At 40.4% G+C, this 72,089-nt stretch overlaps 2 protein-coding genes across 2 annotated transcripts; one reads left to right on the forward strand and one right to left on the reverse strand.

Moving 5' to 3' along the window:
* Window positions 1-924: 924 nt before the first annotated feature.
* Window positions 925-3,491, reverse strand: lyrm9 (LYR motif containing 9). The gene is made up of 3 exons (XM_084716826.1): window positions 3,334-3,491; window positions 1,287-1,379; window positions 925-1,203 (listed from the first exon to the last, which is right to left on the reverse strand). Exons 1-3 carry the CDS (start codon window positions 3,457-3,459, stop codon window positions 1,186-1,188), a joined length of 237 nt encoding a protein of 78 aa, XP_084572952.1. The 5' UTR covers window positions 3,460-3,491; the 3' UTR covers window positions 925-1,185.
* Window positions 3,492-17,766: 14,275 nt separating this feature from the next.
* Window positions 17,767-57,387, forward strand: LOC146327402 (alpha-2-macroglobulin-like). Its single transcript, XM_084716259.1, has 34 exons — window positions 17,767-17,955; window positions 18,135-18,291; window positions 18,551-18,603; window positions 19,594-19,614; window positions 27,166-27,331; window positions 27,405-27,489; window positions 27,585-27,708; window positions 29,223-29,340; window positions 29,441-29,550; window positions 29,649-29,816; window positions 31,440-31,922; window positions 32,545-32,790; window positions 33,628-33,691; window positions 34,050-34,195; window positions 36,247-36,396; window positions 39,227-39,419; window positions 39,636-39,744; window positions 42,846-43,071; window positions 43,935-44,061; window positions 44,308-44,429; window positions 45,450-45,501; window positions 45,743-45,826; window positions 48,118-48,294; window positions 51,221-51,296; window positions 51,465-51,621; window positions 51,852-51,926; window positions 53,124-53,286; window positions 53,375-53,562; window positions 54,577-54,789; window positions 54,937-55,064; window positions 56,200-56,290; window positions 56,380-56,448; window positions 56,541-56,646; window positions 57,012-57,387. The coding sequence occupies exons 1-34, from the start codon at window positions 17,782-17,784 to the stop codon at window positions 57,086-57,088; spliced, it is 4,698 nt and encodes a 1,565-aa protein (XP_084572385.1). The 5' UTR covers window positions 17,767-17,781; the 3' UTR covers window positions 57,089-57,387.
* Window positions 57,388-72,089: the final 14,702 nt, after the last annotated feature.

Consider the following 72,089-nt stretch of genomic DNA (forward strand, 5'->3'; position numbering starts at 1 on the left):
TGATTAAACTGGTAGTTTACCTGTGCTTTGCTGTAGCTTGCTTTGATATTTGCATCGTGATTCAAGTAGTGAATCACGATGCAAATATCAGAGCAATGATTTTTATTTGACCATTTACCATTTACTGACTGATGGTAAGTAAATTCTACATGCTTGAAAAGGAGTAGGAAGAAGGATACACTTGTTTGTTCCTCCTCCTTTTTTCTTCTATTCTTCAATACCAATTCTATATACAGCCCTCTTTACATGGACCAATTAAACAGTTATATTTCAATATCATTTCCTTCACTTAAAGGACCAGTGTGTAGAATTTAGTAGCATCTACAATGAGCTAAAAATAAAAATCAAACAAAAGGCTATCTGTAGAGCCAGTCTCTGGTTTGTCCATTCTGGGCTACTGTAGAAGCATGGCAGTTCAACATGCCAGCCATGTAGATATAAAGGCCTCATTTTAAGGTACTGAAAACACAACAATGCTTATTTACTGACGATGAACTTGAACTTGAGGACACAGGTGGAACTACCTCTGTATTGGACTATTCTCCGTCCTCGCTCTGTGGTGGTGAGTTGACCTTTGACCCTCTGAGATTAAAACAGAACCATATGCAATCTGTCACATGTAATACAGAGAAAAATTGGTCTGCTTGTACTTTCCCTCTTTTTACCCTCCTGCTTTCCTGTCTTTGCCCATCCATCTTTCTAGTAGCAGTAGTATTGATATTAATATAATTGGTATTTTTATGTTAGCTTTTGTTTAGACATACCTGCACCACACAAATAGCTACAGTAAAGCATGGTCCCCTCCAGCTAATATTACCTCATGCCAGTCACCTGTGTTTTGTCTTGTTTCACCAATCAGTCAATGAGTAAAAAGTTGAGGTTTTATTGCAAGTTGACAACACTCTGTAAATAAGACAACTGAGCTCTAATTATAGAGAATACATTTATTGAAAAAGAAAAACAAATCAACTCATTTAATTTAAAGAGCAGTATTTACACAACGTTATAGTGAGTTCAGTAGTTATTTTATAAACTACAGTCCATGGCTCATGAGGTCACCCACAGGGTTCACATCCTCACAGCCATGAAGACAAACAACACAAACAGTGCATCTGTACTACAAATCATGTCAGGTGCTGTGTTGCAAAATGCAACATCTAAGGACAAGATCATGGCTCGTGATCTTCACTTCTTCTTGGTATACTGTGAATCACAAAGACAATTTAAAGTTTCCATGTGTATTTATTTGAAAACAGACTTGAAATGTGAGAGGCCTTCATCCTTACTTTATTAAGGATCCAGTCTGCATCTGTGATGGCTCTTTGGATGATCATTTGTATTCTCTCTGGGTCGTCTTCATCGGCGTGACTGATGTAACTCTGGAAACCAAAAGCAAAGGATAGTACAGTGTTTATGATTTTAATGCTCAGGATGGGGAAGCATTTAGCTGAAGTTCTTAAATCCTTTGATGCCTGGAAAACCACACTGAACATTTAATGACAAAAATGGTGTGTGATTCATTGCTCCTGGTTGTTAGTAAGTTTGTAAATGTGTCAGAAGTATTAACAAAAAATAAATAAATGATACAATGACAGTTTGGTATGGTTATGGAAGAAAAGTCAAAGGTCAATGCCAGTATGTCTGAGTAGCTGAGAAAAGACTGATAATACAAAGCTGACTCATCTCAATATCAACAGAGTTATCACAGCAGTGGTTATCAACTTGCTTTGTTAACTAAGGCTTTCTTCTTCAGGCTCTGTGCTCGTTGACACAATAAGCATTTGGTGCATCATTTGACTCTTCTGTACAAACTGTCTCGGGAAATAAGGCAAGAGAGGAATGCTGGCAGAAAAGCACTGGTTTAATTAATTCACTCCTAATGCCTGCCATTTAATTCTAATATGAAAACTGCACATTAAACAGTTAATCTTGATTCAGTATTTCTATAGGTCTGCTGTTGGTCTGACAATGAGGATGTTGAATCACTTTGGTATTTGGTCAAATCAAAGTAAAATAAATGTTACTGCTTGATTATTTTCTCAGATAAATAAGACAGATTAATTCATTTTCTTTTCAGTCTTCTGTGCTGCAAAATTAGTGATGCAAAATGGACTTGGCAGCCAATCAGGATCAAACTTAAAAACATCATTTATAGTGGTATTTGTGTCGCCATTGTTGTAGAAAAAAAGATTTTCTGCGTCAACAAATGTGGTTCCTATGGCAACACAATGCATACAGCTTGCGCTGCTGTAATTACATTACATGGCTTCTTTAGATGACATTACAAATGTACAGCTCTACAGGTTTGCGTAGATAACGTGGCGCTTTTTACCATAGACTTTAATTTTTACCACAGACTTTAATCTGAAACTCTGAACATAACCTGCTCCAGAACAGTTCATCTTATGTTTCCATGGTGATCTAGCCAGGTTAAAAGCACTGAAAACTCTGGTTTCAGACTTGACATACCTCACGAGCCCATTAAACTCACTTTGTAGTACAGCCTCCAGTTTATTCTGACCATGTCAAATAACATATTAAAATTTGGGCCCAGTGGCCTTCACCACAGGTGTTCTGATGTCCTGATGACTGTGTGTGAGTGTAAGAGTGTGTGTGTGCGTGTGTGCGTGCACGCCTCTTCCCCTTGAATTCTACGCTCCCATTTCTTTGGCACTTGTATTGTCACAGGTCTTGGTTTGTGAGGTCTAACAAACATGTTGAATGCACTTCTTCCACATCTAACATTTGCAAAGCAGATTTTTTTTAAAACTATTTTAAATACTGCATCATTTACATTCTTGTTTAATCAGTTGTAGTCTTCTTCCCCCCTGCTTTTTTGCCACATTGTGCCAAAACATGTTGTTATCTTGTATTAATCACTACAGTAGTGTGAATAGAGCTGCACTGATTTGTAGTTTAATTAATCAGCTGTCAACTATTAATCTCTGACTACTTTTATAAGCTATCAATTGTTTTGAGTCATTTTTTAAGAAAAAAATACAAACAAATTGTTTGAGTTGAGCTTGTCTACTGTGAATATGTTCTGTTTTTCTCTTTTTTAGACTGTTGGTTGGAAAAACGACATTTGAAAAGTATAACTGTATAGCAAAATCATACATTAATACGTCCAGGATCATTCGTAAAAGACATTTAAAAGTTCTGTGAATGGAAGAAGTCTCTTACATGACACACGAAAAGTCTCCAAGAACCTCAGCAAATCCAGTTTCCTACGACAACTTTTTTTTTTTTTTTTACACATGCCATGACCTGGATGACTGAGAATCTTCACAGATTCGTCCAGGATCATTTGAAAAACATTTTGCTTGAGCTCACCTGTCTTATAGCATGTCGATAATGCTGCTGCATTGCTGCGGTTGGTAACTGCCTGCAACATCTCAGGAGATATCGATAGAGCTGCACTGGTGTCTGGACCAGCTCCACTCCAACTAAAGGCGCCATTCCTTCTTCCTACAAATTAAATGCATCCAGGTTAGTGACAATATTTTATATTAATTAATTATAGGAGAAATATGTAACATATTTACTGTAATTTTCATAACACGACCATGATATGTCATCAGTGATTAAGGAAATATACTACATTGAAATACTGGCTTCTCTGACAACGACACTACAGTTGCGGTGTCCTTTGAAATTTTCTATTCCAGGCCGGAATAACTGTTTTTGTTTTCCTGCTTCATATTAATTTGAGTTCAAATTTATGCAGAATGTTTGCTGAATGAGTAAGTGTCTGATTATTAGTTGTAAGAAATCATTGTAGAAGGAGTAGATGTTTATAACAGTTAAATTGACCAAAATGTTAATGGAGTTTGGCAGGCAGTGAGACAGACAGTCGCTAAACTCAAACTCCAGGGTGCAGTGGGCCTTTGTTTTCAGGATAACAGTTATAAACAGCTGACCAACTTACAGTGGAGGACTTGTTATCTAGCACTTGTTATTGTCAATGTACGATGTTGTGCTCCTGCAGCGTTCCTGCAGCCTGTCTGAGCTTCTTCACATCTGGAGAGGAGGTGGTGGGGACAAAGAACTCGCTTCAACCATAGATCATGTCTTAAATAGGGATTTATCCTATTTAATATACAGTTTATGGCCCCAACATGCTATTTGGACTGCTGTACTCATTTTTGTAGGCAGTTTCTACATACTGCTCCTTTAACCACAGGACTAAGAATTCATAAAAAAACACTGGCTTTGAACCAGCACAGTGATCACTTTGTGTGTTAAAGGTAGAATGCAGTGCTTAATTCATCCTGCTTTGTATGGCAGTGTGTCTATGCAACACCAGAAAAAAAGAAAAATGGATCTGTATATCTAAATAACATGAAAAGTTTAGTGTTATAACAAAATGTTTTTCACATTGGAACAACATAATTTCTGCCAGTGTGCCACCATCACCTGTACATCATCTCCGATCAACCCACTGATGTGTGTGTATCTGCCAAAGGCCTCTTGTTTCTTATTTGTTCATTATTCTGTGGGCCATAAGTATTTAAACCCAGCAAGACTTGTCTAAGCAGGCTAACAGCATATTAGACACACAGCACTTTCCACATTACAATGTCATGCTGATCTGTTTTTCTGTTTCTGGTGTGGCAGATATATGCTTCCATAGTTTTGCACCTCTTTGAGTTTGTTTTATGTGTCTGTGCACTTTTTGACCACTTGACAGACAAATTTACTTTTGTCAGACTGACACACGAAGCATTTATCCACTTTGATCATGTTCTACTGTTTCTGCTGGATGTGTGCAAAGGCACTGTTGACTGACATATTCTCTATAAAAAAAGTGTCAGGTGTGCTAGCTGTTTTGTGTGTGTGTTTTTTTTAACTACCTTTACAAAGAGCCTTACAACGTGTGTGATAAAAGACTTTAAATGCATGTAAAACTTAATTTTCTTTTCGTTTTTTTTTTATTTTTCCTTTCAGGATTTCATTCTTTACCACAATGCCTGCAGGTAAGTCAAACACCTATCTTTAAAATAGATCCTGTGGTGACTAGGGCTGCAACTGTCTAACTAATTAACTAAATTAAATGTCAGAAAATAGTGAAAAATGTCGATCAGAGTTTCCCAAAGCCCAAGATGACATCCTCAAATGTCTTGATTTGCCCATAATGCAAAAATATTCTGTTTGCTGTCAAAGAGGACTACAGAACCCATAAAATCTTCACATTTAAGATGCTGAAGTCACAGAATTTCCTGTGAATATTCAGTTATTCGATCATTTGCTGCAGCTCTAAATGTAATTAGCACATTTACTGTACTTAAGTACAAATTTGAGGTACAGGTAGTTTACTTGAGTATTGCCATTTCATGCAATCTTATACTTCTGTTCCGCTACATCTCATAAGCAAATACTGTACTTTTTACTCCACTACATTTGTGTAACATTAGCATTAGTTACAAATGACTTTTCAGACTACAATTTTTCATACTCTTTCTGTCGAGTGAAAACTATGATCTCAATGCTCTCAATGTGTTGATTTTGAATGTTTGTGATCAACTGGAGGATGAAGTGTTCCTTCTCAGGTTGAGAAAATTCTCCTTCTTAAACTTAACAAACTCTGAAAAGGCCCGTTGGGATCAGCTGGAAAATGCATCGACTTGAAGCTGAAAACAGGCCTGTTTTTCTGACATCATGAAACCTTTTCGAGATACATGGTTCTAACAGAACAGCCACGCTACAAACCTATGATGATCTCACTGAATATGATACATTGCTGTAGATAAAACTAACCAACAGTATATGCAGTGAAAGTGCAGTTTTTTTTTTATTCCTCTGTAATAGTAAACCAAATACTCTTGGGTTGTGGGCAAAACAAGACATTTGAGGACGTTATCTTAGGCTTTGGGAAACACTGATCAACATTTTTTAAGAATTTCTGACATTTTGTGGGTAAATTATTATTTTTTTATTATTCGAGTAATCAAGAAAAGAGTCGACCAATTAATCGATTATGAAAATAATTGCTAGTTGAAGCCCTAATACACATTAAGCAGCAGTAACGTTAATCCAAAAACATCAGATTTAATAGTCAAACAACTGCTGGGAGCATTTAACTACACAATGACAACTTGTGTACTACACACTTTACTTAAATGAGATTCTGAATGCCACAAGTAGAGTGTAGCTATATTAGCACTTTTACCTAGAGATTCTGAATACTTCTTTCAACACTGAAAATAAGTCTATGGGAAACCATAAGCTGTTGGTTTGCATTTATTTAGGTTTACCCTATGGTATATAACCTACGTCTGTCTTGCATAGTAACTGACTGCGGTCAAGCCAGCCGGCTCTCAGTTTTGCAAAGTCAAGCCAGCCGCTCCAACATTTCAAGTGCTCCCGTATTGCAGACTTTATGGCAAATACATGGAGGCGGTTGAGAAAGTCAGCGCTAGGATGCTACAGCATGGACCAACTTCTGGTTTTCAAAATAAAATGTGGGTTATTAAAAGGCAATAAAAAGAGATGTGTCAGTGTGATCCTGCACTGGTTTTGAATCATTATGTCACATGACCTAGAAGCTATTGAACTAAAATATTATAAAAAAAATATTATATATATATATATATATACATATATATACATGTTTGTGTTTTTTTTTTTTTTTTTTTTTTTAATCGTGGTATCTAATTAGTATCGAGAATCGTGAAAATTCACAGGTATTGGTATCGACTACTGAAATTCTGGTATCGTGACAACCCTAGTAGTAATTAAAGAGAGTGAATCCTCACTCAGGGCTCAGGTCTTTTTCAAGGGGGAAATGGTGCGGCACAGATCGGACGTGCTTAAGAGAAGGCCAATCACAGCAGATGACAGAGAAAAAACTGCAGAGAAACTAAGCTCAAAGCTTCCAAGGTGCCTCCATCTAGAGAGCTTAATGAAGTTGGAAGAGGATGTTGTCAAATCTGGATGCAGGGATGAGGTGCCAACCCCAGGAGTTTTAACAACCATCAGCTATTCAGAAAGGAAAAAAACAAGAGGCTGCACAGCAATGAGATGATCAGCCTGCAACTGATGTCCGAACAAGAAAAAGACACAGAGGACAAGTTGATACCAAAAATTATTCTAAGGTCTGTTATTTCTGTATAACAGACCGTTGCTGGGGACGCTGCTCTGATTGGGCAGGCTACTGCTAATGGATAGACCCATGCTACTGCTTCAGAAAACAAGAGGAGAGAGAGAGAGATTGAAACCCTTCATTCATGACTAATGGCTGAAAGGAGAATTTCCTGTCCTCCAATTCAGGCAACAGTAGCGGATCACTCTCGTAAAAATGCGTATAGTAATTACGACTGCTTCTAATTATATAAAATGTGTTCACAGTTTTGTCACATGGGGCAACGACATGAGAAAAACACAGACTTTACTTTCAACAACACCAAACAAGTCCCATTCCCCCTCGTTTCTCATTTCATCAGTGGCAACTTCCAGTTTAATGTGAATTATAAATAAACATTTCCATTGACTTGCTGCCGATCAGCTGTTGCTATGGGTGCAGATTTAGGCTTGTTCAACCGCTGCAGACAGTTTATTCAGAGGCAAGATCGCATTTTAACCAAAAATTTGTCTCGTATTATTTATTTCACTAGTAAGCCGTGTAATAAGCTGCGCGTCAGGGTTCTATTCATCCTGTTGGGATTCAACAACCTGCTCACTCTACATTATCCCTGACTTAACAGCTAACCATGAACTGTAATAAAAGAACTCTTTTCTTTACCTTTGTAGGCACAATAATTCAACAAATTTAATACTAACGTAACTTCATGTTAAATTCAACATGTCTTTAACAGAATTACACCAAAGACAACAAGACCCAGGGGATTATGGAGATGGGATCTCAAAAAGAGGCTGACCAGACTGGATGGCTTTGTTCACACCTACAAGGTGATGCATGAAGCTTGTCATGGTTTGGGATTCTTTTTGGTTGTTTCCTGTTTTATTTTGATAGTTTCTGTTCCTCCCTCATGTGTTTTGGTTTTACTTCCTGTCTTTGTCTGTGTTCCCTCCCTTTGTGATCACTGATTGTTTTCACCTGTCTCTGATTGCCCTCACCTGTGTCTTGTTTCTTCACCTTCCTAGTGTATTTAATCCTGTGTCTTGTCCTCTTTTCTTTGTCGGTTCATTGTCCTCTCGCCCCGTCTCAGTGCTTGTTTGTTTCCCAGTGTTCTCCTGTTTGTGGATTTTTTGTTTTTTTCCCTGCCTGGATTTTTGACCCTCACCTGCTGGATTTATGTAAGCCATTTTGTTCTTTTGGTTTTTAATTAAATATCCGTTTGAACTGCTCCTCTGTGTGGTCTGCATTTGGGTCCTCCACCTTGTTCAAATCTTAACAAAGCTCTTCTGAGAGAGTACCAGGACTCTCTAAAAATCAAGACCAAAGTATTTATTTTAGGGATCATAATATGATCAAATAATGTACTTGATCTAAAGCTGTATATATTCAGTTTTGATGGTCTTCAATGCGGCTGATGTATAATTTCTGAATTTTTCCATTTGTTATCAGAATTGCTAAATGTTGGTCTCAGAGGATAGAAGCTGTTTTGTTGTAGAATATTAGTACTGAAGAGTATGTCATATTTAAAAATACATCTCATACATTACTGTCTAAACAAGTATTTTAATTAAATATTGTTAATCAATAATACACTGTCTTTGTTAGTATATAAAAGCACAGAACGTCGTAGCTTTTTCATATTGAATGATACTTCCTATTACAGACCACAATGAATCATAAGACTTGACCAAACTAACTGCAGTTTAAAGTAAATCAGTATCGGCATCAGTCAGAGCTTCACAAAATTTACTAGTCTTGTCATGTATCCAAAATAGCAATCTGAAATTCATAACTTGCTTAAGTAATAACAATACATCTGTTTATTGTAACAAGACCCACAGGGTAGATGTTGAAAGGTGGAAACAGAAGAAGCAGGGGAGGAGAGGTGTATAAGTCACACCATTGAAGAAGCCTTTTGATTTTGAGAAACCTAAAAAGCAGAAGGTAACGACAAGATGTTGTTAGTGATCACCATCAGCTCGAAGTGCTGAAAGATAAATGAGGATGACGCGATTTATGATGATGATTTCATCAGCACACACTGTCTCAACTCATTGTTTCATAACTTACAATAACAAGGCATACAACTCATTTGCTTTTGATAATCAATAAATGTACATACTGTAAGCAATGCACATATGATATAATGAAGGATGTATGCATTTCATCTAATTTTTGGCCTCATGTTGATCACAGCTCAAGTCTCCCCAACGGTCCACATCAATGTTCAATGATGCAGATGAACAGCAGCCCTCGCCAGGACATGTGACAACAAAGGTGTGTTTTCTTAGTATTACACAAAGGGATGTAATAATCTATCTGCATAGTTTTACTATATTAATCCATGGATGAACCTGATACATTACATGTGTGCTGTACAGTTTGATACAAAACCAACCAACAAAACAGAGATTGACACTTTGCTGGAGGATGCACCACCACCACCCATGCTGGACACCGACCAAGACAAGAGGTTGTCAGTTACAGTCTCAGAAGACCTCACAGTATGCTCTGGCATATTTAATTTTCCCTTGGGACTGCGTGCAGACACGATAGTACCCACTATAAAGGAGCTCCATGATCAGAAGATGAACAGTGATGAGCCATCGGTGAAAGAAATGGAAAGAGCCTGTCTGGAGATAATAACACCACCAACTTCAGAAGCCACAGTCTCAGAGAAAATGCCAAAGAGTAAGATTTTATTGATTTGGAGTTTATCATTTTTTAAACCTGACTTTGATGTCAATATTGCACATGTTTTGATAACACCATGTGTTTTCATAAGGATTATATGAGGATGAGAATAATCGTCCATGGCAAGAACGACTGGGGCGAGAGTCGGATGGAGACGAGTAACCATGGACCATCCTGTGCAACGTGCTAAGTGTAGTTGTGGGGTCTTTGTTGCCATGGTAATGACCGTGTGTGTGTGATGTTCATTTCTATCTCTATGTTTCTCTATCAAACATTATGTGTCAGACCTCTGGTGCTTAACTGAAAAAATTTATATAACAATAAAGTGACACAGTATTGGCCATAAGAACTCTTTGGTAAATGGGTTAAACAATTAAAATAACATTCATAGATTCACAGGATGAAGTCACAAGGACACATCCTTATGGATGAATGACAACATGCCAGTTGCTCCAAAGAAGACAATAGTTGCTCTTCTGGAGAGTGACATAAGTAGAGTCAGTAACTTCCACAAGGTACCATGGTGGGTAGGAAAAATGTTGCATTGATATGTCACTATGTTCAAAATTACATTGCGTTTACTGCCTTTAACCTCATATGTTTTGTGTGCTTTTTAATTCAGTGTATTGATTCAATGTACAAGGTATTGCCGTATAACAATGCAACAAAAATGTAGTTATCTAACCGTCTTCAGTACATAATTTTAAGTAAAATAGATAATTAATATTCCATAAATTAGAGTTCTGAAAAATTCTGCGGAATATAAACACTACAAAAAGTCATTACTGTCCAAATAATAAATTCACACTTACATGTAATGTAATATTACTGAAATGAGGGATGATTGTAGTCACAGCCTGTGTAGTTTGTCTGAATCCGTAGTACACAAGTTGTCATTGTGTAGTTAAATGGTCCCTGCAGTTGTTTGACTGTTGATGTTTTTGGATTAACGTTACTGCTGCTTAATGGGTATAAGGGCTTCATCATAAAATGTGTTAGGCATTCAAATGAATCCTATTGTCTGAAGAGAAAGGAGACGAAAACCCTGACACCCATGTATACTGATACGATGTTACGTGTTAGCTATGCCGTAATATGCTTCATACGCTGTGGCGTTTCCTGTCTTTATCCTCAGATGACCTACGCTGTCAGCTAGTTAGCTACATAATGCTTTCACTGGCATGCTACATAGAAGTCGATGCTGCGTGGAGAGTGTATCCCAGTTACATCAGCTAACAGCTAGCTGAGAGCTGCAGCTGTCACAACAGCGCGAAATGATCACCATCAGGCTATAACTACAAACTGCAGCGTTAAACTTACTGTTGCTGTGATGTAGTAAAGACTGTCAGAGGGTGTCCAGCATCTTAAAAAAATCTCACTAGTCTTCTTCTTCTACTTCTTCTTGCACTGCTACGACTAACAGTTACTTCTTTGAGTTGTAATGGCGGTTGGCTAACCAACTTATAGGTGCAGTACCGCCACCTACTGACGGGAGTGTGGTGGAGTGTTGGTAAAAAAATACAAAAAAGTATAGTAATATGGCTTTTGATAAGTTAAAGAATATGTGGGTGTGGTTAAGTTCTCCAGCAGTGATGATGGACTAAAGCTATAGCACACTGGGTCTGTCTTGGTGTTGTAGGATTTTGTAGGATATGTATACATATAGAATAAGGTACCAAAAGTAGTTCCATATAATTATGAAGGTTATTTTTATTATGTGGGTATAATTTGTAATGTATTGATGGTGGTATTTTTTCCCACCTGCTTGGGAACTCCTCTGATTGGCTAGCACTTGTTACATTACATTAGTTAGGTTGATTGAGGTTAGGGTGGGTTTAGGGTTAGCCAGAATAAATTATTAATAAATTTGTGTGTTTCAATTGGTGTGTTGCTGCTTTGATGTAATTTTACAAAGTTTCAAAAGAATTCTTAGAATAGTTTCTTAATTTTTGCACAGATATGACCACAGGTTTGCCTTGAGATTCTGGTTTACCCTGTGTTTGAAAACCACTGTTCAAAAGTAGGAGTGGCAAAAGTACACTGTAGGGTTTGAGTGGTAATAAACCTGGATGAAACTGATGGCATGAAGGTGTAGAGCAGGGTGGAGAAATGAAGAGCATGAAACAACAGGGATTTTTGGTTCCAGAGCTCTGGATTTTCTTTTTTTTTTGCAGTCCCACATCTCTTTCCAAACATGCAGCAGGTAACAAAGAAGTTGCTCAGGTGCAGCCAATTCCAGCAATTATAGCAGCAGGGCAGAGGAGACACACAGCCTGCAAAAAGCGCCATTCTGTAACTAATTATTGTCCTAACAAGTTTGTTTATGGCGATATAGCTTTTAAACTGAGGAAAGACATTAAAAATGAAAAGTTGCTGAGCTGTATGTTCGTAATATCACTGAACGAATCCATATAATGTCAAAATGTAACATAATGTAACAGCAGCACAAACTGTGTGCATCGCGCTGTCATGGTAACCTCCGTTTGGTGATGCAGAGTCATTTTTCCCATTTGCTCCAGATCATATTAACACTTTAAATTGACATGGTATATAATCCACACACTAAGATAATGATGAAGCAACTACAGACACTGAATACTTTTTACTGTTATCTGTTTTGTCTTGGTGATATTGCAGCTCAGATCACTGATTAGAAAATTCATCATCATTTATCACAGACAATCTTAAATAAGTTGCACTCATTTTATGTTGGTTTGGTCAAAAACTTCTGTGATCTCCACGTCTCTGTCATCATAGGACAGTGTCAGACAGACTTCATCATGTTTAAATCTGCTGTATGGAGTTTTATTGTTTAATATGCAGTTGTTTTTTTTTAAATAAACGGCAGCATTAAGACCACATTTAGTCTTAAAGAAAGAAACTTAAAGCTGGTGACCCGTTCCACTTCCTCCCCATTGATGCTCAGGTCTGAGTGCAGTGTGGTCCTCGACTTCCGGAAGTCAATGATGACTTCTTTTGTCTTCTTGGTGTTGAGGTTGAGGTGGTTGTCACTGCACCAGGCCGCCAGTGCTTGGACCTCCTCCCTGTATGGTGCCTTGTCACCGTTGTTGATGAGCCCCACGACGGTTGTATCATCTGCACATTTGATGAAGGTGTTGGAGCCATGAGTAGTGACGCAGTCATGAGTTTACAGTGTGTACAAGACTGGACTCAGCACACAGCCCTGAGGAACAGTATTGAGGATGATGGTGGAGGATGAGGAGGTGCCCATTCTGACATGCTGGGGTCTGTTAGTCAGGAAGTCCTTGATCCACAGACAAAGGGAGGTTCCAGGTTGTAGTGTCTGCAGTTTGTTGATGAGTCGGCTGGGGCTGATGGAGTTAAATGCCGAGCTGAAGTCAACAAACAGCAGCCTGATATATGTGTTGGGGCTTTCAATGTGGCTGAGAGCAGTGTGGAGGGCGATGGAGATGGCGTCATCTGTGGATCTGTTGGACCTGTAGGCGAACTGATGTTGGTCAAAGCCAGGTGGGATGTGGGCCTTGACATGCTGTAACACCAGTCTCTCCATACATTTCATGATGACCGGTGTCAGAGCCACAGGCCAGTAATCACCTGTGATGGCAGAGGATTTGGGCACAGGGATTATGGTGGCAGTTTTCATGCAGCTGGGGACTGTGGCTTGCTGCAGTGAACGGTTAAAGATGTTAGTGAATACTGCAGCAAGCTGATAAGCACATGATTTCAGCACCCTCCCTGGTACTCCATCTGGTCCTGGTGCTTTCTTGGTGTCGATGCCACGCAGGACTCGCAGTACCTGGTGTTGTTGGATGGTGGGGGGCTGGTCATGCTCTGGTGATGTCAGCTGTGTGTCCTCTGCCTGTCTGTTGTCCTCTTCAAAGCAGGAGAAAAAAGTGTTAAGCTGGTCTGGGAGAGAAGTGTCGGGGGGGAGGGGGTGTTGTGGCATTGTTTGTAGTCCGTAATATTCTGTATGCCTTTCCACATGGAGCGGGGGTTGTTCTCCTTGAAGTTGGCCTCTATCTGCTCTCTGTACTTTGTTTTAGCAGCCTTGATGCCTCTGTTCAGGTCCGCTCTACCCTTCCTGTAGGCTTCCTTGTCCCTTGTCCTCAGTGCTGAATCCCTGGCCTGGAGTAGTGCTCTGATATTGGCGTTAAACCAGGGTTTTTGGTTGGGGAATGTTTTCACCTGTTTCCTTGATGTTACCTTGTCCATGCAGAAACTGATGTATGATAGTACAGAGGAGGTGTGGAGCTCAATGTCTAGGTCTTCAAAGAGCTCCTGTATGATGTCCTCAAAACTGTCCTGCAAGGATGATGTGGCCTCCTCAGTCCAGCACTGCACTAGCTTGTACTGTGGCTTAGACCTGCAGATGAGGGGCTTGTAAGCTGGTGTCAGGAACAGGGAAAGATGGTCCACGGTGGGGGGAGGGGTGGGCTTTGTAGGCTCCAGAGATGTTGGTATAGACCTGGTCTAGTGTTCTGCCCTTCCTTGTTTGAATGTCAACATTCTTGTAGAATCTGGGTAGCACAGTCTTTAAGTTGGTGTGGTTAAAGTCTGAAGCCACGATGAAGAAGCCCTTATTCTGTTGCCTAGTGATGCTGTCATGCAGCCTGCTCATAGCTACGTTAGCATTAGCTCGCAGGTGGATAAACACGGCAGCTACAAACACTTGGGTTATTTCCCTGGGCAAATAAAATGGTCTGCACCTCAACATTAGAAACTCCAGGTCTGGGCAGCAGTGTCTCTCAATAACGGCAGCGTCCATGCACCAACTGTTGTTGATATAGATGCACACACCTCCTCCTCTCCTCTTACCGGACTCCGATGTGCCGTCCGCCTGGAAGATTGTATGTCCTGCTAGCGCCACAGCTAGGTCCGGGATGTTTTCATGCAGCCAGGTCTCTGTTATCACCATGATACAGCTATCTATCTGGTTGTTAATGTCCCATAGTTGAATCTCGTCCATCTTGTTAACCAGGGAGTGGACGTTGGCAAGAAAGACACTTGGAACCGCTGTTTTATGCAGAGTCGCGGTTAGCCTAGCTCTGATGCCAGCTCGTTTGCCTCATTTTTGGCGTATCCTCTCCGGGAACAAGTCAAACCCTTCTGGGAGGGTCCAGCCGGTCCAGTGTTGTTTCAGGTTTATAAGTTCGGTTCGGGTGTAAGTCCTTCTCAATGTGTAGCTGTTAGCTGAAGAGCACCGGGTCGCTGTGTCTACATGCGCTGCCTTTTTTTTTTTAACTGCTTTCTGCTTTGCTGACCGGTAATGGATGGAGAACCGGTATGGTTGAAGGGACAGGAACCAGCGAGTAATTTGACTGTTGGTATCCTTCATCTGCTCCAGCCATTGTAGTGCTTTATTATGGTCAGTTTCCAGGTGGAACTCCCTCCCAAGCAAGTAGTAATTGAAGGTATTGATCGCCCACTTAACGGCCAAATATTCCAGCTCCACCGCAGAGTACTTGGTCTCCCTGGGAGACAGCTTCCTGCTGAAGTACTCCACTGGTTTCCTTTCCTGTCCCTCTCCCTGTAGGAGGACTCCGCCTATCCCATGATGAGATGCATCCATCTCGACAGTGAAGGGTAAGTTGAAGTTTGGGCTCTGCAACACCAGCTCTCCATAGTGCTCCCTTGAGGTCCTGGAAGGCCTTTTCCTGTTCCTCCCCTCGGTCCACCTTGGTTTTCGCCATGCTAGTGAGATCAGTTAAGGGTGCCACCCTTGCAGAGACGTCCCAGTTAAAGCACTGGTACCAGCCCACCAGACCCAGAAACGACTTCACCTGTTTCTGGGTGGTTGGCCTCTCGCTTGCTCTGATTGCCTCCACTTTGTCCTGCATCAGCATGATCACACCACCTCCAAGGATGTAGCAAAGGTACTGCGTCTCCTGCTTAGTCACTGCACACTTCCTTAGGTTGATCATCAGGCCTGCTTCCTTGATTTTCTCCAGCACCTTTACCAGGTGGCTCAGATGTTCCTAACAGGTACTCTATATCACCACATCATCGAGGTAAACAGCTGCAAAGCTATCCATACCTGCGAGCACTTGGTTCATCAACCTCTGGAAGGTGGCAGGCGCCCTGTGTAGACCAAATGGCATCTTGGTAAACTGCCAGAATCCTTGAGGCATTCTAAAAGCAGTTAGAGCATTGGCAGTATTAGACAGTAGCACCTGCCAGTAGCCTTTGCAAAGGTCAAGAATGGTAATGAACTTTCCTTGGCCTACCCGTTCAATGAGGTCATCCAGTCTTGGCAGCGGGTAAGCATCAAACTTGAAGGCTCGATGACGTCCAGCTCCAGCATGACAGCCACTTCCTCTTACAACACTGGCACCAACTTCCGTGGGATGCAATACATCCTCTGCCTGATGGGGGTGCTAACCTTCAGGCAAATGTACGTATAAATGTAAGAATAAAGTAAAAAGTTGTCCTGAGGGACATTTTTACCAGCTGTTTCTGTGCAAAGCTAACTGAACCTCACCTTTTCTCCATGACCGATCCACGATCTCACTCTCATCCGTTTCATCTTGCTGCATTGTTTTTGTCATTTTCTTCTTCTTCTTCTTCTTCTTCTTCTTCTTCTTCTTCTTCTTCTTCTTCATCTTGTTACATCTTTTACATCAGTTTAATCTTGTTACACATTTTATGTCATTTTCGTCTTGCTGCTGTCTTTTACATAGTTTTGTCTTGTTACATCTTTTTCATCATTTGTGTTTTGACACAACTTTAATAGTTTTTTGTCTTGTTACATGTTTTCCATCAGTTTTGTCATTCTTACATAGTTTTGTCTTGTTACGTTGTTTTCGTCTTGTCACATCTTTACATAGCCTTTTCTTGTTTCATCATTTCCATCTTGTCACGTCTCTTACATAATTTTCGTCAGGTCCCATCTTTTGTTGTATGTCTTGTTACATTCTTTAGTTTCCTCTTGTTACTGTTTGTGATTTTCATCTTGCTGTGTCTTTTATATAGTTTTGTATTGTTACATTGTTTTTGCTTCATTATGTCTTGTTACGTCTTTTTCATCATTTTCACCCTGTCAAATCTTTTATTGGTTTTCATCTTGTTATATTGTCAGTTGTTTTCATCTTGCTGTGTCTTTTACATAGTTTTGTCTTGTTACGTTGTTTTGGTCTTCTGTCTTGTTATGTCTTTATTGTCATTTTTACCTTGTCACATCTTTTGTTGTTCTTAATTTTGTTACGTTTTACGTAATTTCTGTCTTTAAGCGGCTTTTACACAGTCTTGTGACGTTGTTTTCATCCTGTAATGTCTTGATACGTCATGTTAGCCTTGTTACATCTTTTGCTTTGTTTTTCTTGCTACGTTTTTCACATCATTTTTTACTTGTAATGTCTTTTCTGCTCAAATGCGTCATAGCTAAAGTAATGAGCCTGTTTTGAAAATTAAAGATGTAGAAAATCCAGATGTTTGTGTTCAAATGTAGGGAGTAAAAGTAAAAAGGTGTCCAACAAGTGAATGGACTCCTGTAAAGTACAGATAACTGAAAAATCAACTTGAGTACAGTAACTCAGTGTTTACTTCCCACCTCTGTTCTAAACCATCCAGAAAGTGACGTCCAAGAAAGGAGGTAGTTTTTTTTAAGTGTATGTGTGTTTGTATTTGTTTGTGGTGAATGAACGGGGGTGCGACTCTGTTGACTGTTAAACAGATGTGACTCTGAGGCTCATCTCAGTCAGTCATGGGTCTTCCAGGGATTCAGATATGGACGTGGACACTGTGTGTCTGCCTGAGTTGGATGTTTGTGGGTCAAGTGGTGGCAGGACCGTAAGTTTGCTTCAACAATCTGGAAAACATTTGCAGACTGTCTACAGGACAGTTGTACAGTGGAGATGAAGACATCTACTCTGTTTCAATTTTTGTCAATTTAATGAGTTCTAAATTGTGCCAGAGGACTGGCACCATCTGCTTATTTTTTATCATAATCTTTTGGGTGAGAGTTTTGTTTCTATCAGAGTCTCTGACTAATCTGCTGTATGTCTGTATGTTTCTGTGGCTGTAGTCAGTACATGGTCACTATTCCTGCAGTTGTTGAAGCTGGAGCTGAGACCAGATTCTGTGCCAGTCTCCTGCAGCCCAATGAGACTTTGGTCATGACCATCAGTCTCATCTCCCAAGAGAAGAAGACAATCCTCTTCCAGAAGACATCCAGCACAGAATTTCATACCTGCGCTCAGTTTCAGGTCACCTTTTCGTCACACTGTTTCTGTTCATTTAGTCTACAAGTATTCTTCTTTAAATATTTTACACCTAAATGTTGATCCAGGACCATTTCTGTTCAGCCATGAGCTATACATAAAATCAATACAATCTTGATGAATGATTATTTTTCATTTGACTGCTCTCTATGTTTCTGCCACAGGCTCCTTCAGTACAGAATGATGAGGTGCAGGATTTCAAGGTAGAGGTACAAGGTGACACATTTCACTCTGAAGAAATCAGAAAAGTGATGTTCAAAGTCTATAGATCAATGACATTCATCCAGACAGATAAACCAATCTACCTCCCTGGACAAACAGGTAACTATAGACTGAAGATCTCAAGCAGAATCCTGTCTAGAAAACATGACAGATGATGAAAAGATATTAGTAACTTGTCACATTTAATGTGTTTAAAACTTTGCTAACAGTGATGTCATTCTCTCACTCTGTGCTGCTTGCCAATTTGGTGATCTCCAGAATATATTTTGTGACTGCTTTATGGGTCTTGACCCCTGGGTTGAGAACCATTGCTTTAGATAAAGTATAGGTGAAACTTCATACAATCTATTTCTCTCAGTTCATTTCAGAGTCATAACACTGGACACCAGGTTCAGACCTGCCAATGAGCTGGTGAGTGTCTGAACTGTCTGTTCTTTCTTTAAACCTCATTCAAACAGTTCAAGTAATTCTGAGTGATGATGGTGCAGGTTTCAGTTTGTGTCCCAGCTGGTGGAATTAAACAGAACAAAGTGGAACAAATACCATGTTCTTTAACCTTGACTGACCTGTGTGTTTAATCAGTCTGTATAAATATCTCCTGTTGATTCCAGCAGGGTCAATAGTACAACCATGGCCTCTTTTGGTAAACCTGACTCATCTGAAATTTTGCAATATTTGGAGCACTCATTCTTGACAATTGGGACAAAACTGTCTTTTGAGGGGGTTTTGATTTTTAGACTCAGATTATGCTGGATTTTTTTAAAGACCAATCTTGTAATGGGCCAACCTCCTAGTCATTAGATTTTTTATTAAATGTTTTTTTTTTATTTTACTGCTCAGTTGTAGTGAGTAACCATTTTAGTTTATGAAGTTGCTCAGAATTCTTTTAATGCTGACTAAAATACATATTTTTAAACCATAATTCATATTTAGCTTTAGATTTTTATAAGAGCTATAGGAGTTGACATGATATGTGTAAAACACATCTGATAGGGATATAATTTAATGAATTTGTCAAAAAATAGAAAGCTTACCAGTGCTTGAGCAGTATTCCCACCTTTTATAAACCAGAAAGTGATTCAGGGGTCTTTTGGGGTCCTTATAGCTAACCGTTTTGTTTGCCTGATTAAATCATGTTTTTGTAAAAATCTGATGGAGTTGATGGAAATCTGGGACACATCTTTAAATGGCCAATATTTTCCAAAAAAATGGTTTTAAACTTTTACTGAGAGCTAATTAAACACTAAACAACTGTCTGTAAAATCATGAGTGACGGTGAAATGCACATTGATGCTACAGTTTATTTGGAGCAGCTGTCCTCAGAGTTACTGTCTAATTATTTGAGAAAGCTGTTGAAGTAACTCCACCTTTAACAAACATCTTTGTGCTCTCTTCTTGCAGTACGACGTCATTGAAATTGAGGTAAGGCAAATGGAAAAACTGACAACCAAATGTCGAAAAATAAGATACCAAATAAGAGCAAATCTTTGTATTTTTTAAAGAACTAGTTGAGATTGGTTCAAATTGTGTTAAGTTACTTGAGAGAATGGGGTTGCGCTTCAACAATGGGATTCTCAGTGGAGTGCTAAACCCAAAATCCAATAAACCATCCAAAAAAGCAAAAAAGGTAGCACATCTCAAGTCTAGAAGGACAAAATACTCACATTTGAATTTTTTATTTGGCTCACATCACAAACAAACGCTTACGCGTTTCGGCACAAAGCCTTCATCAGAGCGTTTGTAATTATCAGCAGGTTCAACTTGATGATATACACAAGGTCAGAGAAAACACACAGCTGGGGGATGAACCCAATTATTCAAGAACCAATCACTTTTCTTTGTCTGTGCCTCAGATAGCTCTCTTCAATATAACATTACATGTCACAGAACATTATTATTGTCATCTTGAAACTGTGCCTTACATGTATATAAAAAAAAAAAAAAAAAAAAAAAGAGGATAAGTAAATAAATAATTAAATAAAATAAAATAAAGTAGTACTAAAAAAAAAAAAAAAAAAAAAAACGGGAAAAAACAAAACAAACATCATAATAATAATAATGTTCATGATAATAATAGAAAATAATAATAATAATATATATATATATATATATATATATATACACTACCGTTCAAAAGTTTGGGGTCACTTAGAAATTTCCTTATTTTTGAAAGAAAAGCACTGTTTTTTTCAATGAAGATAACTTTAAACTAATCAGAAATATACTCTATACATTGCTAATGTGGTAAATGACTATTCTAGCTGCAAATGTCTGGTTTTTGGTGCAATACCTACATAGGTGTATAGAGGCCCATTTCCAGCAACTATCACTCCAGTGCTCTAATGGTACAATGTGTTTGCTCATTGCATCAGAAGGCTAATGGATGATTAGAAAACCCTTGTGCAATCATGTTAGCATAGCTGAAAACAGTTTAGCTGGTTAGAGAAGCTATAAAACTGACCTCCCTTTGAGCAGGTTGAGTATCTGGAGCATCACATTTGTGGGGTCGATTAAAAGCTCAAAATGGCCAGAAAAAGAGAACTTTCATGTGAAACTCGACAGTCTATTCTTGTTCTTAGAAATGAAGGCTATTCCATGCGAGAAATTGCCAAGAACCTGAAGATTTCCTACTATTTCCTACTACTCCCTTCAGAGAACAGCACAAACAGGCTCTAACCAGAGTAGAAAAAGAAGTGGGAAGCCCCGCTGCACAACTGAGCAAGAAGATAAGTACATGAGAGTCTCTAGTTTGAGAAATAGACGGCTCACAGGTCCTCAACTGGCAGCTTCATTAAATAGTACCCGCAAAACGCCAGTGTCAACATCTACAGTGAAGAGGCAACTCCGGGATGCTGGCCTTCAGGGCAGAGTGGCAAAGAAAAAGCCATATCTGAGACTGGCCAATAAAAGAAAAAGATTAATAAAAAGAAACACAGACATTGGACAGAGGAATTGTTATGGATGGACGAATTGAAGTTTGAGGTGTTTGGATCACACAGAAGAACATTTGTGAGACGCAGAACAACTGAAAAGATGCTGGAAGAATGCCTGATGCCATCTGTCAAGCATGGTGGGGGTAACGTGATGGTCTGGGGTTGCTTTGGTGCTGGTAAGGTGGGAGATTTGTTCAGGGTAAAAAGGATTTTGAATAAGGAAGGCTATCACTCCATTTTGCAACGCCATGCCATACCCTGTGGACAGTGCTTGATTGGAGCCAATTTCATCCTACAAAAGGACAATGACCCAAAGCACACCTCCAAATTGTGCAAGAACTATTTAGAGAAGAAGCAGGCAGCTGGTATTCTATCTGTAATGGAGTGGCCAGTGCAGTCACTAGATCTAAACCCCATTGAGCTGTTGTGGGAGCAGCTTGACCGTATGGTACGCAAGAAGTGCCCATCCAGCCAATCCAACTTGTGGGAGGGGCTTCTAGAAGCGTGGGGTGAAATTTCTCCAGATTACCTCAACAAATTAACAGCTAGAATGCCTAAGGTCTGCAATGCTGTAATTGCTGCAAATGGAGGATTCTTTGACGAAAGCAAAGTTTGAAGGAAAAAATTATTATTTCAGAAACAAATCATTATTTCTAACCTTGTCAATGTCTTGACTATATTTTCTATTCATTTTACAACTCATGGTGGTAAATAAAAGTGTGACTTTTCATGGAAAACACAAAATTGTCTGGGTGACCCCAAACTTTTGAACGGTAGTGTGTGTGTGTATATATATATATATATATATATATATATATATATACATATATATATATATATATACACGCATACATATATATACATATACAGACACAGACACACACACACACACATACATATACATGTATATGTATATATATATATATATATATATATATATATATATATATATATATATATATATATATGTGTGTGTGTATATATATATATATATGTGTGTGTGTATATATATATATATATATGTGTGTATATATATATATATGTGTGTGTGTGTGTGTGTGTGTATATATATATATATATATATATATGTGTGTGTATATATATATATATATATATATATATGTGTGTGTATATATATATATATATATATATATATATATATATATATATGTATATGTATGTATATGTATATGTATGTATATATATGTATATATATGTATATATATACATATATATATATATGTATATGTGTGTATATATGTATACACATACATACATATATATACACACATCCACACATACATACATACATATACACATACATACACATACATACACATACATACATATATACATATTCTAACCCAGAAAACATTTCAAACTGAAGTCATCATTAAGCCCATTTGGTGCCATAGTGTTGAGTGTATATATCCAGAACATTTCTCTTTGGGACAGTTTCTTTAAAATGTCTCCTCCACGAGTGGGTATAGTGACTTTCTCAATCCCACAGAACCTCAATGAAGAGGGAGAACCATGGTTGGCTTCTGCATAATGTTTGGCAATTGCATAATCCATATTGCCTGTGCGGATTGCAGTTTTGTGCTCAGATATACGCTGTTTCAAAGGTCGTTTGGTCTGTCCCACATATGCTAGTCCACAGGGGCATGATAACATGTAAACCACATGGGTCGACTTACAGTTTATAAATTCCCGAATAGGAATTTTCCTCCCTGTGTGGGGATGATTAATTGACTTTGTATTTGTTGTATTATTGCAACAGGCACAATTGCCACATCTATACATACCAGTTGTTGTCAGCCATGTGGTTTTGTTTGGTGTCATGTTTTTGAACATGATGGTATTTTTGATAGTGGGTGCTCTCCTAAATGAGAAAAGCGGTGAAGACTTGCAGACGTCCTTCAAAGATGGTTCTGCTTGAAGTACATGCCAGTGTCTCATAATGATTTGTTTGATCTGTGACGCACAATGATTATATTCAGTGGAGAAGCAAGCCCGGCTTGGATTCCTTATTTTTTCAGTATTAGAGAGGAGATCAGAGCGGGGTGTGATGTTGGCACGTTGTATGGCTCTCTGAATTGAATTAGAGGCATAACCTCTTTCCATAAACCGGTTAGCCATAATACTTGTTTTGGATTGAAAATCATCAGGATCTGAACAGTTGCGCTTGAGCCTCAAAAACTGACCAACTGGAATATTGTCCTTTAGATGTTTAGGATGGTTGCTTGAAGCATGCAATATTGAATTGCGTTCCATCTCTTTACGGTATATAGAGGTATGGATGACTCCTGTTTCATCTTTATGTATTGTTAGATCCAAAAAATTAATTTTATCAGGGCTATGTTCACAGGTGAATTTTAAAAAACTTGAACTATTATTAACATATGATACAAAGTCCATTAGTTCACCCTGTGTCCCCTCCCAAAATAGTAAAATGTCATCAATGTAACGTTTATACAGTTTGATCTTCGAATGATATGGATTGTTATCAGGGTCATGTGTAACAGCTTCTTCCCATTTCCCCACCACCAATCCAGCCACAGAGGGTGCTGCTGCTGTCCCCATTGCAGTTCCAGCCTGTTGCAGGAACCACTTGGAGTCATACTGCATATAATTCCGACTCAGAACAAGGTGTAATAGCTCCAGCAGGAATGCATTGGGAATCACAGAACGACTTTTTTGGATCCACTCCGCCCATACCAAGGAGGAAGAGGAAAACGAGGCGGGGCAATCGAGGGAAGAGCACAGCCCAGGAGATCTCCAAGACAACTCAATCACCGGTAGTTAATCTGTCTAAAGTTTCACTCACTCCTCCCCAAATCTCAGTTTTGAGTAGAGGACTTTCATTTTCAGTTACTAATAAAGTTAATGCTTTCAATTTAAAAGTTGACACATATAAGTTTATGAGACAACTTCATTTGAAACATTTTTTTCTCCCCTTCAAAAAAATGTAACATACTCCACTGAACAGTCACCACAAATTGAAACTGTGCCAATTAAAACCTCTTTTTTTTCATCAAAGTCAACATTTTGCCCTTCAACTAATTTAAGTCCCATAATTGTGACGTTTAACAAATTAATTGAAAGAGATTTTGAGGAAATGTTCAAAAAGATAAAGGCCCTAAGTATTCTAACCTGAACCATGAGGAACGCAAAGCACTTGATGAATTGGAGAATCATCCTGAGATCATTATTCGTCCTGCTGATAAAGGAGGTGCAGTTGTTGTTCTGGATACTGAATATTATCATCATAAAATGCTTGAACATTTGACTAGCCCCGCATATATGAAACTAGAAAGGAACTGACAATTGACAATCTACTAAAAGTTGCATTTGAATCAAACTGGATTACAAATAAAGAGCATGCCTATTTGACTAATCAGTACCCTGTCACCCCTATTATTTACAGTCTCCCAAAATTCATAAACACCCAACAGAGCCTCCTCTTAGGCCAATAGTCTCAGGTAGAGGCTCTGTTACTGAACCATTATCAAAATATGTTGATTTCTTTTTGAATGATTTTGTGAAAGCTTTGCCTTCCCATCTTAGAGACACAAAGGATGTACTTAATTGTCTAAAGGATTGCATCTTGGATCAGAACATAATATTAGTGTCTCTTGATGTGGAAAATCTATATGGATGCATTCCCCATGATGATGCTTTGAACTCCGCTGCCCACTACCTATCCAAGAGGGACATAACACAAAATCCTCCCAATGCATTCCTGCTGGAGCTATTACACCTTGTTCTGAGTTGGAATTATATGCAGTATGACTCCAAGTGGTTCCTGCAACAGGCTGGAACTGCAATGGGGACAGCAGCAGCACCCTCTGTGGCTGGATTGGTGGTGGGGAAATGGGAAGAAGCTGTTACACATGACCCTGATAACAATCCATATCATTCGAAGATCAAACTGTATAAACGTTACATTGATGACATTTTACTATTTTGGGAGGGGACACAGGGTGAACTGATGGACTTTGTATCATATGTTAATAATAGTTCAAGTTTTTTAAAATTCACTTGTGAACATAGCCCTGATAAAATTAATTTTTTGGATCTAACAATACATAAAGATGAAACAGGAGTCATCCATACCTCTATATACCGTAAAGAGATGGAACGCAATTCAATATTGCATGCTTCAAGCAACCATCCTAAACATCTAAAGGACAATATTCCAGTTGGTCAGTTTTTGAGGCTCAAGCGCAACTGTTCAGATCCTGATGATTTTCAATCCAAAACAAGTATTATGGCTAACCGGTTTATGGAAAGAGGTTATGCCTCTAATTCAATTCAGAGAGCCATACAACGTGCCAACATCACACCCCGCTCTGATCTCCTCTCTAATACTGAAAAAATAAGGAATCCAAGCCGGGCTTGCTTCTCCACTGAATATAATCATTGTGCGTCACAGATCAAACAAATCATTATGAGACACTGGCATGTACTTCAAGCAGAACCATCTTTGAAGGACGTCTGCAAGTCTTCACCGCTTTTCTCATTTAGGAGAGCACCCACTATCAAAAATACCATCATGTTCAAAAACATGACACCAAACAAAACCACATGGCTGACAACAACTGGTATGTATAGATGTGGCAATTGTGCCTGTTGCAATAATACAACAAATACAAAGTCAATTAATCATCCCCACACAGGGAGGAAAATTCCTATTCGGGAATTTATAAACTGTAAGTCGACCCATGTGGTTTACATGTTATCATGCCCCTGTGGACTAGCATATGTGGGACAGACCAAACGACCTTTGAAACAGCGTATATCTGAGCACAAAACTGCAATCCGCACAGTCAATATGGATTATGCAATTGCCAAACATTATGCAGAAGCCAACCATGGTTCTCCCTCTTCATTGAGGTTCTGTGGGATTGAGAAAGTCACTATACCCACTCGTGGAGGAGACATTTTAAAGAAACTGTCCCAAAGAGAAATGTTCTGGATATATACACTCAACACTATGGCACCAAATGGGCTTAATGATGACTTCAGTTTGAAATGTTTTCTGGGTTAGAATATGTATATGTATGTGTATGTATGTATGTATGTGTGGATGTGTGTATATATATGTATGTATGTGTATACGTATATATATATATATATATATGTATATATATATATATATATATATATATATATATATATATATATATATATATAAATATGTGTGTGTGTGTGTGTGTGTGTGTGTGTGTGTGTGTGTGTATGTATATATGTATGCGTATATATATATTTTTTATTATTATTTTCTATTATTATCATGAACATTATTATTATTATGCTGTTTGTTTTGTTTTTTCCCGTTTTTTTTTTTTTTTTTTTAGTACTACTTTATTTTATTTTATTTAATTATTTATTTACTTATCCTCTTTTTTTTTTTTTTTTTTTTTTTTTTTTATACATGTAAGGCACAGTATCAAGATGACAATAATAATGTTCTGTGACATGTAATGTTATATTGAAGAGAGCTATCTGAGGCACAGACAAAGAAAAGTGATTGGTTCTTGAATAATTGGGTTCATCCCCCAGCTGTGTGTTTTCTCTGACCTTGTGTATATCATCAAGTTGAACCTGCTGATAATTACAAACGCTCTGATGAAGGCTTTGTGCCGAAACGCGTAAGCGTTTGTTTGTGATGTGAGCCAAATAAAAAACTCAAATGTGAGTATTTTTTCCTTCTAGGCTTGAGATGTGCTACCTTTTTTGATTTTTTGGATGTGTTAAGTTACTGTTTTCACATTCAGGATTGACAAGTAGATTTTTATGACATTTTGAGATGTCAAAATGTAATTTCCACTAGTGAAAACTAAAATGCTCCTAGTCAGCCCTGCTGATTAAAGGGCTTCCCATAGTTATCTCAACATCATGAGGACTTGTATGATCCAGCCAACAATGTAGTAATTTTGAGATCAGATTGTTAACAGCAGGATCAGCAAAATCCCCACTGTCGTCCTGTCCAAACATACTGTGAATACATGTTCTTTCCATTGATTTTATTTAACAGGATGTGAACCGAAACCGCATTGGACAGTGGCTCAACACCACGTCCAATGGTAAAATACTGCAGCTGTCTTACTCCTTGAACTCTGAGGCCCGTGAAGGAATCTACAGAGTTATTGTGTGGATTAAAGGAAATAAAATATATCAAGACTTCAAGGTGGAGAAATATGGTAAGTGCCATTCCTTTTTTCCTTCCACAGTTTATGACAAACAAAGAAGACTAACTCCTTACTTTGTCCTCAGTTTTGCCAAAATTTGATGTAAAAGTAAAGGTGTCTGATGAAATAAACATTGGACAGGAGGAAATCAGAGTGGAAGTCTGTGCAAAGTAAGTAATGAGACTTTGTCACAGATGGTGACTTGTGACATTTTTATGATTTAAAACAATCTGCACTGATGAATAAGTCATATGATATGTATCAGGTATACATATGGGCAGCCTGTACCAGGCAGTGTTGAAGTTGAGATATGCCTGCCTCCGGGGAGCCACTTTATTATTCCTGTCCAAGCTGGAGTCTCCACCCGATGCTTCAGTGAGACAAAGCAGGTACAGTTGCTATCGCTTCACTAGTCACAGAAACAAGTAGGGTCTTTATTTTACATTTTCTCAGTTTGAAAAGTCAGGTCTTTATTTCATATGAAGAACTTATAACTGCAGCTGCTCCTGTTCGAACTCCTTTGTTCCAGCATCAGCACAAAAGCAGTGGGCTCTATCTTACTTAATCTAAAGTGCAAGTTCAAGGCACAAGTCATAATGGTTTTAATTTATTCAAGGCATGTTCAAATCCACCTTTGCAGTCTTGCAGCAGGGCCACACGGGTATCCTGCTCTATCCGCCCTTTACGTATCCTGTGCAGAGTGGGATACACCTATCAGCTGTGCACAAGTGGCCTGATTAATTCATGGGTTTGTTTTAGACCAAACATGCAATAAACCAATCTTTTCAAATGAGGAGACAGATCTTAACATTTTAGTTATGATTTTCTCAGACACTTTCATGTACTGTAATAGATTTTACTGAAGGACATTTATCTTTGCAGTGAAAATCCCACTGAGAAGTGAGCATCCTTTAACTGTGTGAGTTACTGACACATTCTTTCATATAAAAATGTACTCTTCAAGTCATTTCTGATGCTTCAGTATCAGTTATCAAACAGCCTTTTAATATATTACTTCTACTAAATTTGGCTTCCTGTTTCATTCAGTAGAACTCAGGTTTAACTAGAAGAGTGCATTCGGTAGAGTGCAGATTCCTGCCAGACAAATGATAGTGAAGCACCTACTGCAATGCCAACAGAACTGTCAGATGCAACCAGCAGAGATTTGCAAAGTTCCACCAACATTAACATGACCTAGTGGCTGGTTAGGATGGCCATATAAAACAGAGCAGCCAAAAAATAAATAAAAAGTTGAGTTGCAGACTTTGAAGGAATCTAATATGGAGCTCACCACTATAGTGATCTGTAACTTTGAAGTTAATCAATGATATTAAGTTGATTTTTTGGCAAAATATTAGGTCTCACTATACATGTGTGATTCCAGTGAATAATTTCCAGTGAGGAACATGCTGTCTTCATTTAGAGACTATTTTGACAGAGGAGTGATAGAGGGCTGAACATTATGATGTCACAGTGACATTTGACCTTTTGGATGTAAAATGTTATCACCTCATCATTTTATTATATTAGATATATATGTTAAGTTTTGTCAAAAATAGGGTAGTCATTCTTGAGTTATGTCCATAATTTACTTGTTTATTTACTTGATGGGTGGTTTTTATAGACTGCGTTTGTTAAATGTCAAGTAATGATCAAATATGTGTAACACTGAAACTTCTCCCTCTTCAACCTGTCCCTTCACCACGATGTGAATGAAAATATTGGACTTCATTCTGAAATAAACCCAGGGGCCTCATCTATAAAAACAGACTTGCACATTGCAAACACCTCATTTATTTAGGTTTATGAATAAGAGCCAGACAAGCTCAGCTGGTTGGGTAAAATGATTTGTAGGGTAAACAATAGGTTTTTGATTTTTTTTTTTTTTTTCTGTACTATCTAGACTGAAAAGAATGGCTGTGTGACCTTTTTATTTGAGATACCCCCTTTCACTGAAGCCTACAAAGAGACATTGCATGATTACCTGCATCTCGAGGCCAGAGTGGAAGAGGAGGGGACAGGTAAGTTTCAGTTATCGTATTTTCAGAAAGATTGTGTTTTTGAAAGATGTTTCAACAATATGGCACACACACTGTTGGAACATGCAGGCTTTTCTTACAGGTATTTCACACTCACAAGAGAAAGTAATGACACTTTCTTATGTGGTTGGAATGCTGTCTTTTATTGATACACCCAAGGTTTATGAACAAGGATCAATTCTGGAAGGAAAAGTAAGTGAAAGATGCCGTCTTCACTTCTTCACTGTGAGGACTACAGTACAACTGAAGCCATGTGCATTCTCACTGATACACCTTTCTGCTTCCAACAGGTTAAAGCTGTTTACTTTAATAATACACCTATTCCTGACAAGCTGGCCTATCTATTTTCTCGTGGACGGTGGCAAACACATCTGCTGCAGAGTCTGAGAACTGACAGTGATGGAATTGCCACTTTCTCTTTAAACACATCCAACCACAGAGGAGACATCCATCTAACAGTAAGTGAATGACTATAATATTGAGGGTTAAATCTGGTACAGTAAAAGCTCCACTCAAGTATTTGTCAACAATATCCTGAAATGTCTAGAGTAAACCCAACAACACAAGTCAGTCATCACGTTGGTTGCCATTTGCCAATTCAGTATTCATTAGCTATGACCAAAACATTGAATATTATACAGATGAATGGACTATCTCTATATGGCTGACTCTACAAGACCAATGATAAACAACTCAACAGCTGAAACGCAAACTGCTTCCTAAATATGATCCAGTGGGTCAAGGATTCTGTATGTCCCTGTATTTCCCCAGCACTGGGCAGCAATGGCTGTGAACTGCTGATTGCTTCTCTAAACATTTGACTTGGCTGTGTAACATATGCATTGTTTGGATATATACATGTTGTACACAATACACATGTGTACACAATATGAGCTTCCACTGCTTTGTGGATGACACTCAGCTTTATGTCCAGATAAAACTCTGTGCTGGTTACTGATGCTGCATAGTATATCCTCAAATGTTTTGCTCATGTCAAGCACTGGATGTCCACAAATCCCCTTTAGTTCAATCACTCTGGTGTCTTGTCATTCATACTATCACTGATGATACGTCCAAGTGCACCACTAGTTGTATGAAACTACTATGTCAGTCTGGTTCGGCCAGTGAACTCCAAGAAGAGGCTGAGATGACATTTCCAAGTTGACTGGTGTGAAGGAGTGCATGGTACTTTTAGCTTTTGGGGCAATACTTATTACTTCATTGTCTAGACTTTTCGGAGTAATATTTGTTCTGATAGAATCTGAATATGGAGAGAAATGCTACCAGTGTAGAATCTGGCTGTTATTAAGGAATGCTCTGCTGCAACACCAGCTTGCTGAGGATTGTATTTTGATTGGCTTTATTTTAGCCAATATCAATCAATTGAAATACACTGGATAGGCACTGATGATGATCTGTAAGATGAGGCGGCAGTGGGCGGCAGTCTGTAAGGATTTGGCCTGGGAACCAAAGGGTCGCCATTTTAAGTCCCGCCAGGGAATCCCGCCAGTGACACCACCAGGCCGAGCTAAACCTGCTGCACCACTACTGTTGTTTTTGCTTGGTTTAAGAAGGAACTATTATGGCTGTGTGGGAACTACAAAATGGCCTACTCACAGTTGAAGGACAATATTCAACGGGTGAAATCCGAGCTTTGACAAAGGGATGAGATGATTGAAGAATTTGTTTCTGTAGCCGCTGCCCAGTCATAGTGGATTTCATTTATGCAGTCATCCGCAGTTGCTCCCCCAGCAGCCCAATTGTCCTTCTCCTTGATATCCCATATGGTGTTGGACTCTGCAGCCACCCTCCCCTGGCTGGCCTCGATGAATGCCAGCACCTTACTGGTCCGCCTGGAGGGTCCAGCGGCAGAGGAAAGTCAGTTCCCCCTAGTCTGAGCCGGACGTAGGGGCAACGGGTGCCACCTCCGCTGCATAGGACCTGGCTGCTACAATGCCGCCGCTGGCCTCCTAAACAGCCTCAGTTGGTCCTTGGATTCGCACCGGAGCAGGCCGAAAGTTCCACTTCACAGCTCTACACCTGATTGAGCTGACGCATTGTCCTTGCCGTCCTGGACGCAGGTGGTGCATCGTGACCACAAGAGGAATCCAGGTAGGATTTCTCCACACCCACCCTTTGATCTCTCTAACCGCTATACAATCCTGCGGGATGCGGCTCTGGGCCATTCTGATGATGCCCTTCCAGCCCTGATTCCATTCGGCTCGGACCTCTCTATGATGGTGGCTCCTCCCGGCGCTGCTGCTCCCTCACCACCTTCGGCAGCTGAGCTTGCTCCACCTGTGGCCCCCCCACCTGCGGCCGCTGCCCCATGTCCATTTGTGGTTACCCTATCCGCAGTGTCTTGTCCGCCCACTCCACCTGGAGCCAAGGCCGGTCCTGCAGCTGGTGTTAGTCGGGCCACTCGTCACTCCTCCACAGGGAGGGATCGCCGTAAAATACTGAAGGAGGCTGTCATGAAGCATTCAGGAGGGCATCACCGGGCCTCCTTGTCTGTGCACACCTGTCTGTCCATGCAGACCGGTCCGGACCCAACAACAGCAGAGGTAATTCAACGCCCTCTGTCCGGGCAATCCACCCGCACCTTCATCTCCATGTCCTCTCTTCCCCCCAAACACAATAATTATCAGTGACTCCATGACCAGGAACGTCTGCTTCATTAATGCTGTCACACACTGTCTCCCCGGTGCCACCGTCCCTGACGTCCTGGATAAACTCCTGTCCCTTCTGCCCTCACTGCCGAGCTCTATCATTTATTTTTTATATATTTATATTGACTTGACAACATCATGGTATGTCTCTGTAATCTCTGCCCTCTTCATTTGAACTTATTCTTAGTGTCGTGTTTTTCTAGTTTTACTATTCTTATTTATTTTACTGTGTTTTATTGTTTTTCCCATGTTTTAGTGTCTTTGCTTGTGTCTTGTTTTACTTCAGTCTTAGTTAACTCCTGTTTGGCCCTCTGTTGTTATTTTTCCTTGGTATCCTGCTCTTGTGCTCTTTTACTTTGTCTGTCAAAGCACTTTGTAAACTCTGTTTTTAAAAGGTGCTATATAAATAAAGTTATTATTATTAATAATTAATAATGCTACATAATAACATAATAGTTTTTATTGCTTGTGATGATCTCAACCACTGTTATAATTGTGGTTCTTTTCTACAATCCAGGCTAGCTTCACACCAAGGCTGGGGGCCTTCACACACAGGCTGTTGGACAGACATCAACGTCAACACTATGTGAGTGCTCATCAAACATTGTCCCCGGTCCGGCCGTCTTCTCCTCATTCTAAATCAGTCAGCTCTCTGAATGTGAAGAACAAGGAGAAACCACTTCCCTGTGACAAAGAAGAAAACATCTTCATCCAATATACAATAGCAGGAGAGAGCCAGGGCTCTGTGGATGTGATGTATTTGGTGAGTAGTGGGTGAAATGTGTTTATACCAACAACATATATGAGAAATGGAGAGGATCACAGCTCCCCAAAAGTGAAGCCAAAACATCTTGGTAGCCCTGTGGTGAGAGGAGTACAAGTCATAAATCCTTCCAGTGTGAATAGATCGGACATTGACTTAACTAAAACTTCATATCATGCTGATGTTTGTTTTGTAATATTTGGATTTAATAAATACCTATTTAATGATACAAAAATTAGGTTTTATGCCATGACTGACAGCTGAGCTCTGCTCACGACTTGATACCATGGTTCCAACGCTGGTTGCTACTACACAGACTGGCTCAAAATGAAGTCACCAGTGCAAGATGGCAGCACTCTCTTCCAGGGTATTTTGGCTTCATTTTTGAACGGTGGGAGAAAGTGTTGAGAATTAATCAATCTTTCTTTACAGTCATTGGTTAACACTTAGGACCCCCTCGAAAATGAAATGCTACATCTCAAGGGGCTATCCTTCAATAAATTCAAATTCAAATTCACTGTGATAAACTCTAACAGCAGAGATAGAACCTCCTGTTGAAGGGGCAAATACGACATGAGTAGTTAAGATTGGGGGATCGACTGCTGGGACTAAGTTGAACTGCAGCCGTTGTTATCTGTGTTGGTTGTTGTTAACCCAGAGAGGACAAAGGCTGTCCAGGTGATGGTTGTCCATTTCTGCTGTGGAAAAGTCAAGCACAAGAATTCATTGTCTCTAAGTGAAGTGTCCTTGTGTCGTGCGTGTTGTACACTGGCTCTTAAAAATGTCATGGTCAGAGCTGAGAAAATAATTTGAACCATTTTCCATTCAATTCTCCAGGTGTTATCCAGAGGAACTTTTGTCATGCAAGGATTTCAAAAGGTGGAAGTGCAAAATAATTCTGGTAGGTAAAGATGGTTTGAAAAATGAGTTACCAAGGATCAATAAAGTTAGATTTATAGACACCACTCTCGTGCCAGTTTTGTTTCACAATTAAAAGATTATTCTGTGGATTTCTTACTTCATGTTACACTTAGAGGAGAACGACAGGAGGGACAATAGGACTGACAGAAAATCTTCTTTTTCTTATTTTTCTAGAGATTCAGCCAGGTGATTCACATGGATAAAAAACATGATCATAAATCATGTTTTGGGGATGAGGGAATCAGTTTCCAACACCTAAACTTGTAGATGAATTTAGAATCTGTAAATGTGCATGTTTATTAATATATTTGATCATAACATTCAGTTTGCTGTTTCAGTGACTGAGGGGGAGGTGTCCTTTACATTGAAAGTGTCTCCAGAGACCACACCATATGTTCAGGTTGTGGCTTACACCGTCCTCCCCAGTGAAAATGTGATTGCCCACAGTGCTGACTTCTCGACTGAGAAATGTTTCAGTCACAAGGTCAGTGTGGAAAAATGACTGCATTTGAAGGTTAATTTGATCTTGTCAGATGTATGTGTGACATGATAATCAGTTCGGGCACTTTGAAAACCTCTGATTTAGCAACTTCAACTTCAGCTCAACTTGTTGTTAGAGCGTTGATGTTTAGTGTCCAACCTCTAACCTCAATACTCCCCAGAAGGAAGCATCGTTCAATTTCAGTTCGGATTTCAGGCACACCACAACATGTAATCTGCACTGTTGAACTTAAATAATGATCTCTTCGTAGCAGCCAATGGTGGTCACTTCTCAGTATTGGTTCTTTTATATCTCAGCACCACCTTTTGTGGACCACAGTGGACAGTGGACACAGTCCGATTAACTGATCGGACCAGGATCAGTCCTTGGTCCCATCCTATTCTCCATTTACATGCTTCCTCTAGGCAAAAGTATTCAGAACCACAATATCTCATTTAACTGTTCTGCAGTTAACATGCAGGTGTACCTGGTATGCACAAATGTGTATATGCTTATATGTGTACTCATTATTCATTCATTCATTCATTTTCTGTAACCGCTTAGTCTGTAAGGGTCGTGGGGCTGCTGGAGTCTATCTGACATTGGGTGAGAGTTCACCCCGGACAAGTCGCTGGACAAGTCGCCAGTTCATCACAGGGTTGACACATAGAGACAGACAACCACTCACACTCACATTCACACCTACGGGCAATTTAGAGTCACCAATTAACCCAGCATGCATGTCTTTGGACTGTGGGAGGAAGCCGGAGAACCCGGAGAGAACCCACACAGACACGGGGAGAACATGCAAACTCCCCACAGAGCCCCAGCCGGGGAGCTGGGGGATCGAACTCAGGACCTTCTTGCTGTGAAGCGGCAGTGCTAATACACTTTTTTTTTTTTTATCAAATTAAGCAAACATCTCCTCATGCTCCTCTAGCTCCCCATTCTGTGTGTGTATTGAAAAAGATCCCTGATGTTTCTACACAGCCCTGACTCTAAACAAAGTGGCTTGTATTGAGCCACACAAATCTCACAAATCAGCAACAGGTGACATCCATACTTGTGCACAGGACACGGGAGGAGGAGGGGAGAGAGCCTGACTGGTGCGTGATACACCAAGTGAATATTTGCCTTGTGTCACTCATATTTATTCACGGTTCCTTCTGTTAAGTGAAATTAGTGAGGATAAATCCCTTTTTAATCCTAAAAGTTTGAAACATTAACTCTGAGCTTCCCTTCTGCCAGTGAAGCAGTCCTCATCAGAGCAAAATCATTGACTGGTATTTCTTTTTTTAATATATATTTTTCTGGGCTTTTATACATTTATTGGATAGAACAGCTGAAGTGAGGACAGTAAATGGGTGAGTGGAGGGATGCATTGCAGCAAAGGGTCACAGGCAGGGGTCGAGCGCACAGTCACTGCAGAGGACGCTCAGCCTCAGTACATGGGGTGAATGCTCTACCAACAGAGCGACCAGGCCACCCACTCCAGTGTTTCCTCCTACAGGAGCTCCAGTCCTCTCTCCCCCAAAGCTCCGCTGCTCTCAGCAGCTGTCTGTCAGCTCTGTACCTCAGCTCTACACTGGTCCTCTCAATCCTTGTATTATTTATAGTAATAAAATATAACTGTCCCTCACTGAGGCTACAGGTAACTTTGGCTGCAGGCACACTGTACTCTGCCATATTGCTCAGGCATTACTGTTGTTTCTTTGGGAATGCATGTTCACAAATTTGCTTTTGTGTTCAAATATCAACTGTCTTTCTGCAAAATGACTCATCCCACCTTTAATGTGACTGTAACAGATGGGGCTCGTTTGTCTCTGTGTGGGGGTTATCAACCAAATCAGCTATTGATTGAATCTCATCATGGTTTATGATGGATATCTTTGAGAGCTGCAAAATTCCAGTTCACCACTGAGATCCATCTGCTTCCAGACAAACAAATGTATCTGCTCTGTCTGTCATCTAAAAAATAATTCTATGTACATATTGTAATAGCTACTTGTTTGTCTGTATGTGCATGTGTGTATGCATGGGTTTTTGTGTGTCAGGTGTCCTTGGAGTTTTCTCCATCCACAGCTGTACCAGGAGAAGAAACCACCCTGCAGGTGTCGGCCAATCCAGACTCTCTGTGTGGTGTGAGCGCCATTGACCAGAGCGTCCTCATCAAGGAGCCAGGAAAGATTCTGGATGTAGACAAGGTGACTGTTGAGATCAACCACAGCAGATGCATTATTTTATTTTTTTTATTGTGTTCCATGTTACAGTAGTGGGTGTGTAATCTAAACGTTATAGGTCTACATCCTGGAACTGGTTGGCAAAATGTGTTTTTAGGGAAAGTAAACAATAATGGTCTCCATTATTATCCAACTATTTCCTGCTAAAATAGAGAAAAACACTGAGCTCCCAAGTGAAGCTGGCCAGTAGGACAATGGTCAGTAAAACACAACATACACAAACACAATGTAAAAAGAAGTCTGTTTCTCTTGGTGCTAATAAATACATATCATAGATGCATTTAGAAAGCAAACAAATTTCTCAGCTTGGCTTAGTTAAGTCAATCGTCCAAGGTAACTTGGGCCTACACAATCTAACCAGGTTTTGAATATGTGAATTATACCGTCTAATTATAAACTGTGTTAATTGCTATCTTAAGACCCATTCAAACTGAGATTAACATGACATTACAGGTGAGGAATGAAAAATCTCCACAGTGCTGCTCTGTAATTTAACTCATAGTTCCAGACATCATTTTAACCATTGGGAAATTAAAGGATGTAATATGTTTGAAAATGGATAATCATCAATTAATTTTGGATATTTAGTCATTCATGTCCAAAAGAGAAAGCCGAAAACCTTCCAGGGAAGCACAAGAGAAGGCAAATGGGAAGAACAGGGAGGCGCTTATCTCTGAAGTCCACTGTGAATAAATGGCCATAAATCCCTAAAAATTACAGAAAAAAAGACACTTAAGAATTTCTCTGTTTTCTTCAGTATCAAAGTACTTCAGTCACAGCTGTTTTTATGTTCATGGGATGGTCCATTATTCTGAAACTCCAATGGTCTGAAAAATGTGACACTGAGTCGAAAAGCCAGTCATTATCCCAAAAACATTCTACCATTACTCCCAAGGCCCATGGCTCCTAACTTGTGAACATAATAGAGGTAACAACCCAAAGTTAGATTTCACAACATTTAGGACATGTTTATGATTGTTACCATGGCAGCAATGCATGTATGCAGTACAGGATAAAGATCTGTGGGATAAACAGGCTTTCAATCAAATGGGACATTTTACAGACTATTGGGGTTGGGGTCAGAATAACGGGCCATTGGAACAATGGGCTGTCACCATAGCAAACAGAAATTTGGAACTTGACATACTTTTAATCCTTTAGTGGTGCCCATTTTCAAAAATGTAAATGAATATAGGCTTCAGAAAAACACGGCTCAAAAGAGACATTTTGGACATTTGCATCTTATATGTTGTTGTTCCATCGTGTTAGCAAAAACATTTTGGCTCATTTTCTCACTCAGCTGATGAATGCAAATATGAAAGTGAAAGGGCAAGCAGGTCTTCACACAGATAATCCACTTTAAAATGGATGGACATTGCTTCGAATGAGATTTAAATCATGTGACAACCAAAAATGTTGTCAAATAAGAGCAGGTAATTTGGGGTTGTAATTATAACTGTTGTGTACCCACTCCAAACTGCATTAAAATCAATGACCAGGGCAAGTAACGTTAAAATCACCTCACCCCCCCAAGAGAAATAAACCCTGTCTGAATGGGCTTTTTTCTGATGCTTTGAAGATTTGCAAGTTGTAATTTGGACTCTTTCTCGTTAGGCTCATTCTATCTATACATACAGTAAATGCAATAAAACCATTGCTAGTAAAAAGCCAATACTTCATCATGCACCTGTTCAATGAGTGTTAACATGTAAACATATGGAGAGCAATATTTTAATCTGCTCTGCCCTCTGATCGACCACCGTTGTTTTACACAAGCGTAGTGCTCTGACTCGGGTAATAGGGAATTGAAACAAGCCAAAACGTAAGCTGTCTGTATGACAAAGAGCCCCTCCTCTTTCTGCCAGGCAGAGACCTGCAGGCAGTGAATCACCTCAGCATCAGAGGACAGAGGACAGGATGAAGATACTGTCTGATGTCTGTGCTCTTCATTCTTTCTAAACTTCACTCAGTGTTTTTATGTCCTGAATATGACTTTTTTTAAATGCAGGAAAGTAGTGTGGTGCATCTGACTTTTTCAAATTAAAATTTTAGATTTGATTCCAGTGAGAGATTTAGTTTATATAATGACTTTGCTGTTTTAAACAGCAGTTTACAGTTGCTGCTATAGTTACACTTAATCATGAAAATATTCAGTTCACACAGATTGAAATCTGTTCAAAAAGCTAGTCTGGCCTACATGATCTCTTTTTTTCTTTTAAGGCTACATTTTTTAAATAGGCAAATTAGTATGGCTGGTTACTGACCAGTAACTTGCAAAATGGTGATTAAAACCAACATGAAAAAGAATCATGATAAAATTGTGATTGTGATCCTGCCATGAACAAAACCAGGATGGGGCACCCCTGTAGCTCAGGTGGTAGAACATGCGCCCCATATACAGGCTATCAGTCCTCTGCAGGGGCCGTCCATTTCAGTCCCACCTGAGGCCTGTTTGCTGCATGTCGTCCCCTCTCTATCTCCCCCCTTTCCTGTCATATCTTCAGTTGTCATTATCCAATAAAGGCAAAAAGCCCAAAAAATACTGAAATTAAAATAAAAAATGAAAGACCAGGATATGTTATTTTTGCCATATTGCCCACCTCTATTTGCCATCACAACCTTCCATATTACATGACATAAACGAGTAACAGAGTAATCATTTCACAGAAGGAATGGCACTATTTTTACAGATGCACTTTCCAAACTGTATCACAATAAAAGAGTACCCATACCTGTCAGACAAAGAATAAATATTTATTTCATTTATAGCGTTGGCCAATACCTTTCTTTTCAGATATTTAACTTGTTGCCTGTTAGGAGAGCTTTCAGTATCCCAGATGATGTTGAAGACCCTCAACCATGTGTATATTGGCCCATATTTTCACACCCTGGACATGGCAAGAAAAATGATGCATACACAGTTTTCAAGGTAATTCTTATGCAACAATTTCTAAATTACACAAGTGATACCACAATACAGACCACACTTTAACATGACATATTTATGTCCTGCTGGTTCACCTAGAGTTTGGGCCTGAAGATGGCAACAAATCTGCTCCAAATGATGCCATCATGTGTGAGATTAAGTGAAGAAGAAGTATTCCTTACTGGTTGTAAGTTTTATGAGATCTCTTTCTCTGGCGTACAATTTATTGTTTCAAGTTTACCTCTGATTCTGGTTGAAAGTTATCCTCTTTCCTCAGCCGCTCCCAACATACATTCCAAATATGGCTCATATGATGCTTCACCACCAATACAGACGGTCCGTACTTTCTTCCCTGAGACTTGGATATGGAGCCTGGTGGAAGTTGGGTGAGCTTCTGTCACAAATCTCTTAGTCTCACATAGCCAGACCTCTCTCCACAGCACTCAGAGCTGGACAAAGGTCTGGCTTCCCACATGCACATTCTGCTATGGACGAAAAAAACACTGCCTTGATTGTATTTCTTTAAACCAATCATAACCATCGTGGGCAGAGCAAAGCCCAGGACACTGCTGCAAATTAGCATCAAGAGGGAACTTGTTTTGGTGGATTCTCTGTTCATTGGGAAGAAAGCGCTGACATTAAAATGGCTAAATCATCACAAAAGAAACGCTGTTGCTAGCTTGTTTTGTACCACTAACGTCCCAGATGCTTATTTGTCATTTTTAGCATGTAGGTTGCAGCTCAGAGGTTGTTGTTGTTGTTGTTGTTGTTGTTGTTGTTGTTGTTGTTGTTGTTGTTTTCCGAACACTCTGAAAACACAGATGTTGTGATGCTGACTGAAACTAAGCCACCAATGGCAGGCATATAAACAAAGTGTGCATCCTGTGAGTCAGACTACAAGACCCCTCAAATGACATGAATGTTTTTGATGTCCACATGGTGTGAGCCTCGATGCAGTTGCTTGTGTGTGTGTGTGTGTGTGTGTAGCAGTGCATGCAATGATGTCTCACAAACTCAGTCTGGTGCTAAATATTTATTTAAGATTTTCAGCAAAGTGCAAAAGTATCACTTTAGATTGACAGTTGCCACATGGCATTTTCTCTTTTCCTCCTAGACTACCATGGTGGCTGTTAACATTACATTATCTGCTAACTGGCTAACTAACACTGTTAATGCAGTGAGATGCTCATTAACACTTGACAAACTTGTGTACAGTGTAAGCATTGTCTTACTTCAAGATTCTTAAATAACATCACCAGTTTACCTGCAAAGTGCATCACAAGTATCACTTTACATTAATCATCGCTGCAGTTTTCTGTTTTCATCTTATACACAGAGATTTCATTAAAGACCTGCCTGTGACTCTCCCTGTGCATACGCTGCTTGTGTAACCCCACTGACACCTGGTGGCAATTTACTGGTGCTACAGCTTAACAATAACACTGCAATTAAATGCATGGAACCCTAACATTTTAACATAAGTAACCACATTCTCCACATAAACACATAAAACACATAGGATACGTAACACACCCTCTTAACTTATATTACATAAAATAAATTATTCTGTTTAATGAGCTACCCTAACCCTAACCCACATACACAACCAATGGACCTGCTGCTTGTCCCCAGCTAATCTTACATACCACTTACTACTGACTGTATGCTGACAGACCTCTGTTATTCACAATTATGGAAAACTTTTGAAAAACTCCATCTTTTGCCTGGTGAACACAGTGGCACGCAGTGCTGCTGTCATTGCTGTTTTCTAACTGACGCAATTATAATTTTCTCACCCAGCGCCCATGTTGTGTAGGTAGCAAATGTACTTGCACCTATCTGTGCATCCATGGATGTGCTGGTCTGAAAATGCGGTGTGTTCAGGTGCATTGCTATCTTGAAGCAGTAGAAAATATTGTCAGCTTGGGTTAGGCGACATGTTAAAATTTTTAACCATCATCAGCCCAGCAATCAGGGATTGGTGATATATTCACTCTCCTCTCTCACCTCCTCTTGAGTCTCAGCTGTGTACGTTCACTATGTCCAGTCAGCAAACTAATCCCACAAAGTGTCAAGAAATGAAACATTCTCACACTTATTTTCTTTATTAAACGGAGAAATATGACCGTGCACCGTCTGAATTCAAGTTTATCTCTTTTACCAATCTAAGATTAGCTTAATTGACTTATTAGGTTTTTGTAAAACACACCTCCAACAATCACCAACTCTGGTTTGATCCAAATAAATCCTGAATTCACTGTGTCAGATATTTAAAGATGTTGGTTTTACAGGCTGCCACTCTCTGAGTGGGCGTGTACTGTACTGGTGGCTGAGAGCGTGTCATGGAGATGTGGCTGTCACTGCTCAGACCATTATATTAACCAAATAATATAACAAATATATTTTTTAAAAATCGCAAAAACAAATCACTCAAAAAACAAAACAAAACAAAACAAAAAAAACATCGGCAATGGATTCAGCCCATTGCTGATAGGTGATATATTTGTCCAGTCGCCCAACCCTGGTGTCAACCAACAAAAGCCTGGTTTAAAGTCTATGGCGCAGTATTTTCCTGCTATTTAAAGGACACACTGGGTCCCATGTGAGAACATTTTCATATTCTTGTCTTAAATTTCTCTTACTTTTTTCGTATGAAGGGCTCAGCAGGGGTCAGCAATGGAATTAAAATACCTGCTAAACCAAAGGAAAAGGAACAGGAAAAGTGAATGCTGTAAATGCTGTGTCCCCGGAGGGTCAGACTGTCACTGAAGTAAAGAAGAAATGTCTCAATACAAAAATGACTGAAGAGAAAAAAAGAAAACGACTCACCACAGCTACAGTAAGGGGCGATCGATGACTGCAGCAGGAGGAGAGAGTTAAGGGGAAGTTTTCATCACAGAGACAGAGGACAGAATAAGTGCTTTTAGGACACTACTGTTAATTTAATGCTTGGATAGACAAGATGTAGATGTAGATGTATATACATTAGTTAAGCTATAAATCAACAAATATGCCTAGAGTCTACTGCGAAATCAGCGAATTGTGACACTAATGCGCAATAAAATCCCATCAATGGACTCATATAGTGTGCAGTATGTTCAAATACTGTCGACCGATACAGCACAATAAATGAGGTTTGTTAATATTTCCCTGTTTTTCTTCACCTTTGTAAAGCGGAAGCCGATCCTGCATTCAGGAGCCACCTGCTCTGCTCATCCAGCAACCACAGACAGGCAGTGATGATAAATCTTTTAAACTGAGAAAGTGTTTAAAACACGGCATCAGTGTCCTTTTAATTGATGTTACCTGGTACCCATCACTGCTGTGAAGAAATTATAAACATACACATATCATGTAACCTCATCATTTCTGTTTTGTTCTGTTGAGACACTGCCTACCCTGACCACACATCACTGAGAGATAGTAAAAGTATGTTCCTCTAACTCGCAGTATGTGTCTGTGTGTTGTTGTGTTTGTGCTGATCCAGAGAGTCTGGAACAACGAATGTGTCCTTCACTGTACCGGACACCATCACCACCTGGGAGACGGAGGCTTTCTGTTTGTCCTCTGAAGGTTTTGGCTTGGCTCCTCGTAAGGAGCTGACCGTCTTCCAGCCCTTCTTCCTCGAGCTCAGCCTGCCGTACTCCATCATCCGCGGGGAGAACTTTGAACTCAAAGCAACTGTCTTCAACTACCTGTCCAGCTGCATCATGGTAATCAATGCTTTTACACTCACAGTGACATTACGACTTATTGTATGTGCTGAAGGACAGAGTGCATGAACTGGAGTCAACATATCTATACTCCAAAGATACTGGTGAAGTTACATATTATTTGAAACAAACTTCCCATCCTAAAAAAAGAGGGCACTGAGCATAGACCACTAATGACTCAGTGTTCTTTGATGTGAGCTGTTTTAATCATCCATCCACCCAACATCCTTCATGTGTAAACTTTGTCGATCCTTATGCTGCTTCTTTCATAATTACTATGTCCACTAGGGGACATACATATCAGTTAGAATGAGCTGTTTGCACATGCAACCAACACACACATCTTTGTGGTGATGATGGGCTGTTCAAAACACATGCAGTTGGTTTGTTAGTAACCTGAGCTGCTAAACCAGTGATGTAAAGAGTAGAAATGCTGGTCTGGTTAAAATAGAAATGCTTCGTGAAAATGTAATCATTCTCTATAATTTTTCTTCTACGGGTCCAGACAGGACGGTGTCTGGGTCTCAATACTACAGGATGGAGAGGGGGGATGACAGGTTAACAAAGGGAATGTATTTTGGTCATTTTGCGATGACATCTTACCTTGTGAGATACCAAGATCATGCGAGGATCCATCTTGCCAGGCTTCAAGTTATCCGTTTGGGTCTGCAACAAAGTGGTACAGCCAAACAGCGCCCTAGTGGGGACTACTGAACGCTATGGGCATGGTTTTAGGTGTGACAAAAGCGAGAAGTGTCCATGGAAACATCTGTCCAAAACCATCTAGCATGCTCAAGTCCCCAACTGACAATACATTTCTGTAACTTTAACAGTTTAAAAGTGAGATTGTATTTCTTGAACAGGTCACTGTGACTGCAGCCCCGTCTTTAGATTACACCCTCACCCCTCTCTCTGGTGACCAGTACACATCCTGTCTCTGTGCCAACGTTCGTAAAACCCTCAGATGGACCATGACCCCCACTGTCTTAGGTAAATGTTTATCATTGTGTCCAGAATTATTGACAACCCTGTCAGACAGTTCATAAATCTTTGCATGCAAACTGTAAATCCAAAATCAATAGTGTTTTTAAGAATTAATACAGTATCATTGAACATAATATCACAATACTCAAGTGTATCAGTATTTTCATACAGCACCACTAACTTCATGGTCTCCGTGGTGACCACAGAGTAATGAGGTCATTGATGTTCATGCAGAGTTTGTGATTTTTTCAGGTGTTGTGAATGTGACTGTGACTGCTGAGGCTGTGGCGTCCCATGTGTCATGTGACAATGAGATTGTGAGCGTACCAGAGAGGGGTCGCATTGATGTGGTCACACGGCCGCTCATAGTAAAGGTGAGCACCTGAAGGCAAGATGACAAAAGTTTAACCCATAACTAATAACCTTACATTGAATGGGTTGAACGCGTATACTTAGAATTTTTTTTCATCCTATTCGAGATTGCAGAGCTTCTTATTTTGAGACAATGAAGTAATTAACCCATTGTCACAAGAGGACGAGCTTTGTTATCTCAAGATAACAAAAATAATTAACTCATGATCTCCAGAGAACATTTTTGAGATAATTTTCATTTACTAAATCGAGCAGGAGAGAAAAGGAAAAGGTATGAAACAAAAAACCTGAAGGACATATTAAGGTTGGTCTCATTCATGGTAGGAAATTCAGGACCCTTTATAAACAACTGGAAAATGAACATTTTATGCATTGCAACAAAATTCACTAAGACAAAATGCTTGCACTTTCATTTATGGATTTTCTGTATGAATTATTTTGATTTAATTCAGTTCTACAGCACATGAAAACACTGTGTTCTAGTTGTATGCTAAATATTTCTAAATGTTAAAAAATGAAAAAAGAAAACAACAAGCCCAGCCCTTCTTGGCTTCTGCAGAAATGACTTTTTGTTTTCTTATGACAACAGGTTGATTGAAGTTTAAAAAATTATTACACCATCAAAAAAAATGATTGTACAGCACAAACATTCTTAGTTTCTCTGCATGTGCACGTGTGCAAATTAAATGATTTTCCTTCTCCTTGTGATCCCCAGGTAAAGACATGAAAAAACTATCTGCAAGTACAGCCATTGTTGCCTCTGTAGAAACAACCTTTTGTCTTTTCATTATAACAAGTCAATTGTCTCATTATCTTGAGATAAAAAAGTTTGTTTTCCTGAAATTCCGAAAATAAATGAATCCGGAAATGAATCCAGATGAGCTTTGTTATTTCAACACAACAAAGTGATTAATGTATTATCTTGAAATAACATTAAGAAAATAATTGCAAGAACGACTCTTCTCAGGTTCACAAAACATGCTCATGTGCACATGCTCATGTTTCACCTCCTTTCCTTTCAGGCTGAGGGAACTGAGGTGACAAAAACTTCCAACTGGCTGCTCTGTCCAAAAGGTCAGTATGGTTTGACCCAGGAGATTTTATGCTTAGGTCCATTAGGTGTGTGTGTGTGTGTGTGTGTGTGTGTGTGTGTGTGTGTGTGTGTGTGTGTGTGTGTGTGTGTGTGTGTGTGTCTGTGTGTTCAGCAGGTGTGGTTATGTTACCTTGTAGACATGGTCTTTTTCTGACTTGTTTAATGATGTAGATGTTTCTGTACCAGTGCTCATACATGTGTCGTGTTTATTTCTGTACCCAGGGGAGGCTTTGACAGAGGAATTAGAGCTACAACTCCCTGAGAATGTGATTAATGGATCTGCCCGTGCTTCGGTATCAGTGCTGGGTAATTAGATTACTCAATTTTTATTCACTGTAGCTTTAACATAAAGATATGTATATACATATGTATATATGTGTGTGTATATGTATATATATATATATATATATATATATATATATATATATATATATATATATATATATATATATATATATATATATATATATACATATATATGTACACATATATATATATATATATATATACATATATATGTACACATATATACACATATATGTATACATATATATTGTATACACATGCACACACACACACACACACACACACACACATACATACATATACATATATATATTTAAAGCCATGCCGGCTCAGACATCGCCTGGTCCAACAAGGTCCACGTTAGGTGTTGAAGAACCAAGACGTCATGACGAGAAGTTGGCTACTGGAACACAACATACTTGGAGCAGGGCAGAGAACAAGACACTGCTGGAAGGCTACTACACCAACAACCCCAGTGAGAGGGGGTATATGAAGAGGATGTGGGACATATGGATGCTTTGAAACCCCACATCTATGAAGACTGCAAAGCAACTTGTAACTCTAGAACTAGAGATTGATGAGGTACAATGTGCCTTCATCAAGAACTTGGTGGGGTCGTGGAAGACACAGCCAATTCCAGACGTGAGCATCAAATGTGGTATATACCAAGGAGATGCGCTGTCACCCCAGCTGTTTTGCATAGACCTGAACCCCCTCAGCCAGATCATTACCAAGAGTGGCTTTGGATACTGATTTCGAGTGGGACAACAATCAGCCACCTCCTCTACATGGATGACATCAAGCGGTATGCCAAGAATGAGCGTGACATCAACTCCCTGATTCACCTCACCAGGATATACAGCAATGACATCGGGATGTCATTCGGACAGGATAAGTGTGGATGGATGGTGTGCAGAAGAGAGAAGATGATCATCACTGAAGGGCCTGAACTACCTGAAGGCAACATAGCAGATGTTCAGGACAGCTACAAATACCTGAGGATCCTGCAGGCAAATGGCAATCATGAGGAGGCAGCACAGAGATCAGCCATATCTTCTACCTTCAGAGGGTGAGGCAGGTCCTGAAGAGTCAGCTGATAACCTGCTGGTATAATTTCCTGGCCACTGGACGAAATGGAAGCCACTGATATCAAGACAAGGAAGCTCCTTACGATGCATGGAGGGTTTCACCCTAAGTCCAGCATCCTGAAACTATAGGCTAAGCGGAAAACAGGAGGCCGCGGACTAGTGAGTGTCAGAGCCACTATCCAGGAGGAAACAGCAAACCTGTGGGAGTACATCAGGAAGATGGCCCCCAATGATGACCTGCTGAGTGAATACCTCAAGCAGCAGAAGCCCAGTAAAGAGGAGCCAGAAGGGTTGGCATGGACAGGCAAGCCCCTGCATGGCATGTACCACCAACAGCTTGAGGAAGTGGCTGACATAGTGAAAATGTACCAGTGGCTGGAAAAGGCTGGACTGAAAGACGGCACAGAGGCACTGATCATGGCCGCACAAGAGCAAGCCTTGAACACAAGGTCAATAGAGGCCGGGATCTACCACAACAGACAAGACCCTAAATGCAGGCTGTGCATGCTCATGAATTATTTTCAGCCAATTAATTGGTTGATTATTTTCTCAATCAAATGATTAGTAGTTATTTGCCTATAACATGCCAGAAAATGGTGAAACATGTTGATTAGTGTTTCCCAAAGTCCATTATTTCACCCTCATATGTCTTGTTATTCAGTTTACTGGCATTTAAGAAGCTGAAATCAGAGAATTTGTACTTTTTCTGAAAAATGTACTGACACTGATTAATTATTATTATCAAAATAGTTGGCAATTAATTTGATAATCCATTAATCATTGCAGCTCTACAAAAGTATTTTAGATCCTGCAGTTTACATACATGTAGACTGACTTGCAGTCCTCTTCTCTGTCTGTGTTGACACAATGCTGCATACATTGGTGTGTTACTGCCACCTGCTGGTCAGTGGAGTAGTCCGATTTACTGCATCACCTGAGTGTGCATAAAAACCTCCTCCCTTGCACTACTGGAGGTCTAAAACTCCTCAGGTTACCTTTAAAAATGGCTGTCCAATGTCAACACTTAGTATTAATCTGTTCCTATGGAGCTTGAATGACCTCTGTGCACAGGTTAATGTCAATTATTGTATATTTCTGTGCTCTACATGCTGTCATATTGTTTGTGTTCTTATATGTTTTTCCTTTGTTTTTATGTTTGCTGTGACACAAATTGCCCTCTTGGAAAAATGTGTTTTTGTGCAGGCGACATCCTGGGCCGAGCCCTGAAGAACCTGGATGGACTGCTGAAGATGCCATATGGATGTGGGGAGCAGAACATGGTGCTGCTGGCTCCTAACATCTACATCCTCCAGTACCTGAAAGACACCCAGCAGCTGACCACAGCCATCATGGAAAAAGCTACCAACTTCCTGACCAGTGGTGAGTCTCTGTTAGTGTCATCTTACAGCCAAGACAAAAACTAAAAAACAAACTTATAATTCCAACAAATGGATTACCACCATGGGACAGTTAGCCATATGCTACCACCTGGAGGTCAACTGGTTCTTTGTTATGCTCTTGTCCAACCACCTCTCCATTTCCTCCCATGGTATGAAAATGAGGCCAAAATATCCCTGATATGAGCACTGTCATCTTGCACTGTTGATGTCATTTGGAGCCAGATTCTGTGCAGTAGTGACCAGTGTTGGAGCTGCAGTATTGATTTCCGGCCCATACAGCCGGCTGACTCAATCATAAACAGGAATCAGCTATGGCATAGCTGGTATGGCATAAAACCCTGTTTTATATAATTAAATTAACTAATCAAAATCCAACTGATCAGAAAAATGAACACTTGAACATGAAACAGTATGATAAGAACTACCTAAACTTACCTAAAACCTAAAATTTGGCCAATGTCCGTTCTATAAACATTGGAAGGCAGTGCAGTCAGCCACCAGGGGGTGACTAAGATGCTTTGGCTTCACTTTTGGGGAAGGGATCCTCTGCATTTCTTACATAAAGCACTGAAGTGTCTACACAAGCTGGGGCAATGTTGGACTACTGTTGTAATATTGGGGGATAGTTGAGAGAAACTGTGTGAAGATTAAACCTCAATTGAAACCAAGCAAGAAGAGAAGTATGTTTTTTCATGTTGCTTTTTGTGGAAGTTTATACTTCAGCATGAGCTGCGTTAGAACTGAGCTTTGTTTGTGAGCAGAGGCCGGTGTGACCCTTGTTGTATGTAATGCGAATATGTGTATGTTGTTGCTGTGTCTAAATATACTTGATAGACGTGCTGTAAGGCTTTGAATGCATGGTGGAATTGCATAGCAGCATGGACAGTTTCAGGGTTACTGCCAGAAACATTCTACTATTACCACTACAGACATTTAATATTGTCAGTGACATTTCAGAGAGGTTAAATAACAAGAATGTAAGGTTTCAAAGTCAAAGAATACATTTAATAATCAGTGCAAATTATAAGAAACAAAATCAGCACAGGCAACATTTTTCTGCTTTGCATAGACATCTGTTCATGAATCATCGCCTTTACAGGTTGTGCAAACTTGTGTTTTTTAACTACAGAGAAATTAAGTGAAGTGTTTAAGGTTTTTAAGGTTTTCAAGGCTTTTGCAAAGCATCATCATCTGAGCTTTATCACAACCACATATAAATAATCATGTGACATGATTCTCTTTCTCTCACAGAGTCTCTCTCATTGACTGTCCCTTCACTTCCCTGTTCTTCTATTTGTGGATTGTTTTGACCTTTCAATCAGCTCTGCTCTGTATCATAACCATGGACAGGCTCCCCTGGTGGCACCCAGTGCTATGACCCTCTAAATTATCTCGTACCCAAGAGACCGAACACAATCAAATGAGCCAAGAGTTGCAAGAAACCATGTGTTTTTTTTTTATTGAAATAAAAGATAGACATGCAATGTGACCATCTCAAAGACCTACAGCCAAAGAACCCCCCCCCCCAACTAACTAAATATTGGTGGGCCAGCCAAAAAGAACAAAGGACTGGGAGCCACCCACTGTCCAGCCCATATGGGGCCAGCAGAACTATCCTAACATAAACAAACTAAAGCCACGAAAACTTAACTACTGGACCCACCAGAAACAAAAAGGAAAAAGAAAACCAAAAGTAACTACATGGGGTCACACAACAACCAAATCCGCTGCTGATCCCAGGCCAGAAGGAAGAAAGAGAATGAGCAGCAGTCCCATCCCCTTCTTTATAGATGCCTTGATCAGTGAGCAGTCAGACCTGTAGGGAAGGAGGCAGACACAGAGTGAGACAGGATCAGGCTGATCAGCAAGAGGGTGGGGAGCATGTATCACCCATAACAAGCCGCACAGACAACGGTCAGTTAAAATAGATAAATGTTCTAAAATTGTAATGTAATGAGAAAATACACATACAACACTGGTGTCTTTATTATTATTTCAAAAACCTGATGTTTCCCTTAAAGCAAGTTTTCAGGGGAGCTCATGTCCTTTTCAGGGGAGCTGAACTCCCCTTAGCTCCCTCATAATTTGAACCATGAATATAGATATGTGTGAAAAAGAAATGGTCAAACTGCAGGCATTCATGTGCTTGGCAATGTTGAGTAAGTGTGATGAACACCCATTTAGACTGCAGGTAGAGTCACTCAGTGCACTGTGGCTGATTTCATTAATCTGCAGATAACGTGCTGATTTTTTTCCCATCCACCAACTGACTGATTGAAAAGTGTGTAGAATCTCAGACAACTGGGATTTTCTTTGGTTGACTACAGCCCTAGTATATACCTATAAAATAGGGATGTAACAATTCATTTATGCATCTGATGCATCAGGCTTTAAGGTGTAAGATACGAGTGCATTGGCTCAGATGGTCTGTAAGAGTGAAAAGCTGAGTGAGTCAAAAAAAAACCAAAACATATAAGTGACAGTATCTCATTTACACAAGACATTCCTAAGAAGATGTTAACTGTGATGTCCCCTTCTCTCTGTCTCTCCTGGTACAGGGTTTAGTAACACAATCAGGATTTTTTTATGCAACTGATAGTACCATACAAATATAGCATTAACAGAATCAAAACGCAAAGATTCACACATTGCATCATTTCGTACCGTATTGTGACAGGGCTGAATTGTATCAAACCGAATCACTGCCTATTTAAAAATTTTGAAGCTATATTGTATCGTTGAATATGTATTGAGATATGTATCAAATCACCTCAGTTAGTGAGATACACACCCCTACTACATAATGTATAGATTTGATGGTTGGAGTCAATGTAACAATAAATGCTGTCTTTCACCAAATTCTTTTACTATTAATCTTTTATTTGCATGTCATCATTATTATACAGGCTACCAGAGGCAGCTGAACTACAAGCACAATGATGGTGCTTACAGCACCTTTGGAACAGGAGAGGGGAACACCTGGTGAGAACATTACTGAATCACAGGGATGTCTATCTGTAGACACACCCAAAGAACAACACATTAAACACTGAAGTGCAGTGCTGATTATGTGGATTCTGGTTATGATTAGTGTATCATGGTGACTGATGACACAGACACATCTGATCCTGTTTAACTTGTTAACTACAGGTTGACAGCTTTTGTGCTGAGATCTTTTGTCAAAGCACAGTCTTTCGTCTACATTGACCCAGCAAAGATCAAACAGTCTAGGACTTGGTTGAAGAGAAAACAACGAGATACAGGCTGTTTTGAACTGTCTGGAAAACTCTTTAACAACAGAATGAAGGTAATCTGAAAGTCTTTCTGAAAATGATCGTTTGTCACATCATCACCGCCTCACTAGTAGTTCATTTGTCTTTTGTGTACTTTGGGATTGACTGCTCAAGTTTTCATATGGATCCAGAAAATAGTGTTGATAATCAGTGAGAGCAGTGGTTTCAGTCCTAAGATTCTGTGCCATCCTGGATCTTGGAGATAGTCATGCTTTTAATTCCTCCTGATGCTTCCTGTCTACAGGGTGGTGTCTCAGATGAAGTGGCTCTCAGTGCTTACATCACTGCTGCCTTCTTGGAGATGAACATGTCAGTAACTGTAAGTATAAGAATCTGGTTTCTCTTTCACTAAGATCAGTGTTGTGCAAGCTTAAAGTAATTAGTTACTTGGGAAAGTTAATTTTTAATGTTTGCAGTAATTCTGTTATTTATTCACACATAGCTATATTATTTTGGAGACAGTCAAATTTTCATCTTTCATTGCATTATCACTGATAGGAGTTATTCATTCTTCTGACCACTAGAGGGCAGCAACAACAAGTGTTTTCACATGTAAGCTACACTTAGATTGCCGATGGTTTAGACAGTAGGATGGAGTAGAAGAAGACCACAGATGGTGCTGGATGTACATGTTAACCAAGCGTTGCTACAGTAGTTAATAATGATGTAATGAACGATTTATGTTGCAATATTATGTAAAAAGAGCTCCTCACCCGCACACACACATGCGCATGCACACACAAAGTTTGCAAAGATTGCTGATACAGCCACATCATGCACTAATGCATAAACACCATCAAGACAGAAGTTTAAAAACCACAGCACAGACACACACCACAGTACATTATAGCAGCTATCAGCAGGATCACCAGCAGATCTTCATTTATGTCACGTCACGTCATGTGTTTTCGGTCACTTTACATTAAAATTTGATTGGCTGATGATACGGCTGTGATGCGTTTACACAGCATTCAGAAATATAGGAAACCCCAGCTCTGCCTCACATTCATTCTGGATACATTATAGTAGCTTACTGAAAAAGTGATTGAATTCAGACGTACATTAATGTAATTATGAAAAAACATCTGATTTTGATTTTGACAGAGCCAGCAAATTCAGAATGAGTGTAAAAACAGGAACGCTTTTCAGTTTGAACATTAAATATCTTGTCATTATACTTCACATTTTTTCAGAGCATCCTAATTTTTTTGGGAATTAGGGTTGTTGCAGGGATAAGTAAGAGAAAACAGGCAGTTTCTTTGAGAAGTACAGTGTATTTTGGGTTTAGCAGCATTATATGTGAGTGGTAATGACTACATAATTTTTGTGTATGTCTTATTATCGTCCTGTAAAATAAAGTGCAACCATTATTTCTACATGGTTCCCAATTGATTTTACATCATATAACTGACAGCAATGAAGTTTCTGTTAGTATTTATGGACAAAAGAAAACCCTGTTAATAATTGTTAGAGATGATCAAAACCTCTTTTTATCTTGTTTTTTCTTCTTTTACAGCATCATGTACTGAGAAGGAGCTTGTCTTGTCTCAGGGAGTCCATCAGTGACCTCAGCAACACCTACACTACAGCTCTGCTGGCATATGTCTTCACCCTGGCTGGAGACATGGAGACCCGTGCTCACCTTCTGCAGCATCTGGACACAGTTGCCATACAACAAGGTGAGTCGTCCTCCTGAAACAAATCATTACTGTCTCATTACTGCTGTGGTAGCTTACCTTGTGCCTGTGTATGGATGGATGTTTGTAGGAGGTTTCCTCCACTGGTCTCAGACAGCAACAGAAACATCAGCCTCTCTGTCTGTGGAGATCAGCTCCTACGTGCTGCTGGCCAAACTCAGTGCTTCTCCTACAGCTGAAGACCTGGCCTACGCCATCCGCATTGTCAGATGGCTCACAGGGCAGCAGAACCAATATGGAGGCTTCTCGTCTACACAGGTACGACCCAAACAGCTGGAGCTGAGGCAGAGCAGCTGCACAGTCGACAATTTTACTGTCATTATTAGAGTTCAGACCCTGAGCCTCTGTGGCGATTACATACATGCTGCATTGCTGGTTTATTATTAGACAGATGTTATTTGCACCTGGGGTGGAATAGGTAATGTGGGTAGTTAGACCTGGGTTTGTATTGCCTTGCATGGCAGAGACAAACACCCAGGTGTCCATAGCTAACAATGCCATTTGCAACCAGGATGTAAATAGTCAATGTGGCTAATAAGTCAATTAAGTCTAAAAGTATTATCAATAATTGGGTAATCAACTGTTAAAAATGGATTCAAGTTGAATTTTAGTGAAATGTAGGTCAACATGTCAGCATAAGCAAACTTTTGCCGGTTTATTTCCCCTACATGACCACTTGACTCGCGGAATAGCTGCTGTGTGACTATTCTCACGCGGGTGCAAATAGTCACTCTGTTATTATTATTGCTGGAGGAGATCATGCGATGGGTATGCATGTGTGTTAGGTGAAGCTGAATCAGCAGAACTGTCTTGTTCTGTCCACAGCGGAAGTCACGTACCACTGACCCATCAGCTTCATACTTTTGTGCTCATTTATCCAAAAGAGTTCTTTTTTAACCTCAACAACGTAAAATAGCATGATTCAGGGCTCAAGACTAAGGATTGGCCACTTGTCTGGGGCACAAAAAGTGCCACTTTGGGCAAGTTGTAAAAAAGACTTAAACTATTAAACTTTTTTTCTTAGTTAGTAGATTTCTGACCTCCAGTCACCTCCAAGAAAATGTTATTACTGTAAAATGTTAGGAACAATTGTCTTAAAACCAATATTTGTTGAATTTTAGTTGATCTTATAGATGATTATAACCATTAAATATGAGTTACTGGAAATATCTGCTGTAACTGAGGTCCAACTTCTGTGTGTGTGTGTGTGTGTGTGTGTGTGTGTGTGTGTGTGTGTGTGTGTGTGTGTGTGTGTGTGTGTGTGTGTTGTAGGACACAGTGGTGGCTCTTCAGGCTCTGGCTCTCTACTCCACTGTGGTGTTCAGTCCAGAGGGGTCAGTCTCAGTGAGCGTCCAGTCTCCCAGTGACCAGCTATTATTTGATGTGAACCAGAGCAACAAACTGCTCTACCAGGAGGAGGCGCTGAAGGACGTGACAGGAAAGCACAGCCTGGAGGTGAAGGGCTCTGCATGTGCTTCAGTGCAGGTCAGTGGACCCTGTGTCTCTCTACGTTTCTAACTGTACACATACATACTGTATAACACTACTGAGGTGATCTTAGGCTCAGGTCATCACATGTGAAATTCTGCTTTAAATTCTCATATTACACACTTCCTGTTCACTGTTTTTCAGATTTCTCTTCACTATAACATCCCGACTCCTTTTGATGTCACCACTCTCAGTGTGGAGGTCAAACCAAAGGCTGACTGTCAATCCCACCAATCCCAGAGACCTAAACTCACTCTGCAGCTGAAGTCCCTGTAAGTAATGTTCGAGTTCATATGACAAAAGCAGATGTTATTTGCTTCCAAATGTTTATGTGTTTCCTGTAAAAACAGGCAGCTAAGGTAGGACTTGTTGTGGATATTGCTTTCTCCCAGTGAACACAGCCGGACCAAACACCCAGTACCAAACACAGCCTCCGAGGCAGACAGAGGTTTGATGCCACAAAATACAGTACAAAGCTGATTTTCTTGCTGCATTTGCCTTCTGACACCTCCAGACTGAGTCAGCAAGCTGCACGGCTACCAGAGCCAATGGCACTACAATTAGAAGTTAACTAATTTAGAAACCCAGTAAAGCTGTCTTTTCATCAGGAAACTCTATGAATAGCCTCAGTACTGTATTCCCTGTTGATCTTGGAAGCTGTGTTTTGTCCCTGTCCAGCTGTGTTCACTGAGAGGCTGCTGAGTCCAGTTCCAGCTAAGTTAGCAGAAACTCTGTAATTCACCTAGAGCTGAAGTTGAGCAGCCAAAGAACATCAGAGGGAAAACAGGAAGCATCAAATCCAGTTTCACCCAAATCACTGAATCAAGTCATTATGTTGTATTTGTGTACAATTATATTAATTATTGAGGCCCAACGTTTTTGTAGTAGGTTGTTTCTTGCTCTGCTCATGATTGAGTTGGCTTGTTCAAACCTATGTAAGCACACATCATATTTTGTGTCATTAGAAGAAAACATGATTGGATTTTGATATAAGAACACAAATACATGGATTTTGTATTTTTTGGGACATATTGTTAAATAGGTGCATCATATGACTGGAGACTAAAATTAAACTAAAGAGGTAATTTTCACTTTATCTCAACTTGTCAGCAGTTGTTGTTGTTATTAGCATGTTGTTAACCTGCTGCTGGCAATCCTAAAATGCCTTGAGTTGAGTCTGTCGACCAATCAGAGGCTGTGTTCCTGACTTGTGTGTGACAGTTCTGATCCTTTGGTGTATTAATTGATTGATGCACTGATCTCAACATGAGACTGACCTTTTAAAAATTAAATTTACAGTGATGACAGTCGCGAACTCAACTCTGCAGTAGGCATCACATGACCACAGTATTGTGGTCATCATCACAGCTCTTTGTGCAGCACCATATTTATATGATTCCATTACAGATACAGTGGAAATGAGAACAGTACAAACATGGTGATCCTGGATATCAAAATGCTCTCTGGATTTTCCCCAAATGAAGAGTCTTTGAAGAAGGTGAGTTATGAACACATTTCAGCATTATTCGTGTTGGTTGTTGATGTCATGACGACGGGATAACACAGCCGAATGTCGTCTCCTCACAGCTCAAAATGACCCGTCTGGTGGATCGAGTTGAACAAAAGGAAGATCATGTTCTCGTGTACATACAGGAGGTGAGTTTAATTCACAGTGAAGAACAAAAGACGATGCTCTCCAGATTTGTTACTGATTGATTGTTACTGATCATCTGTTTTCCCTCCAACAGTTAATGAAGGACGTACCCAACGACTACAGCTTAGAGCTCATTCAGGAGCTGCCAGTGCAGAACCTGAAGCCAGCTGTGGTCAAAATCTATGACTACTACCAGCCAAGTAAAAAAGATTCTTCATCTTAGCATCCATTCATTATCTAAAGAAACTTATCCTTTGCAAGTTTCAAGGGGAATGTAGCCAATCCTAGTTAACACTGAGTGAGAAATGGGGTACACCCTGGACAGACTGGCTGTCTCTTGCAGGGCTGACACACAGACAGCAGTTGTTTGGGGTTTGATAGCATTTTTTCAAATTTGCATCCAGCATCAAATCAGCTTACTGAGCCCTACAAGCTTTGTCTGAAGTACACTGGGATAGAAACCAGTGAACATGAGCATGAATTAATGAGTCCACTCTTTTGGAAATGGAGCTTTCACTGTTATATTTGTTCAAACTGTTGATCTCATTCTCCTGTTTCCACTCAGGTGACCAGGCTGAGACAGAATACATATACCCTTGTGCTGCAGCCAACAGTCTGCAACTACAGGAGGTCACTCAGTAATGTAGATCCCCACCAGGCAACAGATGGTGAAGCACCTACTGCAGTCACACCATGACTCCCAGATTCAACCAACAGAGATTTCCAAAGTTTGAAATAAAGTGTATTTGTCTTGTATAGTCTCAGTTTTCTTTAAGATGTACAGAATGATGTAATGGTATTGTAATTGATTGTCCTTGGTTCACTTAACTGTATAAACTTAATAAGAATGAGAAATGGGACAGGTCCAAACATCCAATTTAAACATTATTATTCAGTGTTTAGATCAACTGAAAAAACAAACAACAAAATTACAAGAATACAAGGAAACTTATTTATCCTTTACAGCAAGATTGTGAAATAAGATTTTGATGTAGTTCCTTCTTTGACTGATTTGTTGGAATTGGTTGAAGAGATAAATAAAAATATAGAGCAAAATAATTTATATTAGGAATGCTCTGATACTGACACCAGCATTGGCTATTGGCCAAATACTGTCCTCACGTACTTGTAGTTGTACTTGTACTCATAAAACTACTCTGATACCCTACACCCAATACCACATCAGGAAAAGTAGCCACTCAACACAAGTAAACATCTAAGGAACTGCCACGCCTCTTCTTTGGTCGTGTCGTCATCATCAGTGAGAGACTCCCTGTCCTCAACATCATCCACTAATGACTGCAGCGACTTTGGAAACTGTCCGTAAAATTCCATTTAAGTCCATGTAAACTGAAACAAATGAACAGAATGCACCTGTAGACCACAGCCAGACGCTGTCCAATATGTTCCGGCGGGTGTAAACTACTTTAATGCCTCGTTTAATTAATCTGAATACGAAGAAAAAACACCGCTGCCACCAGTCTGTAACCCTCTTTTCTTCATAATAAGCTGCTACAACTTCTCTTTGTGTATTTAATCTTCACCAAATGAGCCTGACAGCACAGGACACACAACTTCACTCTTCATGGTTCACAGCAGGGTCAACAAAACTGATGCACACATGGTGTCACACTCATACCTGTCCCCCCTAAACAATGACAGGTAGGAACTAATTAGCTCTTAGACAAGAGGGACATGAAGAAGAAACTTAAATACTACACATGTAAATGTGTCATTACAATACTAGTTAAACTGCAGTAAATGATAATGAAATAATTATCATATAACACCACTTGTAACAGTAAACTTAATTCTGCAAGTCCATAATCATGTTGTCAAATTATTATACTTAAATATATAATCTGTATAGTAACTGTTGTAACACTTATAACAGGAAACAGCAACAATGATTTGTTACATTTGAAAGTGAGCAGCTAATGAAAATAAAACAGCTTTAATGGCAGTAGGTTATGTTCTGTGCACCTCACTGGAAGACTGCTGATTTCCTCCTAATATGAAGTCTCATCATTGTTTAAAATCTGACTGATGATGAATTTGCTGCTTATCTTCAGTCTCAAAACAAATTGGACAAAGTACCTTTTGCATTTATGCACTTATACACTGCACATTAAATTATACAACCCCAATTTAGAAGAAGTGGTTATGGTGTGTAAAACAAATAATTTTTGACCCGTGTTTCGTTCAATACAGTAGAAAGACAAGATAGTTCATGTTCAGACTGATAAACTTAATTGATTTTTGTAAATACTTGTAATAACTTGATGCCTGAGACTGTGTTACAAAAAAGTTAGGACCTCTGAGGTCCCGCGATTGGCTGGCTGTCACGCATGCGCCCTCAAAAGGCCGTCATTTAGCACTTGGACTCTGTCTTGTCAACTAGTCTACGCAGTTGAAACTGACTGATGAACGCGAGCGAAACGTAAGTAACTTTATATTAACTTAAATTGTTACACGGCTGCATTCAGTCATTTATTGCTTATTGTTTGCTTACTGTTCAGCCGTCCTATTGAAGGTGTGTTTTTGCGAGTGTTAGCTGGCAAGGTGCTCCAGTTGAAACTCCAGGGAAAAAAATGGTCAATTTCGGCAAAGATGTGTAAAAATAGTACGAAAAAAATATCATTGCGGGTTCAAATACACCAAGTGTGATAACTGTGAGCAAATTTCTAACAATTCAGCGTAGGTCACCCCACATTTTAACCTTAAACTGAGTCTGTACTGTCAGACTCCGGGATGCTAACCACAGACTCCTGTACCGTTAGCATCCGCACCGTTTGAAATTTCACAGCAGTAAAAAGCTGTCAAATGTCGTTCAGGAACTAGTGTTTGTTACGTTCTGAACTAAGGCCTGGACCCCAGATGCAGAGACTGAGACTGAGAAAGTGAGTGACAAAAGGCGAGGGCAGGTGCAGGCAGTGGTCGGCCGGTTGGTGAAGCAGGAAAAAGGCTGAGCAGGCAACAGCCCTGGAGCACGAGGGCTGCATATACGGCTGGACGGCACGCTGGTGCTGCACAAAAACACAGAAGAGTTAGTGTCTCAAAAACACAAGTAATCCACGGGAGCGCAAGAGAAGAGCTATGCTGCTTTACCGACTGGAACGGTATAATCCGGCGCAGTAGTGGTGTCTTGACCAGGCTTATATTGCAGGTGAATGAGTAGATGAGCGCCAGGTGTGTCTCGTTGAGGTGAGCCAGCCAATCACTGCCGCCACTGCACGCACACACACGCCTTGAGAGAAAAAAAGGGTGAAGGGGAGACAGGGAGAAAACACAAAGCATGCCCAAACAAACCAAAAAATCCTACAACCATGACAGTGTTCCTCCTTCGTCTTGCGTCTCATGTTCTAGTTATAGTTCAGTCATGTTCGTACAGTATGGCATCCTGTACTGTGATATTGATGTTACTTTGTTTGTCACTGTTTTCGTGTTTTCTCTGTCAGAATCTATTTTAAAGGACCATTTCATGATCAAATCACCTTAAAACTCATGTTTAATGGCAACACATTTTACTCAGAAAAATGTCAAGTAGTATGTATTATGGTCATTGTTTTAAATTGGTGTTGCCCAACCCTGGTGCTCTGAGCTCACTGTCCTGCATGTTTTAGATGTTTCTCTGCTCCAACACACCTGATTCAAATGATCAGGTTGTTATCAGGATTCTGCAGAGGTTTGATGATGAGCTGATTATGTGAATCAGGTGTGTTGAAGCAGGGAAACATTTAAAACATGCAGGACAGGGGTCCCTGAGGGCCAGGGTTGGGCAACAATATTTCACATGGTGGCATTAAAAGCCACATGACAGTGAGGTAGAGGTATATGACATTTCATTTATTTGTATTCATTTCTACTTATTGTGACTCTTTCCAGAATGGATTATCGTCCAACTTTCCATCGCCAACCTTTGTCCTCTGAGCTCACCCTCCGACCTTCGCCAGATGCGTCAAGGCTGGCTGTGGCCTATCGCAGGCAGGGGTTGGCTGCGGCGTGTCTGGTGAAGAAGCAAGAGAGGGTGAGCGAGGAGGTGAAGGCCCAAATCGTCCAGGCGGGAGGAGACCGCAGTTGCTGGTGCTCAGTGAGAGTGAGCTCCAGTTTGGCCAGTACCGGGGTCAAACCTTCAGGTGGCTGCTCAGCCACGACGTTGGGTACGCCACAGCCATCCTGGCATCCCACCTGAAGGAGAGGGAGGGCGGGGACACCTCCCAATCGCCTCTCGCTGGAAACAGATGCCCTCGTCTCCTACACCCAGCTGTTCCCAGAGGTGGTGGGGGCCATCCAGTGGGCTAGGGTGTGCGAGGGCTCTGTCTCGGTGAGGGGCAATTCAGACGTAAGTAACACAAGCAAAGGGGCAGGTGAGTAAGCGTGATGATGTGTGAGCTAAGACTTTGTTTTGTCCTCTTGTGGTCATGTCTTACCTAGCTATGTGCAGTGGCTAAGGAAGCAGAAGGTCAGGCCTGGGTCCCAGATGCACACGCTGCTGGTGTACGTGCTGGGCCAGGATGGAGAAGCCGCTGCAGCCCGGCCATTGGCTGCACCCTCGGCTCCTGCCTGCAAGTTGCCCAATTTTACATGTCTCTCACAAGTCATATGCCCAAAAGTGACTGAGCACAAACGCATCACGCCTTCTTCCAGTGCCAGTTCTTCCTGTGGGCGCCCTAAAGGATGTGGGCATACAGGCTGGCGTGCCCCACCTGTAGGCGCAGATTGACTGTACAAGACCGTCCAGAGGGTCTTGGACATGAACGGCTGCTGTCGCAGGAAGTACGGGGCGTGGGCACATCTTGAAGCAGCTGGACCTGGCACACCAGGAGCAGTTTTCAGCTGTTCTCACGCACAAGTAAGCAGAGATATGAGAAACTTGTGTTACTGGCCTGAGAACAGTGGACAGTGCTCCTCTTACATATGCACACTCTCACACATCCTCCTGTTTACCCCCGCATGTCCGTGACAAGACAGTCATCGGGCTGATGAAAGAGCGCACTTTGGGGAACAGTGCGACTCGGCTCCACACTACCTTGGTGGAGCAGAGCACCAGGGAGTGGATGATGTGGTCGATGAGCTACCTTTCCGTGCTCCACAAGCTTCGGGTACCGGGTGCAGCGCAGCCACATGAGGCGACACTTCCCACCATGCACCCAGTGCCGAGCGTGACCTGGCTTTTGTCTGTGTACGTGAGGGATGCCCTCACGCGTCTGGAGGAGACAAAAGCCAGGGTCATGTCCATCTTTGGAAACGTCCTGAAGATGGATTCCACCAAGAAGGTGAGCCTGAATCATTGTGAATGTTGTGAGTCTATCAGTAACTATCAGGTTTAGAGTATTTAACAGATATTTGTAGAAATGTGTCTCTTTGATTGTATTAATGTGTGCAATATTTATTTTTTATTGTGCATGTGTGTACACACATGTAGAATTGTACTGCGATGTAATTTGGCTGTTGCATTTGCATTGTCTTGCACAGATGACGAAGAAGCTTGTGGGTGGCGCCACCGGAACAGCTGCCTGGGTCACCAACGTCAGCAACGAACATGGGCAGGTGCTAATATCCATCCTGAGGACAGAGGCAAAACAGTCCGAGGAGGGACGCCCACATCACCCTGACGGCCAGGGAGCTGGCCTGCCATTGCCGTCGCCACACCAGAGGTGTGGATGAGACAGAGCGCCTCATCCAGGAGAGGCTGGGCTCCTTCTGGGAGGCGACGGACACCTTGGACGTCATGCTCATCGGCTGCCAGAGGATGGAGATTATTTGGAGCACGCAGCGTCGCCACCTGGCCTGCATCCAGGACCCAGCGGAAGTGGACCTGTACACTGGGGAAGTGACCAGGGCAGAGGTCAAGCTCCCCGTCTTCCGCTGCACCAGGGGGTCCACTTCCCTCGTTCCACCTCCACCTGTGCCACTTTATCCCAGGTGAGCGTTGAGTGTATGTGTATGAATCACGGTGCACCAGTGTGTTCAGTTTAGCGTTTGTGTTTAACTCTGTCTCTCCCTCTCTGCGAATGCCCTCCATTTCCAGGTGTACCTGTTGGGGGGCTTGGTGAGGTGGAATGAAAACCAGGCCAAGTTGGCAGCGCAGGACGCCGACAGGTCGACGCTGCGTTGCTACAGTGCCCAGCTGCAGCACGGCTTCAACCAGCTCACCCAAGAGCTCCTGAGACTGATGGTGCTTGAAACCTTCACCTGGCCCGGGCGTCTGTTTTTGTCCGCTTGCTGCAGGGGAACTCATCGGGGTGGAGTACCTGTACTCCCAGACGGACGCTGTGCTGCAGCAAGATCTCGGCTGGGATCCCAACGCTCCAGATGGGATGGATGAAGCAGGAGATAAGTGGGAGGAAGAGCAGCAGCAGCAGGAGGAGGACGAGGGCTTTCAAGAGGAGCTGGCGGACATCAGGTTTGCCAACCACCTGAGCCACCTCCTCCAGCCCGCCGCCACCGCCGCCACCACCACCGCCTCGTCATCCCAGTCGGACCCGACCGAGCCCATGGAGACGGAGGAAGAAGGCGTAAGTGCACTCAATGTCTACTGTCCTGTAAAATCGTTGATGGCGGAGTATCCCTTACACAGGATGAAAATATGAAGGCCTCGTCGTCCATGGACCGGTTGGACACGGGGATAAGGGTCCCATCCACCAGTCCAATCACCTGGGGAATGCCAGCCAAAACGTGGAAGCTCTGGTGTGCCTCTATGGTGTCCTCTCTCCTCGCTGGAATCTTGATGTTCCCTTGTGCGTGACGCACAAGGACCTTGGTCACAGCCTCTACACTGAAACCGATGTCTTGCTCAGTCCGAATCCGTCTCCCACCACCTCCAAGAAACTACCCACTGCGTAAAAATGCAAAGCTGCCAGAAGCTGTACCTCTGGGCTGAGAGCGAAGTTGCACTTGGTAGCTCTAAATGTACAGGGACAGAAGTGCAAGCAGATTCAGGATCTCCTCACATGGCAGCCGGTACTTGGGACAGGATTGCACTGTCTGAGAGGACATCAAGCAGACTGAAGTTTGTCCTTATAAAATGGTTGACATGAACCAAATGACTACGCGGACGACAACGCCTTTGGTTCATTTGATTGAGCGCAACGATACGCTGTATTGCAGCAATAATCTAGTCTACAATGAAGCAAACAGAGGCGATGCGCATGGTCCTTTATGTAGCTGGTGATGCCCGCTTGATTAGTGTCCAGCCGGTCTCATTAGACGAATCAATTTGTCAAGTATCTGTCAGATATCCAGTATAAAGTGGTGGGGAACAGACTGTAGCCTAGTCAGAAAAAACATATTGTCAGTTAGTCAGCTCCATTAAACAAATAAATGAATAAATGAATAAATAAATAAATAAATACATGAATAAATAAAAATATATTTTTTTATAATATTCATTCATCATTATTATTTTTCATGAGGTTAATTTTAAACTAATTATGTAATTTGCGCAAGGAGTCTAGATGTGAATTATACTGCAACTGTCCATTTCATAATTTTGGCCTAATAAAGGTAAAACTGAATGAACGGAGCGCATCACTAAGAGACAGCTTACGAGTGGTTCAGACCGCCCTTCTTAAGATATACTTTCAGAAGATATATCTTAGCTAAGGAGACTCTGGGAAACAGCCCGTAAACTTACGACGCACGTAGTGCTACGAAGGCTCTGGGAAACGGGGCCCAGATCATTTGAATCAGGTGTGTTGGAGCAGAGAAACATCTAAAACATGCAGGACAGTGAGCTCTGAGGACCAGGATTGCTTTTCCTATGGATGGTTTGCTCTGAGAGGTAGGTCTGCACCTGAACATGTGCTGATGTGGTACTCATGGACTGGGCCTCTGACTGACACTCTTCTAAGATTTCGTCAAAGATGCTGCCCAGGCTGCTTCTTGCTTCTAGACGAGGTGCCTTGCTCACAGGCTCTGCTGCCTCTGGCTCTTTACTGGCGGCCCTGATCTCCTCTATCTTCGTCACTTCCTGGATGAGGGATTCCTTAGCAAGCCTCAGGTTGTCTGACTTTGTGAAGTATCTAAAAAAAAAGATAAATGTAACAATTACCCACAATTAAAAAAATGTAAGGCAAGACAGTACATAGCACAGCAGTTAAGTCAGGGAAGTGCCTTACATCTACTTAATTGAATAAAAATCATCTAACCATTAACAGATCTAAATCTAAATTTAAGGAATAAAATAGACATTGGCTTGAATAATTTATACTGGTGGTGACTTACATGATTTATTATAAAATAAAAATGATTATCATAGCATTCAAATGGTACATTTACTGTACTTGCCTGTCTTTGTATCTTGGATCCACTAAAGTGGCGATGCTGTACAGTGGCTCCTTTTGTACCTCAGCAAAGCGGGTCTCCACTGCCTCTAGGAGAGTACTTTTCATGGTTCTGACACCCTGGTCAGTGATTTGCTCCCGAGACAGGAACCATCTGAGGGCTGTTCAGAGAATGATTGGATGGCTAAATGGTTTACTTAGAACAATATAAATTAAAATAAAAATTGTACATTCTTTAATTAAAAAATGTAATAATGTAGTAATAATGGCAGGGATTACATCCGCTGAAGTTGCAGGCTCCTTGCTCACATCCCTGGTCAGTTCTTCAAAGGGAGCTAACACTTCAGCTATCTTCTCCATCAGGGTCCATTGTGACATTTACGGTGTTGTTTCCGTCTGTGCAACAATGAATGTTGATGAAAAATTCAAATTAATTAAATAATAATTAATTAATTATTAAAATTAAAACTAAGCCACTGTCATTCCATTTGACAATCTTTTTGTACCTCAGGATGAATTTAAAACGTGAACATGGCCATGCTTGTTGTTTTGTAAGGTTAAATCTGATAATTTCCACCCGATTCCGATCATTTGAAAATCACGTGATCGGCCCTGATTTCCAATCGGGACATCCCTAGTATGAAACAATAAAAAACCTAAAGGACATACTAACGTTGGTCTCATTCATGGTAGGAAATTCAGGACCCTTTATAAACAATAACTGTGTCTCTGGAAAATGAACATTTTATGCATTGCAACAAAATTCACTAAGACAAAATGCTTTTATTTATGGACTTTTTGTATGAATTATTATGATTTAATCCAGTTCTACAGCACATGAAAACACTGTGTTCCAGTTGTATGCTAAATATTTTTAACTGTGAAAAGATGAAAAAAGAAAAAAACAAGCCCAGCTGTTCTTGGCTTCCACAGAAATTAACTTGTGTTTTCTTATGACAATGGGTTGATTGTCAGCTTTCCTAGATGTGCACATGTGCAAATTAAATGATTTTCCTTCTCCTTGTGATCCCCAGGTAAAGACATGAAAAAATATCTACAAGTACAGCCATTGTTGCCTCTGTAGAAAAAAAACATTTGTGTTTTCATGATAACAAGTTAATTGTCTCATTATCTTGAGATTTAAAAAAATATTTTTCCCAAAATTCCAAAAATAAATGAATCCATTAGCATGAGAAGATGAGCTTTGTTATTTTGAGACAACATAGTGATTAATGCATTATCTTGAAATAACAGTAAGAAAATAATTGCAAGAACGACTCTTCTCAGGTTCACAAAACATGCTCATGTGCAAGTTAAATGACCTTTCACCTCCTTTCAGGCTGAAGGAACTAAGGTGACAAAAACTTCCAACTGGCTGCTCTGTCCAAAAGGTCAGTATGGTTTGACCCAGGAGATTTTATGCTTAGGTCCATTAGGGGTGTGTGTGTGTGTGTGTGTCTGTGTGTCTGTGTGTCTGTCTGTCTGTCTTCATCACAGGGTGTGTCTGTCTGTCTGTCTTCATCACAGGGTGTGTCTGTCTGTCTCTCTGGATCAGAGTGTGTGTGTGTGTGTTTGACTGGATCACAGTGTGTGTGTGTCTGTCTGTCTTCATCACAGGGTGTGTCTGTCTGTCTCTCTGGATCAGAGTGTGTGTGTGTGTGTCTGTGTGTCTGTCTGTCTGTCTTCATCACAGGGTGTGTCTGTCTGTCTCTCTGGATCAGAGTGTGTGTGTGTGTGTTTGACTGGATCACAGTGTGTGTGTCTCTGTCTGTCTGTCTTCATCACAGGGTGTGTCTGTCTGTCTGTCTTCATCACAGGGTGTGTCTGTCTTTCTGTCTGGATCACAGTGTGTGTGTGTGTGTTTGACTGGATCACAGTGTGTGTCTGTCTGTCTGCCTGCCTGCCTGCCTGCCTGCCTGCCTGCCTGTCTGTCTGTCTTCATCATAGTGTGTGTTTGATTGGTTCACAGTGTGTGTGTGTCATCATCATCATCATCAGCCCCGGCCAACACACATCATCATCGTCATCATCATCATGGCCCTGAGGGCTGTACTACGAAGCAAGCGCAACACAGCCAGGCTTTCTTTGCATGATCTGGATCGACAAAGCCTAAAACCGCAATCAGAGATAACGGGTATCACGATGGTGGTTATCAACTTGCTTTGTTAATCCAGGCTTTCGCGAGCCACTTACGAGCCACACTACTTATTCTAACATTAAAACTGCACATCAAACAATAAAACTCCATACAGCAGATTTAAACATGATGAAGTCTGTCTGACACTGTCCTATGATGACAGAGACGTGGACATCACTGAAGTTTTTGACCAAATCAACGTAAAATGAGTGTAACTGATTTAAGATTGTCTGTGATAAATGATGATGAATTTTCTAATCAGTGATCTGAGCTGCAATATCACCAAAACAAAACAGATAACAGTAAAAAGTATTCAGAGTGTCTGTAGTTGCTTCATCATTATTTTAGTGTGTGGATTATATACGATGTCAATTTAAAGTGTTAATATGATCTGGAGCAAATGGGAAAAATGACTCTGCATCACCAAACGAAGGTTACCATCATGACAGCGCAATGTATACTGTTTGTGCTGCTGTTACATGTTTTACATTATATGGATTCGTTTGGTGATATTACGAACATACAGCTCAACAACTTTTCATTTTTAACGTCCTCCCTCAGTTTAAAAGCTATATCGCTCATAAACAACCTTGTTAGGACAATAATTAGTTAAAGAACGGCGCGTATTTAATCTGAAACTCTGAACATAACCTGCTCCCGACCAGGTTATGAGTTTAGCATCAGTTACCATGGTGATCTAGCCAGGTTAAAAGAGAGCCACCTTCGTGACACTGAAAATCCTGGATTTAGTCCTTTAATCCTGGATTTCAACATAGCTTGCTAACCCATTAATCTTGCTTCGTAGTTACACCCCTCTGGCCAACACACATAATCATCATCATCATCAACATGTGTGTCTTTCTGTTTGGATCACAGTGTGTCTGTCTGTTTTTCTGTCTGTCTGGCTGGCTGGCTGTCTGGATCACAGTGTCTGTCTGTCAGTCTGTCTGGATCACAGTGTGTGTGTGTGTGTGTGTGTGTGTGTGTGTGTGTGTGTGTATCTGTGTCTTCCTGTCTGGATCACAGTGTCTGTCTGTCTGTGTGTCTGGATAACAGTGTGTGTGTGTCTGTCTGGTTGTGTTTGGAGCCATATTTGGCCACGTCGAATTTTGGCTCTAATGACAGCCCCTCCGGGTCCTGTTTTTGATTATGATGAATTTTGGCTCCCACTGGTGTCATTTTTGATTACGATAAATTTTGGCTCTGATGACAGCCCGTCAGTTGTCATCTTTGATGACGATGAAAAGGACAAGGAAAGAAGGGGACAAAGAAAATATTACTGCTTAATGATTTTAGATCACTATTTTATTGGGGAAATATGAGCAAATAAAGATCTTATCAACTTTCTGTTATGCAAGTCCTAATCTGCAATCAGGGATGGAAGTAACTAATTATTGTACTTAATTCTGTAATTAAGTAGTTTTTGGTACTCATACTCTTATGAGTAGTATGCATGAGCCTTTTTTTTTTTTTTTTTTTTTTTTGAACACTTTTTTAAATTAATTTTCCCAATTTAATACAGTAAAACCATACACAGCACAACCACAGCACTAATAAAACATAAACAAAAAATACAAACAAACAAACAGACAAAAAAGGTGGGACAGACATATCAACGAGACCCCCACGAAGCACTGACATAAAATATAAGTATAGGTTTAGAGTCCACTTAAGGCTCCTCAGAACAAATCGAGTCTATCACATACAGCGGTGAACTATCTCTGTCACAGTTAGGTAGATACAAGAATACATTGGGGGGGAGGCAAAACACAAACAAACAAACAACAACAGCTGTGCAGTACAGTAAATGCATCATACAAGTTTTCAGCACTCAGAAAAGAGAAATTAAAGAATCAGAATCAGGTTAGATCATTAGCTCATGTGCCAAATTTGGCTTCAGACTGCTGGGAAAGCCAAGTTCTCCACATAGTCAATAAAGGGAGCATGAGCCCGTTTTTGATGGGGATGACTTTGCATCACAAGTATGCATCATAAGATATAATCTACTTAGTCACTTTTAAACCCATAGTTTAGTACTGAGTGTAACTTGAATTTATATCCAAACCTTTCATCTCCATTTCAGTAGCTAATCAGGTGATCTGATCAACTGGCCAACGACAATGAAGACATGCAAATGAAAAACAGAACAAATGATTAATTTTTAATCAATTAATTGTCATTAAGAAATTTTAACTAATTAAAATATGTATTCAGGGATGTTCATATATGATATTTTGAAATTGTTTTGTCTGGCAGAGTCATTTCTGAATAAGTAAAATTGTTTATATAGCACAGGGTAGGCACAAATAGGTAGACACCTATTTGGCTTATTTGGCTATTATTCAGATAAGGCTTAATATTTCAAAATATTTAACTGCAACTATTTTGATGTTGCAACATATTTGAGATGTTATAAAGATACAGATTTTACATTCTCCTCATATTCATTTAACTATTTATCATGGAGTTATTTGCGCAAGGAGTTGTACCAAACACGTTTTCTTAAGTCTGTAAATATATTGTGTAGGCAGGACATGTCCTCAGCATGACAATATTTTAAATAGTAATTTGTGTATCCAACACAAATTGCACTTCAGGCAACTTAGAGCTGCTTATTGCGATTTTGGCAATTTTTATTAACTGTTTGCCCGAATCTCAACCCTCACTCTGCTAGTGCTAATGGCATTAATGTTCTGTAAAAATCAACATTTGGTTGCAACTTGAGCCTTTGCATCTTTGTCAACTTGCCAGAGGCATTACATTGGATTCTGTACAACATTTACAACTTCCCTTTGTCTCTCAGCTTTAGGATGAATTCTTAGTGGTTGTATTTACCTTGTTGCTGCCAGTTCAGCATCTTTAATTAAAGCCTTTCAGGAGTAAGGTGTACGTCTTTCAGAACAGACATGCATAGGCCCTTTCTCATGCCTGAAATTTCCTGGTATAGCTCTCAGTAGTTTGCTATGGAAGCATCTTTAGCACAGGGCGAGCATGTGTATCGTACTCACTTGTATTGACTAATTCTGTGAATATAAAGACACTGGTCTTAGACAAAGGCTAATGCTTAATCTTGTCACCACCAATCTTGGCTCTGCATGTGAAATACATTTTGGCAATTGTTGATTGTGATGAACAGCTCCAAAGAGTTCTTAACACACAGGAGTATGGACAGCATTAAACTTTATCAATTTATAAATTGTGCTCAATTTTACTGCTTTCGGGATGTTTTCTTACTGTTAAATTTGTCTAAAATTGTCCACCAGGAATTTCCACTGCTTTCATGATGACCTCTCTGAACCCTCAGATTCCCCTATGCGCCGCTTCTGTTGGTTTTGGGGGATTTGATTTATCCAGAGTGCAGTTATGCCTGTGATTCCACTTGGGTTTTCTACTATCCTTCCGCACCAACCTCCTCCACAGTCCTCTACCTTCTGTGCAGTTGTGCGCTCATTGTACTTCATTTGAATCTGCTAGTAGGAATTTGATTTCTCAACCTCTTCATTCATTTGCTCCTCAGTGTCCTAAAAGTTCTCCCTTCAGGCAACAATAGACTGCTTCTCACTATTCCACTGGTGCTTAGTTGGTGTCCAGCTCAAGATAAGGTTATTTCTCACTATTCTGATATTATGCTGGAAGCAGTTCTGTTGATGGTTTCTATGGGTTTCCCAGGTTTGGTAACTACAGTTTCTCTCCTTTAACCCTCACCATGATCTCACCTACTCTGATTTACTTCAGAAGAGCACTTGTATTCAATTTCCTCAAACACTTAAGGGCTGATAAATCTTGCCAAGGCACACAATTATCTTTGCAAAGACTAACACCACTTTCCTTCCTTTCTCTTCCATGATGAAATTCCTCCATCATCGATCCCTGATGCTTCTGTTGGCAGCATCCCCTTTTCATCACTGATGGTGGCAAACCCATGACAAGACTATGGTTCTCATCAAGCTGTGTGATCCCTGCCTGAGTTGCATCATACCCTATGTGCTATTCTCCTTCACTCCCTAAGAATTGGCACTACATCGTCAACCCTGAAGTCCTGGTCATCCTCTGCTTACCTGTTACGCCAGACTCTAAATGACTTTTGACAGCACAAGCTCATGAGTCTTGCTCCCCCTCACCATCAAACCATGGTATTTACTCAATATCAGGTGGTTGCTGGGTTAGCATATTCATCCATCTCTGCATTTGTTGGGAGGAATAGCCATTCTAGCAGTCTCAATAAAATTTTATTTTTTTTGCAGCATATAAGAAAGTAAATATTCCATGTAAAAGGGATGCACTCTTGTCATCATTTGAAGCTTCCACTACACAACATTTTGGTGCCGAAACCCGGAACTGTTTTGAAGTTGGTGGCTAACACTAGCTAGCGCTAGCAGCAGACATGACCAAGCGCTTCGAGCGGATGAAATGGAAGCGAGGGCCGATGCGCACCTCCACAACAAAGCTGTTAACCCATATTGAAGAGGAGGTAAACAAAGATGTGCCCGACTGTGATAAACTCTGTGAAATGCTGTCAGTATTGTTGACCAAAGAAGTGTTATTGGACTTGGACAAAGGCATTGAGGATGAAACGACAACGGACGAATTGGAGGTGGATTGGAATTGGACCGCATTCTCACACTGAGGGCTCGGGCCACCAGGCTCATTCAGACGCAAGTTCGAACTCAATCTCATCAGGAGGTAAACAGACTGTTAAACTGCCTAAACTGGTGATAGAAAAATACAGTGGAGAAATAAGCCAGTGGCAGGAATTCTGGTCCCAGTATGAAACAGCTATTCATGACAATGATGCACTGTGCAAGAGGGAAAAATTCACTTACCTGAGATCCTAGCTGACTGGAGCAGCAGCAAGAGCTATAGCAGGACTTAGTATGACTGATAGTAACTATGATGCAGCAGTGGAACTGCTTCAGAACCGTTTTGGAAGAAAGGACATTGGAAACAGTGCACATTTGTCTAAACTACTAAACTTGACTCCTATGAAAAAATCATCAGATGTTGCAGCTCTCAGGCATCTGTATGATGAATGTGAAATTCAAATTCGCAGTCTGGAATCCATGGGGTTCACAGTGACACGTATGGTTGCCTGCTACTCCAGTCCACTATAGTATGGCACATTTTAATGCCATAGTAATAATATCATACTATACTATGACATTTTGTAACGTCATACTTTACTATGGTATAACATCACATTACACTATGACACTTTATTACA

The sequence above is a fragment of the Lutjanus erythropterus genome, chromosome 4 (assembly GCF_056507025.1).
Source record: "Lutjanus erythropterus isolate fLutEry1 chromosome 4, fLutEry1.hap2, whole genome shotgun sequence".
Taxonomy (NCBI): Eukaryota; Metazoa; Chordata; class Actinopteri; order Lutjaniformes; family Lutjanidae; genus Lutjanus; species Lutjanus erythropterus.

What these genes read in the sequence shown, in the direction of transcription:
- lyrm9 (XM_084716826.1), bottom strand. Translation starts at nt 3,459, where the DNA reads ATGGCGCCTTTAGTTGGAGTGGAGCTGGTCCAGACACCAGTGCAGCTC. An exon ending in ATCGACATGCTATAAGACAG is followed by an intron (nt 1,380 to 3,333) that starts GTGAGCTCAAGC and finishes TTTGGTTTCCAG; the next exon opens with AGTTACATCAGTCACGCCGA.
- LOC146327402 (XM_084716259.1), top strand. Translation starts at nt 17,782, where the DNA reads ATGGTCACTATTCCTGCAGTTGTTGAAGCTGGAGCTGAGACCAGATTC. An exon ending in GAGGAGACATCCATCTAACA is followed by an intron (nt 29,817 to 31,439) that starts GTAAGTGAATGA and finishes TCCTGGACGCAG; the next exon opens with GTGGTGCATCGTGACCACAA. An exon ending in CACAGTTGCCATACAACAAG is followed by an intron (nt 53,287 to 53,374) that starts GTGAGTCGTCCT and finishes GGATGTTTGTAG; the next exon opens with GAGGTTTCCTCCACTGGTCT.